The following is a 72,089-nucleotide window of genomic DNA, read 5'->3' as shown; positions in this document are numbered from 1 at the left end:
AACACTCATTGATGAAGCCATTGAAAAAGCCCATGGCAGAGACAGAATGTCACTACTTGATCCTAGACCCAAGCATGGTAACGACAGAATTACATTTGTGACTGAATATTCCACGGCATCAAAACAAGTCAAAAACATTATCAAAAAATATTGGAATATTCTACAATGTGATCCTAGCTTACAACATCTCTCATCATCACCACCAAGGTTCTGCTTTAAAAGAGGCCAGAACATAAGAGACATTGTGGTCAGCTCTACATACATGGAAACCCCGAAAACAACTTGGCTTGATAGAGGACTGAATGGCAATTTCAGATGCGGGAAATGCGCATGTTGCTCTCACACCTTTGACACCAAAGTTTTTAGTCATCACCACTATGGCAATAAATACCACATAAAATAATTTATCAATTGCCAGTCCACACATGTTGTGTACATGTGTCCTTGTGGATTAATGTATGTAGGTCAACGCAAAAACGCAACCTAAAAATGAGAATTGCAGAGCACAAAGGGGCGATAAGAAATGGCTATGAACCATGGATCAGCCTCTACTTTAAGATTCATTGGCCTTGAACGGGTACAACCTAACCCACGAGGGTGCAACCTAATTAAACAGCCTTTACAGAGAGAGGCCTTCTGGATAAATGAACTTAACACTGTGGAACCACATGGCCTGAATGAACTACAAGATTTAAGTGTATTTTTGTGATTCTGTTGACTTTTTAATATAGGCCCCTACTGATCTACAGATGATTATGGATCTTGACTGTTTTGATGATCCTACGCAATGGATTGAGATTGAAGGATACAACATGAGTTGTTAATGTATAGATTTTGGTGTATATATGTATATATTTATTACACACTGCATCTTTGCACACTGGGTTCTGCACTGTGCACTTTTACACAGAGGTTATTGGGAGCAGCATGACCCTAAATGAACAATTTGAAGCCCTTCTGATGAATGTTGTATGTTTCTAAAATGATTTTCTTGCCAGGCTAAATGGGAATTAATGTAACAAATGTATCTTTATAGATAGTGGCTGTAGTGTTATGAAATGTGAATTTCTATTTTTATTGTGATCTGTCACGGTATTCTGGTGAGGTCATGTGACCCGGTAATCACCTATTTCACCTGTGGGAGGTATGCGAATGTCAAAGTGAACCTGACGAAGCGCAATGCGAAACATGTTGTTCACCTAAATAAAAAGCAGCAAAATCAAGTCCACCAGTGTCCAGTGATCCCTCTTTTCTTTTTTTACTGTGGATTACTGATGACTGCACTTCACCAGCACCTGGAACCTGGCTGTGCATAGGAGTTTCAGATCTTTGAAACCTTAGACAGAGTGTTTTACTGTACTTTTTGTGTGCTGCATCGGTCTATCAGTAAAGTTGCTGAAGGATATTTTATTTACTTTTGTCATGTGAAGTCATTACACCCACATCAAGAACCTCCAGCACGACCATATCTTTTTGAAAACCTGATGGAAATGTTTAGAATAACGTTTTGAAACATCTTGTAAGTTCTCCTAGTACAACCCCTTATTCGTCACTATTTTTAACGAAAAATGAGGTTGAGTGCAGATAATCCCATAGAGAAATATGGCAATGTGGATGAGCTGCCTTATTGGTGGGTGTGCTGACAAACAACAGTCCAAGAACCACAATAAATACTTAAAAAAATATATTTTCATACAAAAGGAATCCCTACAAGGCATCTAATAAATGAAAACAAAATGTGATGGTACACAATTGTTTTTAGTGTTTGTTACATCATAATAAAACACTAGTCGTACACGACCGGAGGACTGTGGATGGTAACATAATTTGTGGACAAGATGAGGGATATTGTATACTGTAAATCCTTCAGAGAGTAGAGTAAATTCATAGTGTTGGCACAGTAGACATGGTGTCCAAGGTCTTTTCCCGGGGTAGGAGGGTGGTTTACAGAATTGCTTGGTAATGTTTGCTAACTTTGTTGAAAACAGCTTAAGTGAGTCTGTAGTGTCATTGTAATAGGTCATCCTGGCAGTAGTTACAGGAGTGTTGAAGGAGTTTGCTTGCCAGACGCTAGTGGACCTATTTTTGATTAGATTGCTCCAAGATAAGATACTCAGCCAACGCATTGCACAATCACCACTTCCTCATAGCATTCACAAGATTACAATCTTATGCTGTTTACTATGCCAGACTTCCCATGACATATTCTTCTGCAGAGAAACTGTCATACTTAGCACGCAACATAACCAGAATTGTCTGGTCACCATGCCCATGTGTCATGATAGATAAACCACTCACATTCCCCCTGTGGACAATGGAAATATACCTGTATATGACAGAAATGTTGACATCCCAGTCTCTAAATGTTTTTCTTTCTTTAAGATCAAGCTCTTCTTTGATGGAATCTGGTTAAGTGTAATGTAAGAATATAGACTCATCCACTGTTAGAGTGGTTTGGCACCTTTCAATGGGTGAGAGGATGGGTCTCAAGAGTATACAAAGAGTATAAAAGGAATATCAATGTAACCTAGTACCCATCACAAGCATCTGGGACAGGGGACCTAAAGACTCTGAGCCAAACTAGAAAAGGTTATGGACAAATATTAACAACACCTCCAGAAACTGGAGTCGCTAACTCATCAATCTTAAATAGATCCATAGGTTTTATTTTACTCCTTACAGATAGCACAGAATGAGTTTGCTTTTTATTTATAAGCTTCATTTTGACCATTTTCTTTTTTTAGCTTGAGAAAAATAGAATCAGTTATTATTCTTTCACACTGATGTAGGGACTATTACACCAAAGTTTAATTCATTTCCCTTCATTTTACGAATGGCCACCATTTTGTAAGATGAGGACACCATTTTCTATACTGTACCTGATCAAATTACGTACGCGGCTCAGCCCCGCCCCGTATGTATAAAACCACAGGTCAAGGTATGCAATCGCTATCGCCTCTTCCCCTAGGCCCGACGCCTAGGCCGGACCCCGACTTCCTCCATCGAGATGTGAGAAGTGCCGGGACACGTCTCCTTGGAGAGACGTCTATTTTAGAAATTATTGAAACTGTAAGTTATCTTGGCCAGGTTAACACTACGGTCGATATATTTCTTCCTTCAACCGGTTTTCGTTTGTATTGCATTTGACTTTTGCGGACACTGCTAGGAGAGCAGTGAGTCAGGACCCACGAGGAACTCACGCGCTATAGGATAACTTTTGTACGGACAATTGTTAATCTTTTACTAGTACTGAAATCAAAGGAACCTCCCTGGAGTCGGAAAATATTCGGTTGAGGCTTGATTGTCTGTTCCCCAAGAGAGTGGACAGCCGGTATAGTTATTACGCGTGGAACGGACCTACGTGCACCCGCCCTTCTCACTGGACCTTCGCAGGACGGCACCGCAAAGACAATCGGACTACACAACGAAATACCACTTTCCTTTCCCCGTTCAACGAAGCAAGACTTTTTTTGGACATATCACAGCCTCGCGCCGGAACCGCGTGGTATCGCTCGGACCCCAGACAGTAGCCTACCCGAGCAGCTTGGAGAACAAAGGAAACTCGCGCGCACAGCGACGCGCACACCCACTTCGCCCGAGAGATCAAAGGAATTCTCTCTCTTCCTACCAAGGATAACGCAGTAAGCACGAAATTGGGCAAAGATACGCAGTTAGAACTGTTACATAGCTTTGAGGAGTTGTGTTTAAATATCCACACTTGTAGAGTGTGATATATTTTATTTTGGGTTATTTTGTTCTATCTGTTCTTTCTTTTCTTTCTCTCTTTCTCCCCTCTCATCACCACAGATAGCCACACGCTATTCTTAGTTTACATTAGTTGCAATATTGCCATAGGCCATACTTGCACCCACATGTAAATTACCCACTCACAGAGATACACGTACCAGTGTTTTAAACCATTGAGTTATCGAGTTGAGGACGTAAGCTATTGTCGGAAAAGCGCGCCAAGCGCTCCTTTTCCCCTTCCCCCCACACATACTGTAAAGCCTTTAGACAAAGGACAGTATTCTCTGATTAGCTTGAATTCTATCTTGAAGATAAGTTCCCGCTTCATCAGCCGAAAGCTTAACGCCCCTCCTCGTATCTCATATTTCGGTCCTGCGCGCAGCGCTGCGCAGAATCATTTGAGCCATAGTTCATAGAACATACATCTCTCACTCTCTCTCTCTCCTCCCACCGCTCGGCACACGCGGTAACAGAAGTGCGCGGCGCTCACCGAGCGCGCGCCTCCTCCTTCTCTCTCTCTCTCTCTCTCGCATAGCGTACACACACACACACACACACACACACACACACATAGCGCATCCTCTCATACCCCGTGTATATATTGTATATTTTACCTAAGTTCTTATGCCCTGCAAGTCACATTGGCTGTATCAGTGTTATGACCGGATGATGCTTTTACAATAAATGTACATTGTGGTGAACCGTGTTTGTCTTATTTGAACAATTTCTACGAAGTCAACCAGAAAAGAATTCACACAAAACCTTCAGATTATTTGTCAATAATGGTCATGATTTTATGAGACGGTCATGAACCGTGTTTTATGCAATCATTAATTAGACAATTGACGATTCCATAAGTACACACCTACACATTATTGATACCCAGCGTGAAGAGTTTAACACACTCTTCATGCATCATTTCTTATACTCTTATTCCTCACATATAGTAATAACACATTACATATTTGGAACTGTATAAGAATTGTATACTTATTAATGTAATTATAATTACATTACTGTACTTCCCTTACATACTCCTCCCGTCCAATAAATGTAGTTTACCTACATATTTTGGTGCCCGTGTGTGAGGAAGAATACTCCTCGCGTCCAATAAATGTAGTTTTACCTACATATTTTGATGCCCGTGTGTGAGGAAGAATACTCCTCGCGTCCAATAAATGTAGTTTTACCTACATATTTTGCTGCCCCTGCGTGAGGAAGAATATTCCTCACGTCCAAAGATGTAGTTTTACCATATTTTGGTGCCCCTGCGTGAGGAAGAATACTCCTCATATCCAAATAGCCTAAATGTAGTTTTACCTACATATTTTGGTGCGCCGCCCGAGGACTGGTTTAATGACTTCTAGAACTTGTACAAATACAGATGAAATACTGTTTGCATTAGACAACTGCTAAGATATACATTCAGATGCGTATAGACAGTGTGAGAACATACTAACACCCCAGCAACGGTTAGTTAGTAATCTCTGAATTAATTAATTATTCCTTAATTAACTGTTGAATTATTTTGAATTAATTTAAATTAATTAACAGATTAATTACCAGCATAATTAGTTATTCATTTTGTTGCCAACAAAATGGCACCCTCTAACTGTCTAGAAAGCGGTCAAAACCCGCAGCTTTCTGATCTCATTGCAGACCTTACCCAGGTCTCGTTGCATAACAGACTGAAGGTTCAAAATCTCAGTCAGGAGCAATGCACGCTAGAAATTCAGAAAACGCTATTGCAAATCAATGCCCCAAAATCAACTGCCGATAGCCAAGAAGCAATAGGCATGTTAATTTTGCTCCAATCCCACGAGCTGAGATTGCAAATCAACCAGCTCCGCACTGAAGTGCATGACGTCATAGCTGACCGTGAGAAGGTAGCTAGAGAAGCCAATGAAATTAGAAATGAGCTTAAGCACACGCAAGAAAGCTTTTCTAATCGCATGAACATACTGGAGGCAGCCATAATAGGTAGTAAGAATGTTGTAGAACAGCAGCCCCTCCTCCCGTCTCGTGAGAATCCCGAGACAATACAGGTGACACACTTAGACCATTCCACGCAAGCCAGCGAGAAGGCCACCCAGGAAAAGAGTCCAGTGTATGAGGTAGACAGAAACGAGATTGTCCCCATAGTCACCCCACAGCCAGTCGCAGCCCGGGGAAGACCCCGCACACGCGATTGTCACAGCAGCTCAGAGACAGATTGCTCCGATGGGTCACACACGCCTAACGCAGACAGGACCCGCCTAGCTAGACTCCGTGTTCTTGATATACTGGCACAAGATGTTGAGATGTTTGACCCTTACGGTACAAACAGACACGTGAGTGACTATTTCAGAGAAATAGAACGGTGTTTCCAAGACATACCAGACGCAACGTCATATGAGAAAGTTAAACTAATTTGGAAAACATCCGGCCCCAGAGTGCGCAAGGATTTGGATTCACTTTCCCCAGACATAGCTGATAGCTATCCCAAATTACGCGCATGGATGATAGGAGAGTACGAGCGCCCTCGAGACTACCCGTCTGCGGTGCTCAATGCTTTGAGGGTCAGACATCAGAGGTCTGAACCCCCTCGCGCATATTTCAGTCGGTTACACACAGCCTACTTTGAGGGTAGGGCAACACCAGGCTTAGAAGAAGATGCGCACTTCCAATCACTCTTCTTACACAATCTCCATGGTAGCATTCGTACAGAGGTTAAAGTCGCGTGTAGACGCAAACGTCACACGATGCTTGAAATGCGCCGGCTAGCACGTATGGTTTGGGAAGCGGTTACGCCTGCAGACAGGTCTCAGCCGAGCGCTCTCAACCCATGCCATCAGCCCACGGCACAGCCCCGGCTGACGAGCTTCAAAGCGGCCCGTAAAGGGGGGCCAGACAGAGATGGCCCTAAGCAACACTCGACTAACCCACAGCAAAACGAATGGCACCACCAGCAGAACATTATAGCGAGAGGGGGACAACTCCCTCATCAGCATTACAGCCACATTACGCACAACACACGTAGGCGTAAACGAAACAGAAGGCGCAACCGCCAACCTGTTCATAATCAGGACCAGTGGACTAACCCCGGTTCCCAGGAGTCCGACTCCCGTTCTGCACAGTCATGGCGCGATACGAGTGAGCACGACTCGTCAGATGGATCTGATCAAAGCTCCAGCGAGCTAGATTCACACACTCCGCGTCACCGTCGCCAGCGGCGACAGAGTTGGGTCCAGCACGACTCATCCCTGTCCCATAGCGCGACAGACTAACAGACTAACAGACTAAATTTGCATACTTCGCCAAAGCCATAAATATGCATCATAAGTCTTAGTCACAGTTAACCACCTACTAACCAACACTGTACATCCCATCACACTATGCAGGATTATTATATGCGATCCCATTTTACGCACGCATGCTTTAGACAGTGCATAGGCAAGCATACCCTTCAGGGCCCGAAGGAAAGCGCAGCGCCAACCTGACTAACAGCAGCGTTATGGTAAACCAGCACGAAAGTACCATTAGTAAAATGCATTCACATTAATATATCTAGTTATAGTTTTTGGCAATGTTACATTTGTTTGTTACCCACACACGGTAAGATGGAGCCTCTCCATCTCTCCAACCTCACTCCACAGTGTATCCACATACACGCCTCATGCCACGGCATGCTTCACAACAACAACACAACTGACACTGACCACATGGCTATGTGATTGACAGCTGCAGACGTCAAAAGCTCTGCCATCAGTAGTGTCCACGAAGATTAGGCTAGCTGACACATGGTTCCACCTCTCCCTCACCATGCCTTTTCTTCACTTTCTTCTCTTTCTTCTCTCTTCTCTTTTATTATTTTTCATGATTTTGTTTGTTTGAATTTAGATTCTAGACAGATAAAATCTATTGCCCAAAGTGCTATGCCCATTCTCAGCCCAGAGTGCTACTGCATGGACTATTCATATGCCCATCACATGAACTTTTCCAAAGGACACTCCACAGGAACCGTCCTTGGACCTCACAGCATCATGGACATAGCGCGCTCCAGCGCACAGTGGAATTACCATATGGACAAACATTGGATTACCACTTTTGGACAAATGAACTTAAACAGGAGTAAAGTGCCATGTGCCTATCAAAGAGACACTGCAATCTCCCTTCGATAGCCAAAAGGGGGATATGTAGGGACTATTACACCAAAGTTTAATTCATTTCCCTTCATTTTACGAATGCCTGCCATTTTGTAAAATACAGACACCATTTTCTATACTGTACCTGATCAAATTACATACGGCTCAGCCCCGCCCCGTATGTATAAAACCCCGTACAGGTATGCTATCGCCTCTTCCCCTAGGCCCGACGCCTAGGCCGGACCCCGACTTCCTCCATCGAGATGTGAGAAGTGCCGGGACACGTCTCCTTGGAGAGACGTCTATTTTAGAAATTATTGAAACTGTAAGTTATCTTGGCCAGGTTAACACTACGGTCGATATATTTCTTCCTTCAACCGGTTTTCGTTTGTATTGCATTTGACTTTTGCGGACACTGCTAGGAGAGCAGTGAGTCAGGACCCACGAGGAACTCACGCGCTATAGGATAACTTTTGTACGGACAATTGTTAATCTTTTACTAGTACTGAAATCAAAGGAACCTCCCTGGAGTCGGAAAATATTCGGTTGAGGCTTGATTGTCTGTTCCCCAAGAGAGTGGACAGCCGGTATAGTTATTACGCGTGGAACGGACCTACGTGCACCCGCCCTTCTCACTGGACCTTCGCAGGACGGCACCGCAAAGACAATCGGACTACACAACGAAATACCACTTTCCTTTCCCCGTTCAACGAAGCAAGACTTTTTTTGGACATATCACAGCCTCGCGCCGGAACCGCGTGGTATCGCTCGGACCCCAGACAGTAGCCTACCCGAGCAGCTTGGAGAACAAAGGAAACTCGCGCGCACAGCGACGCGCACACCCACTTCGCCCGAGAGATCAAAGGAATTCTCTCTCTTCCTACCAAGGATAACGCAGTAAGCACGAAATTGGGCAAAGATACGCAGTTAGAACTGTTACATAGCTTTGAGGAGTTGTGTTTAAATATCCACACTTGTAGAGTGTGATATATTTTATTTTGGGTTATTTTGTTCTATCTGTTCTTTCTTTTCTTTCTCTCTTTCTCCCCTCTCATCACCACAGATAGCCACACGCTATTCTTAGTTTACATTAGTTGCAATATTGCCATAGGCCATACTTGCACCCACATGTAAATTACCCACTCACAGAGATACACGTACCAGTGTTTTAAACCATTGAGTCACTGAGTCGAGGACGTAAGCTATTGTCGGAAAAGCGCGCCAAGCGCTCCTTTTCCCCTTCCCCCCACACATACTGTAAAGCCTTTAGACAAAGGACAGTATTCTCTGATTAGCTTGAATTCTATCTTGAAGATAAGTTCCCGCTTCATCAGCCGAAAGCTTAACGCCCCTCCTCATGTCTCATATTTCGGTCCTGCGCGCCGCGCTGCGCAGAATCATTTGAGCCATAGTTCATAGAACATACATCTCTCACTCTCTCTCTCTCCTCCCACCGCTCGGCACACGCGGTAACAGAAGTGCGCGGCGCTCACCGAGCGCGCGCCTCCTCCTTCTCTCTCTCTCTCTCTCTCGCATAGCGTACACACACACACACACACACACACACACACACATAGCGCATCCTCTCATACCCCGTGTATATATTGTATATTTTACCTAAGTTCTTATGCCCTGCAAGTCACATTGGCTGTATCAGTGTTATGACCGGATGATGCTTTTACAATAAATGTACATTGTGGTGAACCGTGTTTGTCTTATTTGAACAATTTCTACGAAGTCAACCAGAAAAGAATTCACACAAAACCTTCAGATTATTTGTCAATAATGGTCATGATTTTATGAGACGGTCATGAACCGTGTTTTATGCAATCATTAATTAGACAATTGACGATTCCATAAGTACACACCTACACATTATTGATACCCAGCGTGAAGAGTTTAACACACTCTTCATGCATCATTTCTTATACTCTTATTCCTCACATATAGTAATAACACATTACATATTTGGAACTGTATAAGAATTGTATACTTATTAATGTAATTATAATTACATTACTGTACTTCCCTTACATAGTCCCCGTACCCATAAATGTAGTAGAACCTACATATTTTGGTACCCTTGCGTGAGGAACAATACTCCTCGCGTCCAATAAATGTAGTTTTACCTACACTGGGATTCATTGGCTTTGGCTCATTTTCAGTGAGGAACATTAATCTGAAAAAAAGTGACCTAGGGTTAATGAAATCAGCCTCCCACACACACACAAACACACCAAATCAACTACCCCCACCCCCTCCCACACACACACACACACTCCTTCAGCTGAGTTTTAAACTGCTCATGATTATGAATAGCCTTGCTATCAAATGGCAAGCTATTCCATTGATTAGTTCCTTTGATCAGGACTGAAGACTGGCCAAAGACTGGCCAAAGTTTTGCGGTATGGTACCCTACAGTTGCTCGCTCATTTTGACCCACTCCTACAAACACACACACACACACCTCCTCCTCGCTCTGCTTCTCCTCCAAAACACACACACGCACATAACGCACCGCTCCTCTACATCCAAACACTGATATCCTTTTTCTTTTCATCTTCATACACGCACACTGATGACTTTGGTTTTAGTTCTGGTATTTCTTTGTTGTGGTTAAAGGCCTATATCTCACTGACGAGTGAGCTGTTGNTATACTGGTTGAAGGCGTGTTGCCTATATTGTTGACTTATTGTTTTTGATAACTGTCTCGGCTAGTTTTCTATTTTGTTATGGGTAATTGTTATTGAATGATGCACGTCTATTTTGTGTTTTGAGTTGATGATAAAGATGTGTAGCTTTGCTTTACTGTCTGTTTATTTTGTTATTATTTTACGTCGCTGACGGAAGCTTGTCGTTTAGTGGCAGGATTCTAGGCCTGCCTGGTGCCTGAACTGGTTGTTTTCAGTGCCTGACTTAGCGCCGTTACACACTTTGGGGAGCTTATACATCAATATTTTCTAAACACTCTGATACAACAGTGATACCATGTTGAGTAGACAAGGCAGAGGGTGAAGTATGTTGAAAAAGGAGTGCAGATATTGTTTGGTCCTTCAGTTGTGCATCAATGTTTCAACCTTGCACAATAAGAGCGCTAGTGCTTCAATCCGAGAGCTTGGATTGAGTTTACTCACTTTCTTCACCATCCCCTTCTCTTTCTCTCTCTGTATCTACCACTCTCAAAAACATAAATAAACATAAATTCACAGGCAGGGTGTGGGGAACATGAGGTTGAATATAAGCTTCCTTTTTTTCATATATTTTTTATATGCCCGGGTCAAATTGGCCCTATCACCTTCTATCTATGTAACCAAAACACGAAGACCTTACAGGGATTAAACTCTGCTGTGGGGAGAGTAATAATAAGACGCTGGATTTAGTCAGCAACACACAAACGCGCACACACTCTCACACACACTCACACACACGCACACGCACACACACACACACACACACACACACACACACACACACACACACACACACACACGCACACGCACACACACACAGAGAGTTTATTACTTTTATTTGGATTGCAGCACATTAAAAGTTACACGGATCCATGTACAGGTCAAAAGAGCATCCTGTTTCTAAAAGTCTTACAGTTTTATTGTCTTCATCAATGAGGGTTGTCAGGGCTGTTTAGGAAATTATTCATAAGCACATTGATATTTTCAGTATTAAATTGGATTTGCACTGCACTGTGTTTATACATGTTTGTTGATTCCCCTAATGTTTCTTTAATACTGTCTGCAATCAAGTCAACCAGTTTGTCATGCCTAGCGGTGTAAAGCCCTTTGCAAAGGTTACAGCCATTCAATACTGTATATGGGCTATTGTTTCATTGTCATGAATCGAGGAGTGGAGAATGCAGTGTAGGTCATGGCTACCAGGTGGCCAAGTGGGAATGATCTGAAGACGTGCTATGATAGCAAAAGTTACTATGGCCTCCCCAATTGCATGGTTGGACAGCACAGAGTGGGAGAGTGCCTCAGCAAAGGGCAGCCCTGACAATTTCCCTTGGAGTTTCAGGCTGGCCCAGGGCTGAGCACACTGTGATCACACCATCTGCAGGAGGAAGGCATGTTTCACAGGCAGCTCTCGCACATTCTCGCCTTGCACTACGTCGCGCATGGGTAGATATGCGGGTCAGTTATGATGTTATCTCCCGATGTTGTGCTTGTGTCATCTGGTTTGGCCCACCGCAGGTGTAGACCTGGACTCCGTTTCTCGATTCTTGTCGTTGCTAACCGTCTTAAGTCGGTCTTGAGTTGGTCGTAAGTTGCTCTTGAGTTGGTCTTAAGTTGGTCTTCAGTTGGTCTTTAGACGCAAGACCAACTTAAGAACAACTTAAGACTAACTCAAGACCTTGGTTACAACGTTGGTCTTAAGAACGAACAAAATGGCTAAAGTCGTTAGCAAAGGCACTGTCGAGAAACGACCCCCTGTACGGTTGCAAAGATCAGTTAGATCGAGCCAGTCCGACCTCACACCAAAACCGGTAGCTCTGATGTCTAGCTTTCTGTGTCTTTTTTCCTCCAAAATCCAAGGTATTGGGTGTTGTCATATGTGTCTGGTGCATGGGAAAATGTGTTAATTTGTCTCTGTATGTAGTTTACTTCAAAAGTTATGACCTATTCTCTATCAGTGTTTCAATCTGCTGGGTACCAGTCAGGGGCAATAAATAGTTAAAAAGAAGGCCATGGGACATTATTTCAGCTTGGTACCTGTCAAATTCTGAAAGTAGACACTTTGAACATACAAAACAAGTCCGACAGGCGTACAAAGATGTGTCCGTCTATGCCCTTGTGGACACAGGAGGGCACAACACTTTAGAGAATGCGTTTCAGATGGACAGACTGACCGACAGACTGACATACTGTCACGGTTTCAGATTGGTGAGCCCAAATGCAGCACAGGAGACAGAGGTTGCATGAGACTATGTTTATTTAAACCAAACAATTCTAACACTAAAACTCAGACAAAAGCAGGCTAACAAACAAAACACCCACGAGGGGGAAAACATAAACTACAAGTAAACACAGAAGACGACAGGAACACTTACGACGAGGTTTCGGGGATACAAGAGACAGCCATTCTGGACAACAGAAGACAAATGACGCAGCACGGGACAACGGGAGCACAGGACTTAAATACACAGGGGCAATCACAGAGCAGGGACACGATAGGTAGAACACAACAGGAATCAGGTGGTTGACGAGACAGAAACGGGGATACAAACGAGGCACAGGCAATCAAGGACAATGATAACAAGAACAGATAATGACACAGGTGGAGACAATGACTAGGGAACAGGAGGCAAGGGACAAGACCAATAGTCAGAACAGAACACAGGTGAAAACAATAAGGAAAACTAAACGGGCCAAATGAGAATCAAAAACTAGACCACAAGGGGCAGGAGACAAACGAGGGGCGTGGCAGGTAAACACAGGAGCACATGAGGAAATCAAAACAAACCAAAAGCACATGACACTAGCGGGGCAGAGATGAGAATAGAGAGAAAGACAGGGAGAGAGAGACAGACAGACAGGCTGACAGAATCAGACAGGCAGGGAGACAGAACCAGACAGAATGAGATTGAGAGAGAGAGAGAGAGAGAGAGAGAGAGAGAGAGAGAGAGAGAGAGAGAGAGAGAGAGAGAGAGAGAGAGAGACAGGAAGGGAGTCAGAACCCTACAGGCAGAGAGAGAGAGAGCACAAGACAGAGAGAGCATGAGACAGAACCAGATAGGGAGAGAGAGAGAGACAGAGAGAGGGAGAGAGAGAGAGAGAGAGAGAGACAGACAGAGAGAGAGAGAGAGCGAGAGAGAGAGAGGAGAGAGAGAACCAGACAGGCAGGGAGAGGGAGAGAGCACAAGACAGAACCAGACAGGCAGAGAGAGAGAGAGAGAGAGAGAGAGAGAGAGAGAGAGAGAGAGAGAGAGAGAGAGAGAGAGAGAGAGAGAGAGAGAGAGAGAGAGAGAGAGGCAGAGAACAAGACAGGCAGAGAGAGACAGAGAGCGAGATAGAGAGTACGAGACAGAACCAGAGTAAAGGCAATGGCAACATTACAATTCTACAATGGCAGGGGAGTGAGATCATGACAGAACCCCCCCCTCAAGGGACGGCTCCAGAAGTCCCCAAAAGGGCACCACCAAACCGGGCGGGCGGAGGGGGGAGCTGGTGGAGGGACAGCGCAAAGCAGAGGCAGAAGGATGGGCAGAAACGAAGGGGCAGGTCGAGACAGAGTCAGAGGAGGAGGAGGAGGACAAGGAGGACGAGACAGAGGCAGAGGAAGAGGTCGAGACAGAGGCAGAGGGAGAGGTCGAGACAGAGGCAGAGGGAGAGGTCGAGACAGAGGCAGAGGGAGAGGTCGAGACAGAGGGACAGGTCGAGACAGAGGCAGAGGCAGTGGCACAGGTCGAGGGATGGGCAGATGCAGAATCAGGCAAAACAAAGGACTGGGGAACATTGACAGGAACATAAACAGGAACTTTCACAGGCACAGTGATGTTGACGGTGACGGGAACAGGGACAGAGATGACGATGGGGACAGGTACAGTCACAGAAATGTTCACAAAAAGTGGTGCAGGGAGATGGGTCGAACGGACATCAACATGGACTGGGACCGGGACAGACACAGGAGTAGGCACCAGGATACGGACCGGGACAGACACAGGGATGGTGATTGGCAAAGTCAGGGGGATCGTGACGGGCACAGGAATAAAGAGGGGCTTATGGCAATGGTGAGTAATGGGAGAAGGCTGGGACACAGGGGGCGGAGCAGGTTGGGACATAGGAGGTAGGATAGACTGGAACAAAGACGAAGACTGGAAGGTGGGAGCAGGATCTGGATCGGGGGCCACGACAACGGGATCAGGGGCGGAGCTAACGGGACATGGGGCGGAGCCATCAGGGCAGGGGGCGGAGCCACCAGGGCAGGGGGTGTGGCCTCTTGGACAGGAGGCGGGGCCAACAGTGACGGGGATGGCACCAACAGGAATGGGGGAGGAGTCAGTGGGATCGGGGGCGGAGCCAGCGGGATCAGGGGCGGAGCCAACGGGACCCAAGTCGGCATCAGTAGGATCAGGGGCGGAGCCACCTGGGCAGGGGGCGGGACCTCCTGGACAGGGGGCGGAGGCAACAGGAATGGGGGCGGCACCAACAGGAACGTGGGCGGCGCCAACTGGATTGGGGGTGGCGCCAACTGGATCGGGGGCGGAGTCATCGGGACCAGGGGCGGAGTCATTGGGAAAGGGAGCGGTGCCAACCGGAACATGGGCGGCACCAACAGGACAGGGGGCGGCGACAACCGGAACGTGGGTGGCGCCAACAGGAACAGGGATGGGTGGACCTTCAGCAGGAGAGCTGGATTCGGGGCAGGTAAACAGGTGTCCGGCAGCAGGGCCGGCAGACAGGTGACCGGCTGGAGGGCCGGCAGACAGGTGACCGGCAGCAGGGCCGGCAGACAGGTGACCGGCTGGAGGGCCGGCAGACAGGTGACCGGCTGGAGGGCCGGCAGACAGGTGACCGGCTGGAGGGCCGGCAGACAGGTGACCGGCTGGAAGGCCGGCAGACAGGTGACCGGCAGCAGGGCCGGCAGACAGGTGTCCGGCTGGAGGGCCGGCAGACAGGTGTCCGGCTGGAGGGCCGGCAGACAGGTGTCCGGCTGGAGGGCCGGCAGACAGGTGTCCGGCTGGAGGGCCGGCAGACAGGTGACCGGCAGCAGGGCCGGCAGACAGGTGTCCGGCTGGAGGGCCGGCAGACAGGTGACCGGCAGCAGGGCCGGCAGACAGGTGTCCGGCTGGAGGGCCGGCAGACAGGTGTCCGGCTGGAGGGCCGGTGTCTGGGCAGGTAGGCGGAGCAACGGTGTCCGTCTTGGGGGTCTCGATCGAATCCACGTTCTCTGTGGTGCTCCCCGGCCCGCCGTTCTCGACTGGAGCGAAGGATCCCAGTGCGTCGGGCTCCGTGTTGGGTGCCGTGTCGGGTGCCACATCAGGCTCCGGGTCAGGCGGCACGGCGGGCTCCAGCTTGGGCTCCAGCTTGGGCTCCAGCTTGGGCTCCGGGTCGGGCGGCACGTCAGGCGGCGCGTCAGGCTCCGGGTCGGGCGGCGCGTCAGGCTCCGGGTCGGGCGGCGCGTCAGGCTCCGGGTCGGGCGGCGCGTCAGGCTCCGGGTCGGGCGGCGCGTCAGGCTCCGGGTCGGGCTCCGGGTCGGGCTCCGGGTCGGGGTCACATAGGCTGGCCAAGCCAGTCTTGCGCTCTACTGCCTGCAGAGCCTGCAGTGACTCCTCCAGATGGTTCATGTTCTGCAGAATACTGTTCAGTCCAAAGTCGAGGAGCCATGGTCTCTGCAGCAGGGTGTCCTTAATGATCCTCACAGCGACCAGCTGCCTCCTCGTGTCTCCCATGCTGTGGATCTCTGGAGACATTCTGTCGTGGAGAAGGTGAAACTCCTCCAAGTGTTGAAGGCGGAGAGATATATGGGGCTGGACGGGCAGACCGGCAGGCTTGGGCTGGACGGGCGGACCGGCAGGCTTGGGCTGGACGGGCGGACGGGCAGGCTTGGGCTGGACGGGCGGACCGGCAGGCTTGGGCTGGACGGGCGGACCGGCAGGCTTGGGCTGGACGGGCGGTCCGGCAGGCTTGGGCTGGACGGGCGGTCCGGCAGGCTTGGGCTGGACGGGCGGTCCGGCAGAGTCAGGGCTTGGACGGCTCTTGCGGCGCCTGTTGCGGCGTTGCCTTCTCTTGGTGGGTTGCCAGTCATCCTCCCAGTAGTAATCATCATCATCAGTGGTTGATAAATTCCACCAGTCAATCTCCGGAGGTGAGGGACATTGAGGAGCTCTGGGGGTCTGCAAGCGACCACCTCTTCTAGGTGAGCCCCGCATAGCAAGCCGAGTCCCTCTAAACAGGTCCGGATTGAAGCTGATCTGGGAGTGAGGCGATGCCATTCCAATGTAGCCAACATGCACAGAGCGTGGCCCTGACTCAACTACCTCTGTCAAGTGTGCTGCTGGGCTCATTTTTGGCTGCGTCATTCTGTCACGGTTTCAGATTGGTGAGCCCAAATGCAGCACAGGAGACAGAGGTTGCATGAGACTATGTTTATTTAAACCAAACAATTCTAACACTAAAACTCAGACAAAAGCAGGCTAACAAACAAAACACCCACGAGGGGGAAAACATAAACTACAAGTAAACACAGAAGACGACAGGAACACTTACGACGAGGTTTCGGGGATACAAGAGACAGCCATTCTGGACAACAGAAGACAAATGACGCAGCACGGGACAACGGGAGCACAGGACTTAAATACACAGGGGCAATCACAGAGCAGGGACACGATAGGTAGAACACAACAGGAATCAGGTGGTTGACGAGACAGAAACGGGGATACAAACGAGGCACAGGCAATCAAGGACAATGATAACAAGAACAGATAATGACACAGGTGGAGACAATGACTAGGGAACAGGAGGCAAGGGACAAGACCAATAGTCAGAACAGAACACAGGTGAAAACAATAAGGAAAACTAAACGGGCCAAATGAGAATCAAAAACTAGACCACAAGGGGCAGGAGACAAACGAGGGGCGTGGCAGGTAAACACAGGAGCACATGAGGAAATCAAAACAAACCAAAAGCACATGACACTAGCGGGGCAGAGATGAGAATAGAGAGAAAGACAGGGAGAGAGAGACAGACAGACAGGCTGACAGAATCAGACAGGCAGGGAGACAGAACCAGACAGAATGAGATTGAGAGAGAGAGAGAGAGAGAGAGAGAGAGAGAGAGAGAGAGAGAGAGAGAGAGAGAGAGAGACAGGAAGGGAGTCAGAACCCTACAGGCAGAGAGAGAGAGAGCACAAGACAGAGAGAGCATGAGACAGAACCAGATAGGAAGAGAGAGAGAGACAGAGAGAGAGAGAGAGAGAGAGAGAGAGAGAGAGAGAGAGAGAGAGAGAGAGAGAGAGAGAGAGAGAGAGAGAACCAGACAGGCAGGGAGAGGGAGAGAGCACAAGACAGAGAGCACGAGACAGAACCAGACAGGCAGAGAGAGAGAGAGAGAGAGAGAGAGAGAGAGAGAGAGAGAGAGAGAGAGAGAGAGAGAGAGAGAGAGAGGCAGAGAACAAGACAGGCAGAGAGAGACAGAGAGCAAGACAGGCAGAGAGAGACAGAGAGCGAGATAGAGGGTACGAGACAGAACCAGAGTAAAGGCAATGGCAACATTACAATTCTACAATGGCAGGGGAGTGAGATCATGACACATACCCTCTCATAGAAATGTTAGGACGCATCTAAAAATCTGGTGGCATAAAAAATTCGGGGGGTGCGCGTGGACCCCGCTTTCCAACCCCACTATAGACCTTTAAGAACGTGGGATGTTGTAAATCAATGATAATGGTCGTGTTTGTGATGGCACATGCAGCTGCAGTCTGTCCATTGTGAATGCACATTTAGGCATTACAATGTATTCTGGTTAGAATTAAACAGAAAGCATTGTAATTTCTCAGTGCACATGTGCACTGGGCAGACTGCGTTCTCCATCATCACAAACAAGCCCAATGTGTCCATCTGTACCCAGGATGCAATTGTAATTTCAAATGAGCCCAATGTGTGCGGCTGTACCTACCTTGACCAGGAGAGGGCGTGTGACTATGTCTATGCGTCCCCTCTCTGGCACGTCCACCAGCTCGTTACCACACGGGGTCTGGGAGGAGGTAGCCTCCGCACTCACAGTAATATTCATCAGACGTACATTATGCACTATTGTATACATACAGAGACCAACCACTGGCTCCTGCACCTACTGGGAAGTCATGGGTAAGTGGTTAGGGCAGTGGTTCTCAATCTTTTTTGAAGAAACGCTCCCTTGGCTTCATCACAAGCCTCCCAATGCCCCCTTGACAGCTTCATAAGACTGACAACGCCCCCCTTAGTATTAAAAAATGAAAGGACTAATGCCTAAAAGAGTGGTGTTACAAAGCAAATCCAAACCTTTAAAATTCACTGCCATCATATGTGAAATCCGAAGCACATGCCAAATTGAATGAGAATTTAGCCTGACTCTCATTCAAAACTTTGAGAACAACAGCCCCATGAATTCGGAAGTAGAAGGGCGTGAATTAGGTGACCCATGGCAACTACGCACCGCCCCCTCTCAGCTGTATCTTTCTCAATGCCCCCCTAGAGCTCTCCAACGCTGTACCGCCACCGTTGAGAAAGACTAGGTTAGGGGGTCAGACTTGTAGCCCGAAGGTTTCCGGTTTGACTCTCAACTCACTTGGTTGGTGGGAGGAGTAATTAACCAGTGCTCAGACTGAGGTACCCTGAACATGGCACCATCCGCCACATTGCTTACTTTTGGGCGCTTTTGGGGGCTGCCCCCTTGCACAGGTGATAAATAGACAAAGAACTTCACTAATAATAATAATAATATTAATAATAATAATAGTAATAATAATAATAATAATAATAATAATAATAATAATAATAACAATAATAATAATAATAATAATAATAATAATAATAGTAATAATAATAGTAATAGGCCTTGGCTAGAACGGTTAAGACATAAGTTAGGGACCAGGGTTACTCATCACTCAACACAGAAAAAATTAAATCCAATAGTCATACTAATTAGACCTAGAAACACAGACATCCACAGTGAAATTATGATTGGTGGTCTACACGAACAGACTGTAGGCCTAGTATTTCAATCAATGACGTTGTATTATTGTAGTGACCTGGTGATATGTGTAGGCCTACTTTAGGCTTAATGTCTTTATGTTCCTGAGTTGGCCATTTTGCTTGTGACACGACAGCGGTAATGCTAGGTAAACGTGGGACATTTGGACAGGTCTTGCACAGGCCTATACAGCATTTTTAGGAGTTCAAAACGTAGCAAACACAAACGTGGAGATCTTGAAAACTTTCCAACGCAGATGTGTGGTTTTTTTGCACATGCCCTTAGAGGTTTACTGATGTTTACTGATGTTATACCCCCAAATCTGACAGCCTGCTTTCAGGCAACATCATGGATGAGCATAGTTAGCAATGGTAAACGCCTGCAGGCATAGTTCTGGAGACTGGATATTCATATGATGTGGGATTTGATGTGGGAGTCATGTAAACAAATTGCGAGACTCGTGACCGTTCTTTTATAGATGTCTTGTCAATTTATTTTACATAATTGGCAAAAATACATCTTGCCGACATTGGCAAAACACAAGTGTGCTGTCTGGGTAGTCATTTAGAGCACAGGAGGAGATGTCTGTACTGTATATTTCGGACATTGATCAAAGTTATTGGAGGAAGTACTGTCACCCACGCCACACCCGCGGTGTGCATCTACATAAGCAAACTGCGAGTTTAATACATTTTCTCTGTTTCCACAGGCAAGCAGATGTCCATCCCCAAATGCTTTTGAGCACGCAGATAAATTGTGGAGAAAAAACCCCCAGACATCTGTGTTCAGTAGACTGCTGTTGTGGGCACGTAGCCTACTTCCTCCCCCTATTCAGTATGTATGGGAGTGCTAACTTCTACTGTGAGAGGGGGGGAGGGGGTACTGTTACTAAAGGGAGTGAGTTACAGTTGCTATGTCATGGGATTCTAACTTGTATGTTCCATTGTGCAAGAGTGCTTATTAAATGGCTGCCTTGTTCTCGGCCCCTGTCTGGTAGGCCAACTTAGTAAACATATCTGAGTCAAGCATTTCGCTCGTGCTGTAATATCTTTGGTATCTTACAACAATCAGCAAAAAGACGACATTTTGTTCATTATTTAATTGTGCTTGCAAAAGCTATAGACGATCGACAAAAATAAGGTATAACAAGCCAAGTCAACAGTAAACAGTCAGGGCGCTGAGCCTGTGCGATATTTCGAGCCAGCCGAACAGAGGATCCCACGGGACTCACTAGTTTGACGCCGTGTCGGCCGGGAGGGCTGTACTTGCGCCTTACGTCATTCAGAGTGACAGCTGCCCCACGGTGCAGAACATAGCTGGTAGGCTACGTGTTTTCAGTTGAAGTAGTAGACCTACACATCAAATGAACTAGTGGACCTATTAGTTATTTTAACAACACATTCAAGTAATTTTGCAAATTACACCCTGATGCAACCGCATTTATCTTAGCAACTAATTATCTGTTAAACTAATTAAGCTCTAGTGTTAACTCTAGACCTGTTATTGTTAATTGAACGCTTTTTTCTACATAGATCAAAATAATGCATGTCAAAATAATGTCAACCACTGCAGAATTACATTAGTCTAGTCCAAATGTATCGCACAATAGCCAATGGCGATGCAACTTTATCTTGATTAGGCTACTCATTATTATAACGCATGGTTGCATGGCTCGCATGGTCACTGCTGGAAGCCGAGTTGGTCCGTTATAATAAAAGAAGAAGCGTTTATCGAGGCCTACATTTGGTCAAATGCAATGTAGGCTATCAGCATATTGCATATAGCCTACCCTACACCGATGCAACTTTATCTTGACAACATTACAAGAAGCTCGCAGTTGCTTTGAGTCCAGAAGGTCCGTTATTGCAAACCAGTCATATTAGATCGCATTAGAGCTCTAATGGAATTAGCTCGCAGTTGCTTTGAGTTGTGGAGGAAATCTGGTATATAGAGTGACAGATTAGTTAGTGCTTGCACCTAGAGGATAATAAAAACGAACCGTATATTACAGTGCCCTCCATAATTATTGGCACCCCTGGTTGAGATGTGTTAAAAGCCTTAAAATAAATTCAGTGTTTATTGCAGAAGAATACTGTCACACTGAAAATTGTAGGAAAATGTAGCCTTCAACTCAAATGAATTGTAAGAGAATAAAAAAATCCCTGACTAAAAAATAATTATTTTTCATTAAATCACCTGTTCCACAATTATTGGCACCCTTAACAATTCCCAGGAAATAAATATAATTGAAGCATTTCTGTCATTTCTACAGTAGTTTACAAAGTTTACCAGAGTATGTAGGAACATTTAATTAGTAATTCATCACTTCCTGTTTCCCTGGGGTATAAATATGACGTGACACCGAGGCCATTTCTCTTATCCACTCTTAAACATGGGAAAGACAAAGGAACACAGCATACAAGTGAGGCAGATGTGCGTCGACCTTCACAGGTCAGGCAGAGGCTACAAGAAGATTGCCACTCAACTGCAGCTGCCCATATCCACTGTGAGAGGAATAATTAAGAAGTTCAAAACAACTGGAACAGTGGTAAACAAGCCTGGACGAGGACCCAAGTTTATTTTGCCACCACGCACAGTGAGGAGGATGGTAAGAGAAATCAAAAGATCTCCAAAGCTCACTGTTACAGAATTACACCAAATGGTAGCATCCTGGGGTCACAAAGTCTCCAAATCAACCATCAGGCGCTGTCTACACGCCAACAAGCTGTTTGGGAGGCATGCACGGAGAAAACCTTTCCTCACTCACAATCATAAACGCAAGCGTCTGGAGTTCGCCAAGCGGTATTGGGGCTTCAACTGGGACCGTGTGCTTTGGTCAGATGAGACCAAGATTGAGCTTTTTGGCAACAAACACTCTAAGTGGGTCTGGCGTACCACGAAAGATGCGCATGCTGAAAAGCACCTCATACCCACTGTGAAGTATGGGGGTGGGTCAGTGATGCTGTGGGGCTGTTTCGCTTCCAAAGGCCCTGGGAACCTTGTTAGGGTGCATGGCATCATGAATGCTTTGAAATACCAGGACATTTTAAATCAAAATCTGTTGCCCTCTGCCCGAAAGCTGAAGCTGGGTCGTCACTGGGTCTTTCAGCAAGACAATGACCCTAAACATATGGCCAAATCTACACAGAAATGGTTCACCAGACACAAAATCAAGCTCCTCCCATGGGCATCTCAGTCCCCTGACCTCAACCCCATTGAGAACCTGTGGGGTGAGCTGAAGAGGAGAGTACAGAGGAGAGGACCCAGGTCTCTGGATGATTTAGAGAGATTCTGCAAAGAGGAATGGCTGAAGATCCCTCTTTCTGTCTTTTCCCATCTTGTGAAACATTATAGGAGAAGATTAGGTGCTGTTTTGTTGGCAAAAGGGGGTTGTACAAAATATTAACACCAGGGGTGCTAATAATTGTGACACACATTATTTGATGTCAAATAATTATTTCTTTATGTGGGATTTTTTCCCCACTGAATAAATGCACTTGTATTGAAGGTTGGATTTTTCTCTTTTTTTCCATTAAGGTCCCATATTATTTAGAAAAAAAAAATAATAATTGGAAGCTAAAAAACACATCTCAACCAGGGGTGCCAATAATTATGGAGGGCACTGTATACTACTTGCATATATTCATATTACTATTATTACTTTTATATACTTTTATTTCTATTATATTTACATGTTTCAGTTCTTACTTTTAAATATCTTAACTCTCTTATGTTGAACAGAGACACAGAACCCAACGTGTGTGTGTCTGTTAATGAGGGCTGCTGCGCCTGACAGAGGCCAATTCTGGGCGTTTTGCCAAATGCAGGTATACATCACTGCTTTGACGGGGAGGCTTGTATGTGGGCAAGTGTGTGTGTGTGTGTGTGTGCGCAGTAGTAGCTAGGACCTGATAAGAAGTCTGGGAAGACTGCCAAGTGCAGGTGGCGCACATCACTGTCTTAACAGGGATGCATGTCTGTGTGTGTGTGTGAGTGTGCCTTAACTGCATAGTAATGGTGGGGTGGCGTCCGCGCCAATGTCTTATCCTGTGCGTATCGCTCGGTGCGTAATTCCAAGAGCAGTATGATAAAGGGAAGAAAGGAGTCGCACACTGGAGCTGGATGCAAAATCAAAAATTGTATTAAACAAAGCCGAAAAAATGTAAATAAAACCGACAGACAGGGGACAAACGTTTCGGGTCTAGCCCTTCATCAGTGTTCCCAGTTTGAAATACGTCATCAGTTCCACTGAGCTCTTAAAGGCTCCATTGAAAGTTTTTCACCCACCAACACCTAGTGAAAAGACAAGTGCATAGTCATGGAGATGCTAGGGTGCATTGCAAGCGTGCATTAGTGCCTCAACTTACATGCCTATAACTTACAATGAAGAGAAGGAAAAAGCATATTAAGTATTACATTAGGTTGACGTTAAATTGTTTTTTATTAAAGCTCTATTTATATAAAAAGATAAAGGTGGTTGTTCCTAGATGTGACCATATACTAATAGAGTCCCTCTCCACATGCAATGTGACTGCCTGAAAAAGTCCAAGCTAGGCCAGACCATCGTTGGGAAGTTTCCACTGTAAGAGACCAGGTGCGCGACCTTGAAGATTAGGGAGTGAAGATGCCTGGGTGTCCAGGACCCCCTAGACGTCCATGAGGGTGACAGCTATAAAATATGACTTCAGCGGTTAGACTGCTTTTGATAGTGGCCTATGGACCTACAGTAACATAAAGTATCTTTGTGGCAGCTAGCAACAGGTGTTGTTTAACCGAAAACTGTCTTAATTGGGAGCATTAGGTGCATCCTCGTGCCCGCGTCAGGAGAAGGGGCTACGGTGGCTCCAAAAGAACAAAACGGGAGTTTCTTGTCCATATAGGCAGGAACACCGACAGAGGAGGCCCATGATTGGGTCCTCGTTACATAGTATTCATTGGATCAGAGGCCCTTTCAAATTACTTTGTCTCAGGCCCAGTAGCGGCCCTGCATGTAGGATCAAACATAAGGTACATATTGCAACTTCGTTAGGTCTGGACATAAGTTATAGATAACGAAGTCTAGGTGACAGGGCTGATCCCATCTCCCAGTGTTAATGAGGAATATGATTTAAGCACCTATCAAAACTTCCCGTAAAGAGAACACCAGAGGCGTATCTAGCCACCAAGCAAGACCAGCAGCTGCTTGGGACCCCATACTGTACTACAGTAGTGGTGAGTTTGGGGCAAATGTTCATTCTTTTGCATTTTCGATTGGCGCCCCATCTGAACCTAGAAACGCCTCTGGAGAGCACAGGATGTCACTGTTCAAAACCAATTAAAAACCCAAAATAGCCCTTAAAATATATTCTTATATATTCTTACTCCCGTCGATAAATCCACGATTGTAAATTCCCCCGACATCTCATAACGTCATTTGAAATTTGATTGGCCGAGAGATGATCAGCCCAGGTGGACAAAGGACAGGGATTGGTCAGGTGCACAAGATGCCCCAGGCTTGGGAGCATAAAAGATGGCCAGTCCAGAGCTCGAGAGCACAATACCAACGGAATCCCAAGAGACAACCTGACGCATCTCCTCAGTTGATCAACTTTGCTGTCTGGCTTTGCAGTAAGTAATTCTCGACTTTGGTTTGTGGGACTTAGTTTATTGAAAAAACTTAGTCTCTCAGAAAAACTTAGTCTCTGGAAAAAAACTTAGTCTCTGAGAAAAAAACTTAGTCTCTGGAAAAAACTTTGGTTTTGCAAAAACTTGTTGTCTTGCTGAAATGTTTCAAGTCTAAGATGTATTGCATTGGAAACTTGTACTTTCAACTTGCTTCTACAAAGTCCCTAACCTGAGTCGAGTTAAAGGAATAGGTCGGTATTTTGCATTTGGGACCTTAATTATGGTGTATCATACACTGAGCTACCCACCTGTGTCACTTTTGTTTGATTTGAAGCCTTCCGTGAGATTTTGGATTTGGCCGATATCCACAAACCACCATACAACGGGAGTCAGCGGGGCACAGACTTTAAATCCGTCGTACACGCATAAACAGTATTTTCTTATTTTGTTTAGGGTCATTGGGATGATACAATTACGTTTCCGCCTCATTTCAATATTTAAATCTCCCGGGTTCAGTGAACGAATTAAAAATCTGTATTGACTGAGGTGTGCCACGTCATCTTTCTGCGACGCTCATTCTGACAGCCAGCCAGCTCTGCTACGGCAGTCGGGCCGGTAACATCAGATACTGTAACAAGAAGCAAACGCTGAAGCTCTCGGTTTTTAACAGTTCTTCGGCTAGAACTTTGCTATGGGTTGAATGTGCGCATATACTGGATGCTGAAACTAAACGACAAGCTTTATGAAACCGTGGCATTTTGCGTTGAGATGGAAAAGGAAGGCGCCACACTCTCCTGGATACGAGGCTACGTGTGTGCGTTTTTTTGCGCCAAAGGTCTTTCTACCAGCAAAACAAAATAGCAGGACAGAAGTGACAGCGTCAGAAAGAAAACAATGCTGTTCCGATTGCTGATGGAGACAACAGAGGTAAGGACATATTATGTATCTAGAGTTTTTGAATGGCTAATCTTGGTGTCGCCTCAAACTAGCTCTCTTCTCGGTGCCTTCATATGGCTGTTCATGCTACCAGCTACAGATAGTCAAATGAATCAAAGCTACGTTTGGTCTCAAACAAAATTGTACACGGAAAATAGTAGTCCTTCAGTAGGCAAGACAATCACAATCATATGATAAGCCTGTCAAAGCCCTGCACCAAATCATGGAGTAGGTCGACTGTGGTTTTCACTTTTACTGCTAGTTAAACTGACGGCACGTAATTTGACTGTCCAGCTAGCCAATAACTGGTAGGCCTACATTGCTTGAAAATGAGTGATTTTTGGATTTCTTGTGCATAAGTGGAGGTCCACGGTTTTGATTGGGGTCAAAAAACACTCATTTTCAAGCCCAGTAATTATTTTTTGACTGCCTCTGCCCCATGAACCAGGAAGTAGAGGGCGTGACTTAGGTGCCCCATAAGTAACGGGCGGATCGCAAGTCAGTCAGAGGGCGTGGAACAATATGCTAGAGAATGGCTGTAGTAGTCAACTAAAGAGGGATACATATTCCGGTTTCAACATTCCTCTCACGACTGAGGTGCAAGAGCGCTGTAACTCCCCTTTGTTGACATTTTAACCCTCAGGGCGCCATAGGTTTTCCTCTGATATGTTCCGATTTGACATTTTAATTTCAAAAGGCCATAACTTAAAAATGATAATAGAGACTTTCCGTAAATTAGAGAAATGTTTGGTATGATCTCAAGTGTATGCGGAGATAAGATGTACCCATCTAATTTGCATATTATGACGTCATAGGGTGGCGGACATCGTGGATTATAGCATTTTCACAAAATTACACATATTTGAATGGTAAAATGTATTAGTTTCCACTTCCAAAATGGCCCTCACCTTGTGCATGTTATAAAGCACAATACTGAATAGTCAGGTAAATAGTAAAAAGCAAACATATTGTGTAAATTTATCTAAATTATAATCATTATTTCATAATTATTAGCAATAAATGGCAGAAACAAACCGAATGTATTTATGCTATGTGCATGAATGTATGTAGGTAGCTTTGGCTGTTCTTTTGCTAAAGAGATTTTCAATTTATTATGTAGGCACACAGATTCCTCGTGGAGCAAATATAGCCCTATATTACTTGTATGACACACAAACAAAAATAACCTGTTTAGTTTGAAAGCTCACTCGCCACGACAAGGCACGGATCATGAGTGAGGTGACGAGACAAGACGACAGACAAAGTTAATATTTTTTCTAAGGTTTTTTGTTTTTGTTTTTTCTGTTTTGTTTTGTAGTATTTTCACTGACAAAGACATTAAAATCACAACACAAACACATAAGAAGGATATAGCCTATTGTACAGTAAGAAAAATGCCCAGGGGAAATGGCAAAACAACAAGTAATTACTTATGAGTGACTGGGAACAACAAGTCATGTAGGCCTATTTGTAATGACTTCCTACTCATAGAGATTTCACTTTTTATAAGCCTTGATGGTGTGGTACCTTTCAAAGCAAGGCACTACACAAAGACCCACTTCACACTGCCTACACCTGAAATGTGTCTGACGGCGGCCTTTAGGACGGGTCCGATCAGAACACACAACACAGTCAGGTTTATCATCTGCCCTGTGGATGAAGTGGCGCTCTGTGAGTCTGCCTGGCAAGTCTCCCAGTGAGGATGACTTTCGACCTTTGTTGGTCTCTTTCTTGCTGTAGCCATCCATTAGGCCAGTGATGGCATCCTGAATGAACACTTTCAGGGGCTTGTGGGGAGCAGCAGTAGTGCGGGTGTAAACAATGTGCACATTTACCATGGAGATACTGAGGAGGGTTAGGGTTATGTACCACTTTGTTGACCTATATGGAAAGAGATACGTTTTCATCCTTTGGTCTGCGGTGTCGACACCCCCCATTTAAGAGTTGTACTCATCGACACACACAGGCCAAAAGATGTCCCTAAACCCAGTGGCACTGTGCTTGGTCCTTATACACTTCCTAATGCCGTCAACGCTGTGCTGCTTGATGTCATGCCAAGCACAGGCCAAAAGTTTCCTCTTCCGCATGAAGACAGGCTCATCTCCCTTCTTCAAGGGTAAATGCTCCTTCGTAAGGCCCTTGGGCATGCCCTTTCTTTTGCTGCTGACAGTGCCGCAGACTCCGATGTTCTTGCTTGCCAGCTCCTCAGCTATAGCTGGCGACGTATAGTAGCTGTCCATGTAAACCTCATGCCCTGACAATTAGGCGAGTGGCACCATGTACACTTTCATCAGGCCTGCTTTGTCCAGTGTACATGGACCACTCAAGGACGTAACCAGACTTGGCCTTGCTGACAACAAAGACCTTTATAGCCGTATTTGTCAGGCTTGTTCGGATTGTACATTTTTAGAATGGATCTGTCCTTGAATGCGATGGTCATTTCGTCAAGGGACAGATGTTTCGATGGACCATAAACTTTTGAATACTGGGGGACAATCAAATTTATCACTGGCCGAATTTTGAATAATCTGTCATGCCCTGGCTGACCCCTGCCAATGTAGTGGTCATTGTTCACAAAGTGGAGGAAGGACATAATTCTCTCATATGTTTCGAGACATAACCTTGCCAAAACCTGGTGTTGCAGTTGGCCAAAATTCTGCTCTATAGTCCTCCACTTCAGACTTTTCCACTAAACCCATACTCAAGTGCAGGGAAATGAACGCCTTCATTTCACTGACGGTGACGTCACTCCATTTGTGGAATCGGGAGTGAGGCTTGAGTTGGTGGGAGGCGAGAAACTGCTTGGCATACCTGTTTGTAGATTCCAAAACTCATCATTGAGAAATAGAGAAAGAAAATCTAGGGCCGAATCTGAATTCGTAAGGTCTTTATCTCCTGTATAGCCAATTTGCTGCTCGAATGGGGAGATCCAATTTTGATATGCATCATTATTATTCGTCACGTACGCAAAGCCAGCATTCATGTCTTGTGCAGGTACTGGCAGCGCATTACGCCATTACGCGCAGCTCCTCTCCCCCGTGACACACGGCTCCTGCTGCGGGCAGCACCGCGCCCACCTCTGCCTCCAGCACGCCGGGTTGACTACCTATTTGAAAAAAAACACCGTTTTATCCAGTGCGGCATCTTGTCGACGAAAGTCGCCTGTGGCGCCCAGACGGTTAATAAAATGCTGTCTAAAGCTGGGCTTACACTGTGCGACTTTTGCCCCGATTTTGCCCCGATTTGGCACTCGCACGACTTCTTGCTCAATCGCAGGTCAATCGTGAGTCTCGCATCATGCAGTGTACATGGGGTAATGACAAGCGATTTCGCCTCACGATCGTGCAATCGTAGGGCCGCAAGAAAATCAAAACGGTTTGAAATTCTGGTCGTGGCTCGTGCGTAAATCGCACAGATAGCCCCTTAATGCAAGCCGTATCTCCTGTGGCACGCTGTAATAGACATTGAAGGTTAACTACCATAGTACTACACTACTATGACATAACACAGGGCCTTTAGTAATGCACTACAACTTGGTCATTGCCATTCTGGTAACAGCAAATTTATAACGCCGTGTCTTAACGGGTTAAAGCAGTGCTACGATTTGACACTTCACATGCACAAATTAATAGGGCCGTGTGATTCGCTGTTGAGCGCGACCTCATCTCCACCTCAGGTGCGCATGTTCCCTCCTCTGCAGACCGGGGAAACATGCCTGACGCGTCGTACGGTGGAAGCATTTCGCTCGCATCCGACTGTCGGCTCGTGTAGTGTGAGGACGTGAGTCGTGAGCTGTGAACTTTTAAACAGTGAAATTCCATCGTGCAGTGTGAGCACAAGCTTAAGACCCACGAGTGAAAATATCGCACAGTGTATGCCCGGCTTAACTCGACTTGGGCAAACGTTTTATTTTCTGATGACGGATGAGAGGCTAATAGGCGAGTACATTTAGGGTTTAACCCCAAAAAAATTGATACAAAAGGTTTTATCATGGATTCTATTACTATTGGACCTGCTAAATGACATACTAACAATCTAGTTAAATCTGAGTTTGGGAAATTAGTTTTTTTTCAACATAGCTGCCATAGGTTTATTGTAAGGGCAGAGAGACACTCCAGGTGAATAGGCCAAACATTTTAGCTTGCCGATATCACCATGAAACTTAACCCGGTGATTACTCACATATTTGTTAAAAATAATTAAATTAATGTTAAAAATTCAAAATCTGAAAAAGCCAGGCTCAAAATTACTCTTTTATTTTGTTTCTAGTAAGCCAAAAGATATCTTCAGAAGAGATTATGGATATCTCTTTTTGTTTTGTAGTAAATGTAAAGATCTTTGTGCAGGCACGCCAGCTAGCATTTTTTTTTTCAAAACATGATTATTTAACACCTCTCTTAGATTTAAATAATTGAGTTTTATGTTTCTCATGTTCTTCCAGACAATTTATGAGTCTGGTAATATCATTCTTAGCATGTATCATGGCAAGGTCAGCTGTCCTCAACTCATAGCCTCTCCACAGGGGTGTCCTAAGGGCTGGTGCTGGGGCTCCTATTTGCCATGTATACCACGTCACTGGGTCATGTCATCTGTTCTCACAGCTTCTCATACTACTGTTACACTGATGAAGCAGTCATATATGTAATTTGTGCCAGATGACTCAACGGTCTACGCACACCTTACCGCTTGCCTCTCTGAACTATCCACAAGTATGAAGGAATGCCACCTGAAGTTGAGCCTCGCTAAAAGAGCACTGCTGGTGATCCCCGGCAAATAATCAGGCTGCTATGATATAAAACTCAATATGGACTCTGCTGTTGCCCCAAATAAGGCCACAAGAAACATAGGTGTGATTATTGATGACCATCTATCATCCTCTGACAGCCTCAGTTTCCCAGTCATGTCGCTTCTCAGTAACTTCAATATACATACAATCAGACTGTGCCTGACCTAAATGACTCAACTTCTGGTAGGCCTACTGTCCATCTGACCTCAACTACTGCAACTCCCTCCAGAATGGTCTTCCAGCTTGTGCAATAATACCTTTGCAAATGCCACTGCATGTCACTCCTCTTTTTCATGCCAAATTGAATACAAGGCCCTGACCCTTGCCTACAAAGCTACAACAGGCCCTTCTCTGGCGTATCTAAAAGCTATACTAAAGCCCCATGTTCCTTCCAGGACATTTGGCTCGTTCAAANAATCGAGAATCCCCAGAAAGCCGACCTAAAACCTCGGGAAAGTGGGAGTGAACATTTGGTGACGCAATGTCAGATCGATAATTATCGAGGTTGATCTCTGGCGGAAGTATAGAAGAACGAGTTCCCGAGCTTGACGCGTGTGTCGTCACACAAAACACATCAACATGGCGCCCATGCATGCAACTGACATGTAAACAGTATCATAAATGCTAAAATATCATCTTGTAATCACTATCAACAACACCAGTCAATGTCATTCAATTGCAGATGCACATATGTCAGTAATGCTGGTCTCTGGCTGTTTAATTTAGCTTACTTCAGCTAAAATTATATGTCGTGGGTGTGGAGGCTCAAGGTGAGGTGAAAAAAAGAAAAGAGAACCAAAACAAAACACGCATGAATCCCGATTGTTCCGGGATCAGTGGCGTTCATGCGCCAAACTCCAGAACTCGATTGTCATGTGAGCAGTGTCGTCAGCTGTCTCGAGAGGTCCCGAGCTGGTGAAGGCAACAATTGTCTTCCTCTACCAACCAATTCACCTTGCCCTCTACTTACACAAGTAGTGGCTCCTGTCTGTTCAGTTCAGCTGCTGAAAGACCCAAAACACCCAGTGACACCATGATTCATCACTGATGATGTGCCCTGACAAACAGCATATGGATCTTACCAAAGCAGTATTGTCTTTATCCACCCTTACAGCACTCTAACCAAACAGATCCTGAAAACATTTTGACAAATATATATTGCTTACAAAAACATATTAACATACGCAGCATTTCTGGGTTTCCAATATAAAATAAATAGGTCTTTTGAAGTTAGCTAATAATGAAATTATAATGTAATAACCTTTATTTAAAAACAACTTTGATCTTGAAAATGACACCTTTCCTGAAGTTAGATTTTCCTAGATTTGTAGTACAGTGAGTCCAATATGTATTTGATCCCTTGCTGATTTCGCCGGTTTGCCCACTAATAAAGACATGATCAGTCTATAAATTTATGATAATATGTATTCAAACATGGAGAGACAGAATATCAAAAAGAAATTCCAGAAAATAACTTAAAATAATATATTTTAATTTATTTGTATTTAATGTAGGCAAATAAGTATTTGACCCCTCTAGCTAAAGAAGATAAAGTGCTTTGTGACAAAGCCCTAGTTGTCTAGCACTGAGGTCAGATGCTTCTTTTAGTTGATGACAATGTTTGTGCATATAGTAGAACCTTTTTCCCCCATTTTTCTTTGCAGATTATCTCTAAAACATTAATAGTTTGTGGCTGTAGCTTGGCAAATGGGAGGTTCAGTTCTCTCCATAGAATTACTATAGGGTTAATATTTGGAGACTGTCTAGGCCACTTCACAACTTTAATATGCTTCTTATTGAGCCACTCCTTCGTTGCTTTGACTGTATGTTGTGTATTATTGTCATGTTGGGAGATCCAAAAATGGCCCACCCTTCAGTGTAGTGGTGGAGGGAAGGACGTTTGCACTCAGGATTGCACATTACATGTCTCCCTCCATCCATTTGTTGACGATGTGAAGTTGTCCTGTGCCTTGGTCAGACAAACACCCTCAAACCATAATGATACCACTTTCATGCATGATGGTGAGGAGGGTGTTCTTGGGATCATAGACAGCAGTACTCTTTCTCAAAACACATTGAATTGTGTTAATGCCAAACAGCTTGATTTTGGTTGCATCTGACTACAGCACCTCCTTATCATATCCTAAACCAGTCTGATGTCCGTTGGCAAACCTCAGGTGGGACTGCACAGGTTCCTTCTGAAGTAGAGGTACCATGTGTGCACTACAGGATTTTAAACCTCTTTGGCGTTAAGTGCTACCAGTAGTTTTCTCAGTGATTTTGTTCCCAGTAGCTTTGATATCATTGCCTAGTTCATCCCGTACAGGTCTAGGGTGCTTTCTTTCTGTTCTCATGATTATCAAATCCCTACAAAAGGTCAAATTTTGTATAGAACCCCAGACAGCCTGATGGATAGTCATTTTGTATTGATCACATTTTGGAAGAAATGCATCAACAGCTGGGTCATTAATACCCAGTCTCTTTCTTGTGGCTTTGCAGCCCATTTAATCTTGTTCAGGTCTAAAATCTTGTCCCTGATATCATTTAACCGCTCTTTGGTCTTTCCCATGCTGGTGAGGTTGGAGTGTGACTGATTCACTCATACTATGGACTGATTCTGCTGATTCAATGTGTCTTTTATGCATGTTAGTATGTACAGGTGTCTTTAATTCAGATGACAAGTTGATCGGAAGTGCCCATCTGGTCTGTGGGCCCGGAACTGTAATCAGTTGGCAGGGGATCAAATACTTATTTTGCTCGATGAAATGGAAATAAATTAATATATATTATTTTAAGTTAATTTCTGGATTTTCTTTTTGATATTCTGTCTCTCCGTATTAGAATACATATTATCATAACATTTATTGACTGATCATGTCTTTGTTAGTAGGCAAACCAACAAAATCAGCAAGGGATCAAATACTTATTGGACTCACTGTATGTTAGTAAGGACACCTGGATGTATTGAAATCAGTTGAAAAGCCTTTTGTATCAATTTTTTGGGGGTTTGGTGTATTAAGGCCATAGATGTACTCAACTATAAGCTGTGTTTTGGTAGGTATGGTGTTGACAGACATAGATCTCAGTTTTCTGTGAGCCTTGTAAACACTCAAAATGCTGAAAAAGCTTTGGTAATCTGGGATACTCTGTTATGAAAATGACTGGCAGCCAATGAATTAACGGAAAAAAGCTATCGGAACATAAATCACCTCATGTGAAAAAGTTATTGCCCTGTCAACCTTATACCACCCCCAGCAGCTACAATTTTAGTCAGGTACTGGCAAACAGTCTTTCACATCGCTGTGGAGGATTTTTTGCAAAGTTTTCTTTGCATAATTGTTTTAAAATCAGCAACATTGGAGGGTGTCCATAGCCTGGTTTTCGCCGACAGTGTGTGTGTGTGTAGCTCCGAAGTCCCCTGGTGGAGCAGAGCTACACACACTACCGTCTGGTAGCGCTGCCATTAATATGCTCTTCTCGAGTAGAAAATAAACAGAGCATTTATTGCTTAAATATCAATGGCAGTTTTCATTGATGAGTCACAGGACAGATTATAGACTATATTGACCGTTTAAAGATGAACAGAAAAGGTTTTTGGAGGAAGTTGCTGGTGGTGAGTTACAATAAATGCACCATGTATTTTCTGACTCGAGAAGAGTATGTTAACATGGCAAGTCATGGTTAAGCGGTTAGGGCGTCAGACTTGTAGCCCAAAAGGTTGCCGATTTGACTCCCGACCCGCCAGGTTGGTGGGGGGTGGGGGGGGGGAGTAATCAACCACACCTACACCCCTAACAAATGCACTACTCTGTTCTTTTGTGCTACTGCCCTGAAGAAGGCACTCATGCCGCTACGCATGGGCTTTGTTTTTAATATGTCCACTTGTCAGATTAATGAAGACATTTTAATTTGGAGTGCCTTAGTCAGATAATTCATTCTCATTTTTTGATCGTGGAAGTACATACCTTGGACTAAAGAGCACCCAAACCCAAGAAGCCAACAAATCAATCTAGATAAGAGCACGCAATACTCTACAAACTGAAAGCATCAACTATACAACATCAGAGTTGGTGAGGGCAATTTTAATTCTGTATACGCCCAGCAAGGACCAAGGGCAGGGACGGGGACGGCCGGTAGCGATAGCGGTAGCCCCAGGGCCGCAGGTGGTAGGTGAAGTACTCCAGAGTGTGCATGAGGACACTGTCCACGTAGTGGAAGGATACGGCCAAGTCAGAGCAGCACTGGGGACCCTGCAGGGACCAGAAGATACACACACACACACACACACACACACACACACACACACACACACACACACACACACACACACACACACACACACACACACACACACACACACACACACACACACACACACACACAAACAAAAGAGGATCACAGGAGTGTCACTTGGTGGAGAACGAAACTTGATTACAACTCCAATTCTTGAAAGTTTGGCAAAAGCATGTCCCATTTATAAAAATGCTAATTTCGTTCAAATCAGTTACATACGAACTCCAGCTGATAATCAAGGGGTCTGTTACACAACCCACCACCCATAAAACTTGCTGAGAGTATGAAGACGGAATTATAGTTGCTCTGAGTATTAACCCCCCCCCCCCCTCATAACTCATAAACAGAATGCGGTATGACCACCAACCTTTGGGGAGATTATCTACATATGGACATCTATGAATGACATAATTTTTGTGTCATTATCTGGTATTATGACGTCATTATGACATCATCTGATTATAATGCCCAAAATCTCGCCATAATGTGTTTTCCATCAAATTTAGGAAATGCACTTAAGTTTTAATTATTATATGCTTCAGACCACTTTAATGCTCACAAAGCTGTCTGATGCTAATAGAAATAACAAAAAAAATGTGAAAAAGGAACAATAATGAGATTAGATCAGTGATTTCTGGTCAGACATACCTGTCAGAAATCCGTTGCCATGGCAACGGCATAAATGATAAACATAATCTTTTGGTATCAAATTGTAGCCAACTACATTTTAGGAAAAGTTACCAAGTTTCGTAGTCATAGAATAAGTCGTTAGGGAATTATACAACATCAAAGTTGGTGCGGGCACTTTTAGCCAAACCCCACCCCCCCCCCCCCCCCCCCCGTCTGGATAGGGTTAAAGTCAACTTAAAGGGTTAAACAACTTTTGGCTCTCAAACCATTAATGACATGAATCGAAAGCACCCTTCATAGATGTTTTTGTCCATCAAATCACATGCAAGATTTTTTTGATAAGGAGCCTTATTCAAAAATGTGTCAGTTATGATGGTAGATGATATTGTGAAGACAAAGGAGCAACATACCAGCTGGCGAGAATCATATTAGGTCTACTTGGCTTGAGTAGGCTTACTCATTATCATCAGCTCATTCAGAGCTGTTTGTATCAAATTTGTTTTTATTATCTGACCTTAACATTCAGGGATTGACACTTCTACAGCATAGCATATCATCAGCATATCAGATTCTCTTCAATAGCAAAAACTGTATAGTGTAATGTAATTGTATAGAAAATAGAAATGGAACTTAGTAGCTACTTGCCTCCGCAGGACGGTAGAAATTTTCCATCCAGTACCAGTGAGTCTTGTCGAATTTTCTCGTCAGATGAAACTCAGGGGCGAGGGGGTGAAACGTGTCTCGGTGCAGTGTGTCCCTGGAATCCCCTGGCCGAACCCCGATCTTCTCCATACACCGGGCCAAAGCCACGTCCTCCTCGGGCGAGGTGTGGGTGCACACTTTGGTGCGGAAGGCCTTCACATAGCGCTGTAATGCTTCCTTGCTTAGGACATAGCCCGCGCCGCCACTCAGGAAGCCTTGCTTGACGTGGAGCTTGAAGTGTTTGCCGAAGTATACGGGCTGTGCTGGCGTGTGATTGGAGAGGATCCAGCGCAGGTTGTCCACCGCCACAAAGGTGTCGTCGTCAGCCTTGAGGAACCAGTCGGCCTCATCACCGTGCTTCTCCAGGACATAGCGGAAGGCGCGGATGGTCTTCCAGTAGAGCTTGTGTCGTCCTTCCCCAGTGCCCAGGCCTACAGCCGGCAGAATTGGGTCATTTACGGAGCTCATGAAGACCACCCGGTTGCAGCGGCGGCTCCACGTGGCCTTCACATGGCGAGCTTTGGTCTGATGGTTCTTGGGTGCCGTCATCACCCAGCAGAGAATACGCACTTTCTTGTACAGCTCGTCCGCTACATGGCTGTCTTCTCCTGAGCCAAAGGATAGGGGACATAAGAACAAAATATTGCACAATCGCTGGCCTTAACCACATTCTTCATCATCTAGTGGCATTAACTTGGTCATAATTTGCTAACATCCTCAGAGATGTGCGTTACACGGTTTCAAGTCAACTTGGCAGAGTACAAACTATTTATCACTGATTCTTGAAAGTTTGTCAAAAACACTCAGAAATAAAATTCTGCAATTCTGTTGCATTTTCATGAACAAAATAAATTCAGGTATTGACCAAGGAGTTTGTTACACAAATGTACAGTTGTTTGAAATATTTGAGTGTATTTTGTTTTACTTTTCATGTAAAGTTTGCGCACACCCTGCAACAACTGCTGTCCCAAAGACAGACATCATTTCAATCATGAAAAATAAAAGAAATCAGTGATGGAATTGAATAAGATCACCATGACCTGGAAGTGGTTCTACAGAACGGCACATAGTGAGTTTAAAACAATATTAACTATCATTTTCTGATTGCTCAAAATGTATCCCATGTATTCGTCATCACTGTCAGATTAATTCAGGTATGTACAAGGTTATTTTCATTACTGATTACCCATTTTCAAACCCTCAACTTCACTGCATACTTCACCATCAATGAAACTCCTGTTAATGTGGTATTTTCTCTTCAATTTGCAATTTGTTTGGACACTGGTACTGTATAGCATTGAATAATAGCATTGAATTAGATTGATGTTAATTAATATATATACTTTTTGAGAAGAGGTATGAAACAGTGAAAAATGAAATGGCTAATGTGAACAAATGCATATTATGTATAATAATAGTTTTTTGTCACCACTGTCAGATCTTATTCCATATTTTACTGAATTGTGCTGGTTAGTGAAACATTACCAGACATATTATGAATCATTGTGATCCAAAATTAATATCTAGCCTCCACTGAGGGGCATTTGCACTTTTTCTGTGTTTTGTTGTGACATCCATGAGATGGCATCACCGTCAGGGTTTTACGTTCACCGTCAGGTGGTAACATCTGATTCTTTTAACATGTTTTAAGAATAGGCTTACAATATTTATGTTCAATTATGTTGAATTAATAAAGTAATTCTTCACTCTAATGCAGTTAAGATATATATCCCTTGTAAGGTGTTTGTGTTTTGGTTACATAGAAGGTTTTCAGGTCAATTTGACCCGGGCATGTAGAGAAATAAGGAAAAATGAAAAAAATCATAGTTCATATTCACCCTCATGTTCCCCTCACTCTGCATGTGAATTTCTGTTTATTTATATTTTTGAGAGTGGGAGATACATAGAGAAAAAGATAAGGATACAGTGAAGAAAGAGAGAATAAACTCAATACAAGCTCTCGGATTGAGCCACCAGTGCTCTTAACACGCAAGGTTGAAACAGTAAGCGCATACGACTTTGTTGCGAGCGTCGACGTTGCGCAAGGAACGTCAGCGAGAACTTGTTGTCACGATGTGGGTGTCATTAAATACAGCGCATTTGCAGTCGGCCACAAATATGAACGAGACGATGAGCTCGCACCGGTTTGCTCTACTAACACACCACGTGTGAGGAGTGGGGGACAGGCAGTGAGGAGGAGCTGAATTGGGGACCTGCGCAAACTTGTGTAGAGGTGTGAGACAAGACCCATATACACACGTGAGTGAGTTGTTGACCAACCAGTTCATGGGCGCGTGACCTCGGAGGCAGTCCGCCGACGAGCGTTGAAGGGGATAAGCAACTGCAGAGGTTGCAAGATCTGACTGCAGCCGTATTCATCCCGCGATAGTTTTACACCATGTGACATGTCACCTCGTCAACGCAACGTCAACGAAATTTCGAAGTTTGACAGGAAATCTAACCGTCATGCAGCATTTTCCATCCAGTGTGCATTCCATCCAGTGCGCATGAATGCGTTGACACATCTCGAATGCACCTATTGATGCACAACTGAGGGACTGAACAATATCTGCACTTCTTTTTTCCACATACTTCACCCTCTGCCTTTTCTACACAACATGTGATCACTGTAGTAGACAGTTTAGAAAATATTGATGTTTAAGCAGTGGCGACTCCTATTGGACGCTGGGGGAAGCACAGCTTACTTGAACTCAGCTCAAACGAACCATATGCATTGATCAATATTGCAGCTTAACATTCAAGATTCTATATACTGTATTTTCATGAATGTTGCATTTAATTTCAAACGGGGGCTGGTTAAAATTACACTTATTTTAACATGTAGGCTATGATTCCAACACACTCCCCCAAGAGTGCACAATTGTTTGAGGAGTAACCATGGCGATGAACACTCTTAGTTCGGCTACTGACGTGTATGGGGGGAAGCTTGCATTCAGCAACGTCCATGTTGCTTCACCAGAGCTCTTGCCACCGATTGATAAAACATTGAGGAGCATTGGCCAATCAGAGTGCGGCTGTAATGCTGTGCATTGTATGGAAAAAAAAAACTTCCTGGGTAAATTTTAGACAGTCTGCTTACTTCAGGCAGGCTCACACATAGTGAGGGTGGGCATAATAAACCTGCCCTAAAGCTTTCAATCAATATCAAATATGTATTTTGTACTTTACCCGTGTTTCCTCTTCAGTCTCATTCACGGACGGAGAGCAGAAGAGAACAATTGTTTTGAGATCTGTTTTGGGATTCCTGCAGGGATAGTTGTGACGGACGTGTACGTTGATGGCTAGTCGCCCCCTCACTGACTATGTGCTCCGGTAAGAGAACCGCTGCGACTTTAGGTGATATTGAGAGATTTATTGATTCCAGACATCAAAAGTGTTCTTCATTGAACTGTTGCATACATTTCCATTGTATGATTGCAAGTAGAGTAATTACAAAGATTTGTGTGCATTACAAAGTGTGTAATGAGTGTGTGGTTTCTGCAAGATAAACATATACAGAAAAGAGTAATTAGAAACTATACAGATAGATTCTACACAATATCAAAAATACACCAATGCATGTTTCAGACCACTTTTTCCTCCATTTCACCACCTCCCTACCCGACCCTACACCCACCCCCCCTCCCTTGGTCACATATAGGCGGAATCTACGCAACCTGTCACGCACTAGCTTTGCATCAGTGGTGGCAGATGCCTTGCCCTCAGCAAGCGTGCTCTCCTCACTCGATGTTGACACTGCTACAGATTCGCTCAGCTCCACACTGACCTCCTGCCTCGACAACCTCTGCCCACTAGTCACAAAACCTGTAAGACCTTCACAACCGCGACCATGGCTGACAGAGACCATCCGAGCTCTACGTACCACCCTCAGAGCGGCAGAAAGGAAATGGCGCAAAACCCGCAACCCATCTGACCTCGAAAAACTTAGATCTCTACTAGCCTCCTTCTCCGCCTCTGTAACAGCTGCCAAGACCCACGTAAGCTGTTTTCTACATTCAAGTCACTGATCAACCCTCCCCCCCTCCTGCACCCACAGACCTTAACCCGGACAACTTTGCCACCTTCTTCACGGAAAAGAGGGCAAATTTTAACAATCAATTCTGTGAACCGTCCTCCTCCCCAGAAGACACTCCCCTGGCAACCACACTGACTGCTGCAACACTCCACAAATTTACTCTACTCTCTGAAGAAGACGTTTCCAGACTCATCACAAGAAGCCGTCCCACTACCTGCCTACTAGACCCAGTGCCCACGAACCTTCTTCAAGACATTGCCCAAACAGTGGTCCCAGCAATCACATCCATCATGAACTCCTCACTCTCCTCCGGCACTGTCCCCTCCGCCTTCAAACAAGCAAGGGTGACACCACTACTGAAGAAGACTACAGACCTGTCTCACTGCTTCCCTTCCTATCCAAGACGCTAGAAAGGGCAGTTGCAAAGCAAGTCACCAACTTCCTAAACCAGAACGGATTACTTGACCCAAAACAATCTGGTTTCAGAAGTGGACATTCAACTGAAACTGCGTTACTCTCAGTGACTGAAGCTCTAAGGACTGCAAGAACGGAAGGACTATCCTCGGTCCTCATACTACTAGACCTGTCTGCAGCCTTTGACACAGTCAACCACAAGATCCTCCTGAGGATACTCACAGCCATGGGAATCACAGGCGTTGTCCACTCAATGTTCAACTCCTACCTCTCTGGACGCACCTTCAGTGTGTCTAGGCAAGGGAAGCCGTCTACGACTCACACCCTCTCCACAGGCGTACCCCAAGGATCAGTGCTGGGACCCCTTCTGTTTGCAATATACACCTCCTCCCTGGGACGTGTCATTCAAACACATGGGTTCTCCTACCACTGCTATGCTGATGACACCCAGATGTACCTGTCGTTCCGTCCAGAGGACACCACGGTTTTGGAACGCATCTCTGCCTGCCTCACCGATTTGTCAACATGGATGAAGGACCACCACCTACAGCTGAACCTGGCCAAGACAGAGCTCCTGGTGATCCCAGCTAAAGAGTCGCTCAGTCACAACATCAACCTCAAGATAGGCTCCACCATCGTGACCCCAAACAAAGTCGCCAAAAACCTTGGCGTCATGATTGATGATGAGCTGTCATGCTCCAACTACATCAACTCGGTCACCCGGACCTGTCGATTCCAGATGTCCAACGTACGGAATATCAGACCTGTGCTGACACAATATTCTACACAACGACTGGTGCAGGTCACGGTCCTGTCCCGCGTTAACTACTGCAACTCACGCATGACAGGTCTACCTGCTTGTTCGTTAAAACCTCTGCAGATAACCCAGAATGCGGCGGCACGGTTGATATTCAATCAACCCAAAAGGACCCATGTTACTCCTCTATTTATTGAGTTGCACTGGTTACCGATCGCCGCCCGGATCAAGCACAAGGCATTGACCCTTTCCTACAAAACCATCACAGGAACGGCCCCAGCTTATCTGAAAGACCTACTAACTAACGCCTTATGTTACTGGAAGAGAACTGCGCTCATCCAGCACAAGCCGTCTGGCTCTGCCATCCAGTCGCTCTAGGTACTCCCAGTCAAGATTGTTCTCCGTTGTGGTACCCAAGTGGTGGAACAGTCTCCCAGAGGCAGCAAGACTAAGCACCTCTCTTGCAGCCTTCAAGAAACAACTAAAGACATTCCTCTTTTGAGAGAATCTACTAGACTAATGATTGAACTGGCCTTGCCCCAGGGCAGAATCCTGACATGATGTTTAGTTTAGTTTAGTTTGTGAGTGTGTGTTTGTGTGTGTGTGTTCTCGTTATTTCCTCTTTATTAAAAAAATAAATTTAAAAAAAACCTAACTAACCCCCTCTTTGTAATTGCACTTGTTGTTCTGTATATCTCCTGTGCACTTTGTATTTGCTTGTGATGTTGGCTTGATTATGTCCTCTTCTGAAAGTCGCTTTGGTTATAAAGCGTCTGCCAAATGCAATGTAATGTAATATGCAAAACATACAGTTTCATAATAATTAAGTAGTCAAATATACATATCAAGTTACATTAACAATATACATAATAATGTAATTGCACCTAAGTAACATTAATGTGGCAAGGAAACGAATTACTGCAAGTGAAAAGTAATAGGATAATAATACAAGTGAGAACTAGGCACTTAAGGGGTTAATACAGAGAAAATCAAGTGCAGTACACTTAGTGTCCACAGGGTGGCGCTTTAAGACCACAAATGGAAGAAGCGTTTTTTGCCGCCATAAAGTCTAGCAAGACGAGTGTTTACGTGAACAGCGCATGTCTCCATAGCACGACAATGCAATATTTGGAAGCTAAATTACTGCTTCAAACAGTCCCAAAACGGTGGAAATAACACCACAGGTAGAAACTACTATCGAAGCACTTCCAAACCGGACTACTCATGTAACTTTAAACCAAGAATGAGCATTTAGCAAGGCATTTAAGAATTAGACATTTCCTCATTGAAATGAACGGGAGCTTGCGGTAAACCCAAAGCTACGCGGTTACCGGACTAAACAGCATGTAACAAACACAACCGGATGAAATACAACATGAATACAGACAGAAATGAAGTACTTACATTGTCATCAACGCACACGTACACACAAAATATTTAACATTTCAGCAATATGCTGGAGCAAACGGCAAGTGTCTGCCAGCGATGCACACTGAAAGTCAAGTCATGAATGCAAGCAAGTGTGTGGTACGTCACCAATGACGTCTCTGGCGTCACGACACTGGCTCCTGCACGGAGTTTTCCCACAATAGTATTTGGGCAACGAATTGGATAGGCGTTTTGATGAACACAATTTCGGAGTGCTATCGAGAGGCAACTGGTGGGTAAGTCATGTTTAGGTTAAGCTTAGAGCTCTACTGTAGTAGCACCGCCGAGTGCCTATGATGTTCAATGAGATTCTATACTGCAGTGGTACTGATGACAATGAAGTCGTTAAGTAAAGTTGCTGAGGTGCTTTTGTTGTGCACAGCTTTCGGTTGTTTTAATGCCTTAAATAATGTTGTTGTGGTCAATGCGGGATAAAGTCATGAGTCGTGACTTGTGACAGGTGGACTGACGCTAGCTAGCAGCCGAGGCCCACCTGTTACCCCTGTCAGTTGATTGCGCAACCTTTCCTCGCTGTCATCGCGAAAAACAGTAGATGGGGCACGCGTGACAAGCAGGGCAGAGAAAGAGACAGCGCATATGTTGTTTTAAGTTATTTTTCTCTTCTTTCGTGCAGAGGGCTGATGGGGATCTGGATGAATTTGCATTTTGTGAAAGCTCTGACTATTAGTAGGGGCTGTAAGCCGAGAAATCGTTACGCGCTGGATAGAAGCATATAATTCGGTACACATGTTCCTTGAGTGATTTGAAGACATCCTAGAAGGGGTGCCCCTGGAAAAAAAAATGTCTACCATGTCATATACAATATGTCATGTTGGTAATGCATTACATTGTTATTACATGGCATTATACTTAGCTGACAATGTTAATATAGTCCTCAGCAGAGATGAAGCAAGGGTAGTCTGCTTGACCAGATTGATAAAACTACAAAATGTACATAGTGTGAAAGTATGGGTGAGTCTGTGCTTACGTGCTTGACAGCATGTAACATTGTGAACGATTTGAGAAGATTCTTGGTCTGAATTAAAATGAGCATTGCCCACACTAAAACTATGGTGAGAATAGACTGCTCCTAATGCTCGATCTGAATGGGATAGTGTCAGTGCAAGATGCCCTAGGTAGCAGGTTCTCCATCCTCTAATTTCCATAACAGATAAACGTATTTTATTTGTATGAGAGAGGGTAAAAGACAGGACCTTTCCATATGTATGAAGAACCCCATAAGATCACCTAATTCTCTATTTTTACAAGGCATTGTGCATATTATGAGAGCATTTCAGTCATCTTTAGAATGGCATTACAGATTACTCAATATAGGCCTACATGTAGGCCACAGTATGGCTTCAGTTTAAATTAAATGGAAATGATTTCTTAGTATATGTTGAGTAAGAAGACAGAGGTAAATTGTTTTTTTTATTTGCAGACATAGTTAGCTCAGTAATCATTGAGTGCTTAAGTTGCTATCAAAACTGACAGCTGATGGACAACATGTACCGTAGGTCTTGTGCCACCCTTACCCATAGAAAAAGAGAGAATAGAGAGAAATATCTATATAGAAAAACAATTATCATATGAAAATAAATAATTACCTGTACTCATTTTCTTGATATGCAAGGCACACAAATAGCCTGGGAGGAAGGATAGTCTATCATACCCCCCCCCCCCCAAACAAAATGCCACAAGACTTTTTAACCTTCAAGATTTTGAGTGGTAACAGTAACATAACTCATTCCCACTACACCCTTTTGCATAATATTGTACATGTCCTCAGAATGCTCTACATGTTTCAGTTCTATGTAGTTGTACTGTACAGGACAGTACAGTGCAGTGCAGTACAGTACAGTAGCATACAGAACGGTGCAGTATAATAAAGTACAGTAGAGTATAGTACAGTACAGTACAGTAGCATACAGTACGGTGCAGTCTAGTACAGTACAGTACAGTACAGTATAATACAGTAGCATACTGCACGGTGCAGTAGAGTACAGTACGGTATATCACATTACAGTACAGTACAATACAGTAGAGTACAGTACGGTGCAGTCTAGTTAAGTACAGTACAGTACAGTAGCATACAGTACGGTGCAGTCTAGTACAGTACAGTACAGTATAATACAGTAGCATACTGCACGGTGCAGTAGAGTACAGTACGGTATATCACATTACAGTACAGTACAGTACAGTACAGTACAGTGCAATACAGTAGAGTACAGTATAGTCTTGATGACTTTTAGGCTACTTTGACTTTAGCCCTCCAAAGCCAATAGGATTTCCACATGCTGTTGTTTTAAGTTTTTGAAAGACTATTTTAGTAGCCTATGTGAGAGAGGGAAGGCAGGCAGACATGTTTTAAATAAAGGACCACACCCACAAATAAAAAATAACCAGCAAACAATAAATTAAGTGGTTAGGTAGCCAACATGTCATCTAGATTAAAGCCAAAAGTAGATGAAAAACAGACATGTTACCATTTTGCTCTTTTAAAATATAAAGTATCTGTCAATATACTGTATATATGATATATTCATAAATGCCCTTATCACTCCATTGTACACTTAGGACTGAGATATACATATCTGAACATCAGCATACATTTTATTTTGTAATGGCCTATAGTAAATCATCCAAGCTGTCACTGACACTTGATATGTACATGTATTATTGACTTGATTGATATGAATATTTCAGTTGGACTCCTAGGCTTAAATCATTGAGGGGGTCCTAAGGAAGTAGTAGTAGTTTGTGTGTGTGTGTGCGCATGTGTAAGTGGGATTAAAATTATTGTTTGCCATCTATCTTTGTCTGAAGAGCAGACTGAGTGTCTGAACCTGCTAATGCTAGCATGCTAACATTGGGAGAGTTATGTGTGGCCCAGTTCAAGGGTTTATCTCTTCTCCCAAAAAATTTCTAACCACAATTTTCTTGGATTTTATAGATATGACCCACTGCAAGTTTTTAAAATCCTTAATGAATGTTGGTTCAATAGCTAACTGCCCAGAAATTAGCTCTCAATTGTAGAGTGATCTCATTCTGACCATGGTTTTTATGATTTTCCTCTTTTTGAATCTAAATAAGACATATATAACATTGTTTTCATGGTAAGTTTTGCACATATTTTCAAAGTTCAGTTTGTATACATCACACACAAATGGGTGGATTGGCCCATAACACCATTATGTCCCGGCAGTACAGCATTTTACTACTATTGGCTCGTTTTGGGCAGCCATCTTGGGTTTACCCCATAAAAATGACCTTAATGACATTGAAATTTGGGGCACCCCTTCTGAAATGATGGAGAACACCCTAAGGAAGGTCTACACCGATTTTGGTGCTTCTATCCAGCGCGTAACGATTAGGCCCTTTTTGGACGGTAAGAGACCCAGCTATATGGTTTGTGATGTCTGTTAGGCTACAAAAGGTTTTGTGGTGATGGACTTGCACTGGAATGTTTAGACTACTTGTAGCTGATATCTGAAAGCATATCCAAGGTTTTAGACTAAGCAAGGTTTTGATTTCAGCAGCGCATTCAACACCATCCAACCATCCAACCCCACCTACTGGTGGACAAACTGGTCAGGTTCGGTGTTAACCCAAGTCTTATTACTTGGATTAGCAATTTTCTGTCAAATCGTACTCAGCAGGTTAGATTTAATCAGGCCATCTCATCCTCCAAGGTCATTAACACGGGGGCTCCCCAAGGATGTGTGTTGTCCCCCATACTCTACACACTCTATACCAACGAGTGTCGCGCTCTTGCGACTACACACTCCTATTTTAAGTATGCAGACGACACCGCCCTGGTGGGGTTCTTGAAAGCAGGGGAGCTGTCAATGACCAGCTTTGAAGAGGAGGTGGAGAGTTTCATTAAATGGTGCAGTGACAACTTTCTTAATGTTAACGCAAGCAAAACAAAAGAAATGGTGATTGATTTTAGACGTAGGGCACAAGCAGTACCACGCACTGTTGTCGATAACACATCGATTGAGAGAGTAAACACCTACAAGTATTTAGGGGTTGAAATTGATGACCAGTTTAAATTTGATAAATGTGCTGCTTCTAAGGTGAAGAAACTTCAACAAAGAATGTTTTTCTTAAGGAAATTGCGCAGTTTTAATGTTGATTCTCACATTTTAGAGTTATTTTATAAGTCTGTACTTCAGAGTGTCTTGTCCTTTGGTCTGGTCTGTGTCTATGGTAGTATGCGTAAACAAGATCAGGATAAACTGCAACGCATTGTTAAAACAGCCAGTAGAATAATTGGATGCCATCAAACATCAGCTGCTCAGCTTTTTCAAGACATCATACTACACAAGGCTGAAAGTATCCTGGGAGACACTACCCACCCTTTACATAGCAAATTTCAGTTTAGCCAACGCAGTAATGGGAGACTGCTGCAGAGGAAAATAAGAACAGCCAGGTTCAGCAAGTCATTTGTTCCCTCTGCAATCAGAAGTTTTAATGAAAGACACAGTTCCCAGCAAGGGACTTGACACTGTGTGTGTGTGTGTGTGTGTGTGTGTGTGTGTGTGTGTGTGTGTGTGTGTGTGTGTGTGTGTGTGTGTGTGTGTGTGTGTGTGTGTGTGTGTGTGTGTGTGTGTGTGTGTGTGTGTGTGTGTGTGTGTGTGTGTGTGAGAGAGAGGGAGAGATGTATGTATTGTAGCAATCAGCTGTTTTGGAGGAGTCAGAGAGGCATGGGGGAGGGGGTTGTATTTATTTATCTGTCATTTTATGTTATGTTATGTTTTTATTCTGTTCTTAAGTCCTATAGCACCCTGACCACTTGAATTTCCCTTTTGGGACATTAAAGTTTACTTTTGACTTTGACTTTTGACTTTTGACCTGTCCCTTAGTGACCCCTTCCATTGTGCATATATCTAGTTTGGGTAACTTTTTGTAGTGCAAACATGACTTGTGTCCCTTTTACTTACACTTTTCACTTGCTGCAAACCTCATGGCCTATTAAATAGAGCTACCGCAAGAACTGAAATTCATGCGTATTGACACCTCTTATGATGACGTCACCTGCGCTATTTTGTAATTTGTGCTTACCCACTCAAATTTTCCACGCACAGCCACTGTGTATAAGCCCCCCAAAGTGATACGAGTCAAAATGAAGCGGGAACACCTCCTGTGTAAAATAAATGTGCAGTGGGGGTTAGCAGGGAGGCGGTCACAATTTTTTTGTTCAGATTAATTTTCCTCACTGAAAATGAGCCAAAGACAGTGAATGTCAGTGCGAAAGAATAATAACTGATACTATTTTGCCCAAGCCAAAAACTGGAAACTGACAAAATGACCCAAACACCTTACAAGTGTTAAATTCATTAGATTCCCAAACAGTGAGCGAACCAATCTTGGAGGGTTTCGCCAGACTATGTGCGGAGCCAAAATCTGAGCAAAACTCATACCTAACGAAAGCTTGACTGCAATTTCCAAGTTCCCAACCATCCTTACCTGCGAAAACACTGTAAGTGCCTCAAAGAAAGAAAGGTTCATGGGTTTGGAAATGTTTGTCTGAAAGAGCGACACGCTCTCTCTGTTCATTGATCTGGAACTCAGCCGCTTCTTCCATTGACTTGCGAGACGATTCTAATCTTCTCTGCTCATTGGCGCCTCGCCTCTCGTGCAGTACGCTGGTCATACTCAGCAAAGCAAGTGAGATGCGGTGTCAGAGATTATAGACAGGTCATCAGCTGGGAAAATTAGGCCTTTCGTCCTACCGCACTTCTCTCTGTGGATTACTGACCAGAAGCCCTATTGGAATAAATTAAAACATGGGGCCACGCCAATTTTTGCTCAGAATTCAATATGGCCGCCATTTTCCAAAATGACTTGTTTTCATGCATTATTACATTGTACTATAAGGTGATATTCATGAACGATGAACTACTTTCAGCACTATTCAGCCTAGTTCCTTACATACATGTTTACAAAGGTTGACTAAACTAAAATAAATGAAAATAAAGTTGGCCACCTTGCAATATCCAAAGGGAAGTGCTGAAAATAATGATTGAAATGCACATACAGAATCTATGGCTGCGAAAATTAGGCCTATTGTCCTGTCAGGGTTTTCACAGTGGATTACAGACCAGAAGGCCTATTGAAAGAGATTCACCAGCTGGTTGCCATCTCAAATGTGCTCCAAAATTCGCGCGCGCGCGCGTATCCTAGGGTGACCAGATTTTTGTAGTCTGAAATCGGGACACTTCGTGCGTGACTGAAGGACAATATTTAGCGGGCGGGTCTGGGGGTCCTCCTCCCCCAGGAAAATTTGTACTTTTTAGATGCCATTTCCTGCATTCTAATCAATTTTAGAGGGAGGAATGACAAATCGCCGCTGACTCCTTCAGACTTTCTATACAAGTGCTGGCTGCCATTAATTGTGGCAGGTAAACATGTAATATTTTCTATATATTTACCTCGATAGACATGGCGCAATGTAGTGGGTGGCCAAAACCGGGACATATTTGTGTCCCGAGAGGGTTTGCTCGGGACCTGGGACACACAACTCCAAACCGGGACTGTCCCGGTCAAACCGGGACGTCTGGTCACCCTAGCGTATCCCCCGCTCATCTTTCCCCTGCTCTACAGTGTCTTTCCCCCACACACTATTCTGCCTCCTCCACCCCCTCACTCATCCCCCCCACACACTATTCTGCCCCCCAACCCCCTCACTCATCACTCATCCTTCCCATGCTACTCTGCCCCTCCACCCCTCACTCACCCCCCACTATTCTGCCCCCCACGCTCAACCCCCCTGACTCATTCTCCCCCCACCCCCCCACAAAATACTCGCCCACCCCCCCACCCAATGTGAAAAGTTTGGCAGGTCAACACCCCCCCCCCCCCGACTCAACTTACCCCCCCCACACACACGCACATTAATCTGCCCCCGAACCCCCCACACACTATTCTGCCCCCCCACCTCCTAATTCAACATCGACTCATTCCCTCCCAACCCCACTCTGCCCCCCTACCCCCACTCACCCCCTCATTCATCCCCCCGGCTCCTCCACATCGTTCGGTCCCCCCTAACCCCCCACCTTACAACCCCCCAACACACACACACCCGGTCTACTGTGTCTACGTCAGTGTATGTAATGAAGCAACCTGGCCACACACACTTGAGAAAAGCGCACTCAGGCACACGTGCACACACATACAAACGCACGCACACACACACACACACACACACACACACACACACACACACACACACACACACAAGCACACACACACACACACACACACACACACACACACACACACACACACACACACACACACACACACACACACACACACACACACACACACACACACACACACACACACACACACACACACACACACACACAGTTTGGCAGGGCAATATGCCTTTTTTCAGCAGTCCACTGTGTTTGTGAAATTCAATCATTTCACAACATTCCTTTGGATATTTCAAAGTGGCAAGATACAGGGGGTGGACAAAATAACTGAGACACCTATCATTTTAGTGTTGGAAGTTTAATGGCTCAAGTGGACCAGCCTGTTGGCCAATCTTCATTAATGGCACATTGCATCAGTAAAGTGAAGTGTGAAGGTTCAATTAGCAGGGTAAGAGCACAGTTTTGCTCAAAATTTTGCAATGCACACAACAGTATGGGTGACATGTCAGAGTTCAAAAAGGAGAAATTCTGTGTAACTGTTGCATCTTAGACCGAGACAGCAAGTCTTTGTGATGTATCAAGAGCCACAGTATCCAAGGTAATGTCTGCATACCACCAAGAAAGATGAACGACATCCAACAGGATTAACTGTGGATGCAAGAGGAACTAAATGATACTAAAATGACAGGTGTCTCAGTTATTTTGTCCACCCCCTGTATATATATTCATGCCTTTTTCTAGACAACCTTTATACTCACGTCTGTAAGGAGATAGGACAATTTAACTGAAAAATAGGTAATCATTATTGGTAATTATGGCCTTACAGTATTGAGAAAAATGTGTGAAAGTCTGCCATTCTGAAAAACGGAGAACATTTTGAATTTTGGAGCACATAGATGGCCCCAAGTTTTAATCTTTTTCAATAGGCCTTCTGGTCTGTAATCCACTGTGAAAACCCTAACAGGACAATAGGCCTAATTTTCGCACCCATAGACTCTGTATGTGCATTGCAATCATTATTTTCAGCACTTTCCTTTGGATATTGCAAGGTGGCCAACTTTATTTTCATTTATTTTAGTTTAGTTAACCTTTGTAAGCATGTATGTAAGGAAATAGGACAGAATAGTGCTGAAAGTAGTTCATCGTTCATGAATATCACCTTATAGTACAATGTAATAATGCATGAAAACAAGTCATTTTGGAAAATGGCGGCCATATTGAATTCTGAGCAAAAATTGGCGTGGCCCCATGTTTTAATTTATTCCAATAGGGCTTCTGGTCAGTAATCCACAGAGAAAAGTGCGGTAGGACGAAAGGCCTAATTTTCCCAGCTGATGACCTGTCTATTGCTTTAACATTTGATTGGCTCAAATGACTGAAGTTTGTCACGGTAACAGCACGCACTCTCAATAGGCATGGCTGTCCGTCAGAATAGAAGCCTCAGAAATAACACAACAGTCTATGCTCTTGTGACATTATTGGATTGGTCTTGGGTCCGCACAGAATCGTCTCTGGGTCCAGATCCGGATCGGAGTCAACTGTTGCGTGACCCCTGATATACACATTAAAAAGAAATGGAGATAAAATTCCACCCTGTCGAGCACCATTGGTGACAAGGAAGGGCGCATAGTTGACATTCCCCCATTTCACCTTCATTGTCTGATGTGACTACCAATAGACCAGTAGTCTCATTAAAAAGCCAGGGACCCCACTGTTACACAGTTTTAAAAAGAATTTCTTATGATTGACGCTGTCAAACGCCTGAGAAGCATCAATGAAGCACATGAAGATTTTAGTATTTTGTCCGTAATATCTATGTAAAATTTATTTTAAAGCATATACACAGGTCTGTAACAAGTGTCTTATAAAATGTTTCAAAAATGTTCAATGTTAACACATTCACTACCAAGTCACGTAAAAATACCATTACGTTTTTACGTTTTTTTATTGGATTCTGAATCTACACATTCCAATGCACATTCTGTGTGATTTTCGTAATAATGTGATGAACAGAACTGACATAGATCATGAAAACACCTACAAAGTCAGGATCTGGATATTTCATCATCTGTGCATTTTATTACACACAGTATTTGAGTTTTATTATAGCGAATCAAACCACTTCCTGATCACGTCACGTCACGTCTCCATTTACTTCCTAGAGCATCAAAACATGTCCTGTCAGTGCCTTGCTAGCTAGCCTATTCCTAAACATATGATGGAAGGATAAGGAGTTTTGCTGTCATCAAGATAGGTGTAAAATGGAAGGTTGTAATGAAAAACAGCATGCAACACAGCAGGAAGTAACCAGTCAAGTGACATTAGCTAGCTAGCATTTCAGATAATAATTTGTAATAATATTTGTATTTGTATAGCACTGTGTCATACAAGGCATGTAACTCAAAGTGCTTAACAAATGGAAAAAAAAAACATTGTAAGAGATAGATTTAAAAGGAGAGGTATAGAGGAGAGGCAGAAAAAGCAGGAAGGCAGAGGAAGAAGAGATAGACAGAGAATGTAGAGTCATAAGGTCAACGTAGGATAGGACCAGGATTCTTAGATGTGTAAGGTCCATAGTGGCTGGGCCTATCATAAGTCATATGCTGTGTTCCATTATTCACCCTCTGTACTGTGTACCTTGTTTGAGTGCAGTGAAGTACCCTTTCCACCCTCCGCAATTCACGAGGCGAGTACATTCCGATTCCCGTTCTGTCTGATACACTTAACGGAAATGACGGTTGGTCGCGTGACATCCGAGTTTACCAACTGCCAATATGCAATTCAACACGGAAGGCACTGTTCCTTATGCTAACACTTTTTAAAGTTACCCCTGCCTCTAATACACATGGCGATTGTCTTTGGAATCAAAACTATGCTGTTATCACAGAGATTCAACCGTTTGACAGATCTGACACTCAACTACGTCACAAACATGGCGGCCGTTGAGTGCGAAAAGTGTACAGTAACACCACACTTCGAAAAATGGCCGTTTTGGGGGCGTTATCCGGGTAATTTACAGTACACTTTACCCTCGCGATTAGAAATGGAACGCCCTGCGTACCCAAACACAGTGCGGAAAGGGCGTTAAGTTACGTTATAGCGTCGCAAAAGCATACAAATAACAAAACGAAAGTGTGAAAATAGTTACCTAGACCAATCAGTAATGGAGCTCGTGTGTGAGTTCTGTGACAATTCAATCAGAGCACTAATGCGGGAGACAAAAGATCAGGCTGAATGAGTGGTGTTTATTTTTTCACTTCACAGGTCTTCAAAACAGTAACTCAGGTAAGTGTTAAGGATAACATAAAATCTTTTCCAAAGGTCTTCAGTCAACAAAGGTAGGTATTCAAACATAAATCTTCTTCCACATGGATAATGAACAAAGGTAAGAATTCTCTTTCTTCAGGATTCTCAACATAAAGTCTTTTCAGCATTCAAACAGAACAAAGGAAGTTTCTTACGACCATGGAGAGCAATGGCAAAGTTCACAACAGAGAGTTCCTTCTTGGAGCAAGCACAGCAAAGTAGGTTCAGAGCATAGAGTTCAGTGTTGGCAGGGGCAGGGAATCCTCATGACCGAGCAAGGTCACAATGAATGTCAAAGGCTTAAGTAAAGCATGTGCCGTGAGTTGAAGAATGGGCTGCAGGTGATTCCACTGATCACCTGCCACGGGGTCTCCCAGGCTGCTTGGCAGGGTCAGGGCCCGGCCTAGGTGTCTGGGGTCTCCCAGGCCGATTGCCAGGGGTTGAGGCAGACTGGCGGCATCTGCTGGCAGGTTGGGGCATGGCAGGTCGGGGCATGACAAGTTCTACGTCACCACTCTGAACTGTTTGCTGATTGGCGAAACACTGAGAGAACCGAGCTCAAGGCTTTTGCCAGACAATGTGCGGAGCCAAAATCTTTGCGTGGAATACAGGTCCTTCTCAAATAATTAGCATATTGTGTTAAAGTTCATTTTTTCCCCATAATGTAATGATACAAAAATAAACTTTCATATGTTTTACATTCATTGCACACCAACTGAAATATTTCAGGTCTTGTTTTGTTTTAATATTGATGATTTTGGCATACAGCTCATGAAAACCCAAAATTTCCATCTAAAAAAATTAGCATATCATGAAAAGGTTGTCTAAACAAGCTATTAACCTAATCATCTGAATTAACCAATTAACTCTAAACACTGGTAAAAGCTTCCTGAGGCTTTAAAAAGTCTCAGCCTTGTTCATTACTCAAAGCCACAGTCATGGGTTAGACTGCTGACCTGACTGTGTAACATTGAAGTCAATCGCAGTGGCATTGCTTGAGGGTTGTGAAAGCCCAGATATCATTGATGAGCTGTCAGCTATTTTTTGTTCTTTGATCTGGTGACCCACACTTCCCTCTTCATTATATTCCATAAATTTCCATACCAAGTTTTTGTATTTTTAAGAAAAATCAATTCTAATTTGCCAGACATGAAACCCCATTCAAAGTCAATGGAAAGTTCTGTCTGGCAATTAGAATGGAATTTCTTAAAAATCCTGCCTGTGCTCTGCTCTGCTCTCCTGACCTGGAAACCTGCCTTTTGTCCCCGACTCCGACTACTCTTCTGCCCTGAACCTCGATTCTTCCATCCGGAGTCTTCAGCCATCATCTCCATAGGAGTCGCTTCTGCCGACGGGGGGGCACACACACAGGAACCTCTGGAACCTCTGCCATCCCGGTAAACTACAAACCCTGGAAACCTCCTCCCAATCCCCTTTCCCCTGAACTTTAATAAAACACCAAAAACGTGACGCATTTGTGGTCCGCGTCTGTCTGTACCGTGACAGAATTATACGACATCAAAGTTGGTGCGGGCACTTTTTTTTTGATTATTTTATTGATGGAATTATGGAAATAAATCAACTTTTTCATGGTATTCTAATAAAAAGGCCTGGAGCTGTACATGCCTTCATTTTTAGTAAGCTTGACTACTGCAACAGTCTTTTTACAGGCCTCCCCAGAAAGACCATCAAACAGCTTCAATTAATCCAGAATGCATTAGCAAGGGTACTTACTAAAACAAGGAAGTTTGACCACATTAGTCCAATCTTGAGATCACTGCTCCCAGTAAGCTACATAATTGATTTTAAGGCACTGCTTCTTGTTTTTAAATCATTAAATGGAATGGGACCCTGTGAGGATGTGAGCATTCACCCCCATGTGGGTGGTAAGGCAACCATGGAGATTGGAGGAAAAACGGAAACAAGGAGGTCAGAAATCCAAAAAATAGATGGAATTTTATTTTTAAGAGTGCAGTTTTCAATGTCCAAGTGCAAAAATATTCACGGTCCAAAAATCCAACAAAAAAGGCAAAAAGAATATTCAGTTCCAAAAGTGCAAAATGTCCATTCAAAAATAGCGCTAAGAAATGCTAACAAAAATGCTAGAGGCTTTTAGCTCCGGTACAGCAAACACAGCCCAGCAAAACATGTAGCATGGAAATCAGAGTAATACACTTACATCATCAGGCAGAGTCACAGAAAGTCTCCTTGCCCCTCTCTCCCCAAACAGAGAATGAGGGCCTCTTAAATAGGAAACCCCCTTAGCACTAAATCACACCAATCAGAGTCCCCTGGAACCCCATTGGTTCTACTCCCTAAACCACCAATGACATTTCCCCACATAATATTTACAAAATTAAAATTGGCCAAAACAACATCAACATACAAATAGATTAAACCCCCACCAATGACATGTCATAACATAATAACCAAAATTACAAATAAGCAACTAAATGTCGAAAATAACGAACAAAATGGATCACGGACAATATGACTGATTTGATTGACAGTTAGACAGAGAGAAAAGGTGCGCTCTCCCAGCGGAAGCGCTTTCGCTGAGGAAGGATGGAGGCGGAGCTGGTGTGTGCAGTGGACTGGTGAGTGGAGGGATGGATGGTGAATGTTTGCGCTGAGTGAATGAGTGGACTGGCAGGGAAACTGTGGTGCGTTGGGTAGTGGAACATGCTAGCAGGCGCCTCGCTAGATGCTGTGGATGTTATGGAGGGACTGTTTTAACGGCAAAGTGTGTAATATGAAATGCGATGAATGAGAACCTCGTGGTTAATGGCGTCGCCCGCGACGACCAAACCGGTCCAAACTTTTCCCCCCAAAGTCACAACATTCACCCCAACAAAACCTGAAACAACAATGTCCATCTTCATGTTGCCAAAGTTCGTAAATCAGTCTTGTACGTGTATGCGGGTGTATGCAAGTGTGTGCGAGTGTTGCAATTGCGAGGCTGAGTGGGGGAGCGAGAGAGAGAGTCATTTTACGCGCTTGCTGTTGCAAACCCTATCTCTGCGCGTTTGCAACCGGAGAAGTGAGGAGGGGAAGAATTCACATCCTCACACTTCCCTCCCCTTCAGGAGTCTCGAAACCAGGGTGGAGAGACGAGCCAACCCCCACCCCTCCTGGTCTCAGGATGGGCCCGAATGCTGGCCCCAGTACTGGCCATCTGTGGCCTAGTCACACCCGGGCCTACAGTGAGGCCAAGGCAACACACCTCTGGGGTGTCTTCCGTAGCTGTCCCCTTAGCCAGGGACCTGGTAGCAGTTGCATTCTTGAACGGTGTCGACTGCACCAACTCTTGCAAAACAGGTACGTCTTGGCCCAACACCACATCCTGACCAAGACCGTCCACTATGCCTGCTTTCAACTCATACGTCCGACCTTTTACCTGAAGGCGGACCTTTCCAATGGGGTAATTATGCATATCCCCATTAATGCAGCGGACCCGGATACTTCCCCCAATGTGGCTCTCCACCAGGAGAGGATGCACCAGGGTCCGGGTGCTGCCGGTGTCCAACAAGGCCCTTGCTGGCCTGCCGTTCACAGTTACCTCAGTCATCGGTCCTCCGTCGGTGTACGCCGATGAACTGGCTGATAACTCACACCGGCCACTAGCTTTAGCCCGCTTGATTGGGCACACTCTGATGAAGTGGCCGGCTCTTCCACAAAAGTGACACACCCTCCTCTGGGTGTCGACTGTGGGTCGCGTGTTTGGGGTGCCCCTCTGAGGTAGGGACCACCTTCTTCGCCGACCCCTCTGCTGCTCCTTCTGTCCAGGTGCAGCATCACCGCCATTTCTCTGCTTCTCCATTGGAACCTGTGCTGTCTGCTTCTTGCCTAGGGCACACACCGCCTCCTCCTCTGGTTGTAGAAGGCAGCTGTCGTCGGCCCCCTCTGGCTTGCAAACAGGAACATGATGTTTTCTTTGGCGCTTTCTCCCCGGACCTCCGGGCCTAACTTTGTTTGCTGGCCTGTTCTCATGGTCCATTTGGAAAGTCTTGGGACTCCGCTGTGGGTTGCAATCTCCCACCACATCTGTGATACTGGCGACCAAGGTACGCAGAAACTGCTCCAGCTTCAGCACCTCAGTGACGTCTTCGGCAGTCTTCTTCGACGGGCCACTCCACTTCATGAAGAGCTTGTGGAGGTGGGTGCATTCGGCAGGGAGCACAGATGCAGAACTCACCGGTAACCTTGACGCCCCTGGAGCCCGAGCTGCTGGCACCGTCGTTGAAGCTGAGGCTGGAGCCGATGCCGGCGTTGAGACCGAGACCTCCGCTGCTGCTGCGACTGGAACCGCTGCTGCTGCTGCTGCTGCTGCTGCTGCTGCTGTGACTGCCGCTGCTGGCGCTGGGACTGGGACTGGGACCGCCACTGGAGCCGGGACTGGAACTGGAACCGCTGCTGGAGCCGGGACTGGAACTGGAACCGCCGCTGGAGCCGGGACTGGAACTGGAACCGCTGCTGGAGCCGGGACTGGAACTGGAACCGCCGCTGGAGCCGGGACTGGAACTGCCATTGCTGCCTCCACTTCCTGCCGTAGCTGGTGCATTTGCTGCTGCATACTTCTCCAGCGCTGCTCCTGCATCTGCGCTTGCTTCTCCAGGAGCTCGCGTAAGGCAGCAAACTCCGACGACTCCAGCCTGCCCCCTCCGGCCTGCATCTGGACCGCGGGCACGTCAGTCTCCTCCTGGTCAGACCGCTCTCCTCCGATGTCAGGCCGCAGCTCCTCGGGCTCGTCTGGGTCCTCCCGCAACAGCCTCTGGTTGTCCATCCTCCACCAACGTCTTTTAAAACAACCGCGTTGGCGTGCACCTCGTTTCCCACCTCTTCTCTCCAGGTTTCAGAGACGTAACATCCAACAACTTCTGACACCACTTGTGAGGATGTGAGCAGTCACCCCCATGTGGGGGGTAAGGCAACCATGGAGATTGGAGGAAAAACGGAAACAAGGAGGTCAGAAATCCAAAAAATAGATGGAATTTTATTTTTAAGAGTGCAGTTTTCAATGTCCAAGTGCAAAAATATTCACGGTCCAAAAATCCAACAAAAAAGGCAAAAAGAATATTCAGTTCCAAAAGTGCAAAATGTCCATTCAAAAATAGCGCTAAGAAATGCTAACAAAAATGCTAGAGGCTTTTAGCTCCGGTACAGCAAACACAGCCCAGCAAAACATGTAGCATGGAAATCAGAGTAATGCACTTACATCGTCAGGCAGCGTCACAGAAAGCCTCCTTGCCCCTCTCTAACCCAAACAGAGAATGAGGGCCTCTTAAATAGGAAAACCCCTTTGCAGTATATTACACCCAATCAGAGTCCCCTGAAACCCCATTGGTTCTACTCCCTAAACCACCAATCACATTTCCCCACATAATATTTACAATATTAAAATTGGCCAAAACAACATCAAAATACAAATAGATTAAACCCCCACCAATGACATGTCATAACATAATAACCAAAATTACAAATAAGCAACTAACTGTCGAAAATAACAAACAAAATGGATCGCGGACAATATGACTGATTTGATTGACAGTTAGACAGAGAGAAAAGGTGCGCTCTCCCAGCGGAAGCGCTTTCGCTGAGGAAGGATGGAGGCGGAGCTGGTGTGTGCAGTGGACTGGTGAGTGGAGGGATGGATGGTGAATGTTTGCGCTGAGTGAATGAGTGGACTGGCAGGGAAACTGTGGTGCGTTGGGTAGTGGAACATGCTAGCAGGCGCCTTGCTAGATGTTGTGGATGTTATGGAGAGACTGTTTTAACGGCAAAGTGTGTAATATGAAATGCGCTGTATGAAATAACCACATGGTTAATGGCGTCGCCCGCGACGACCAAACCGGTCCAAACTTTTCCCCCCAAAGTCACAACATTCACCCCAACAAAACCTGAAACAACAATGTCCATCTTCATGTTGCCAAAGTTCGTAAATCAGTCTTGTACGTGTATGCGGGTGTATGCAAGTGTGTGCGAGTGTTGCAATTGCGAGGCTGAGTGGGGGAGCGAGAGAGAGAGTCATTTTACGCGCTTGCTGTTGCAAACCCTATCTCTGCGCGTTTGCAACCGGAGAAGTGAGGAGGGGAAGAATTCACATCCTCACAGACCCACCTATCTACTAGATATGTTTCAGCTGTATGCGCTAAACAGGTCACTAAGGTCCAAAGAGAAAAATTTGCTGGTGATCCCAAGAGTAAAAACAAAGTGTGGAGAGGCAGCCTTTAGCTTCTATGCTGCAAAGCTTTGGAACCAGCTTCCAGATGATGTAAAAAAAACGCACCCACGGTTAATAGCTTCAAATCTAGAATTAAGACAAAGCTGTTTTCAGATGCTTTTAACTAGCTTGCATTTTATATCATTTTTATTTATATGTTTATTTCTTACCATATGTTTTTATCTTAATGGTTTAAACATTTGTTCTTTTTATGTTTTTCTTTTTTACCATATGTTTTAATCGTTTAAATGTCTTCTTTTCTCTGCTTCTTTTCTTTCCTTTTTCATTTTTTTTGTTTAGCACATTGAGTTGCACCTGTGTATGAAATGCGCTATAAAAATAAATTTGACTTGACTTGACTTGACTTGGCTAGATATATTTATTGTGTGTTTTCTTGCACTTTCTGAAGACCTCTGAAACCTGTTTTTTTGTACAGTTGTGTTTATACTCGATTTAAATAAAACATGTTTGTATGACATCTAATTTTCTTTCAGATTATTTCTTGTCAGGCTTTTCAGAATACAACCATATATTCCACTTTTGCATAGATGCTTACAGTTAGTTGAAAATACTTGAAAATGTCAGGGTGGTGCAAGCAGCCTAAAAGCCTCTGAAAGGCCTTAGACCTCAGAGGATTAAAAAGGGTCTAAGCTCCCCTGCTAATAGTCATGAAGAAACCTCAGGCAGAGACCAGCGACCACCTAGGGGAGCTCCCTGCAGGGCTAGTTATGAACAGATTAAGGACGCTGTGACGTCTGGAACACTGTGATGCCTGGGCAGCTAAAAGAAGGCAAGGGTGAAGAAATGTTGCTTAAATGGGTACAGTAAACTATTGCTCTAGAAAGTAAGTGAAATTAATAATGAGTGTACCTACTTTTCCTACCGGAACCCAATTGCAACAAAGACTTAACATGATTAAAGCATGCACAACCTGACATAAGCCTTGAGATGTACTTAAAGTTTATGTAGTAGAGTTATATGGAAAATGTTCATGTAATCTAAATTTCATCAAGTCCATATTTTTGGGTCAGTATTTTTATTCGACAGTTCAAATGCACCTTATACAGTACTGTATGTATTTTTGACCTCAACTATATTTAGTACTAGCAAGAATAGTCTAAATAAAATTCCACCTTAACATTTAGTTTTTTTTGCTCTTTTAGGTTGATTTGAAGACTTCCCATGAACATTATGTAATTAACTTACATTCACTTAACATGCATAATCAGAGATGTATAAAGTACTGGAGAAAAGTAGTGGAGTAGAAGTACCAGTATCATCTTGTCAAATGACTTGAGTAAAAGTCAAAAGTAACCTTTCCTTACCTTACTCAAGTAGAAGGACAAAAGTATTCAAAATGTGTTGTACTTAAGTAAAGCAAGTAGAAGTATTGCAAGTTTTGTTACTTGAGTAAAAAGTAGAAGTAGAAGTAAAAGTACTGCATTAAAAAAATGGGGGGGGGGGAAGTCAGTCAAAAGTTTGAATACCATTTGGTTTATTAGAGCTCTGTACAATAAGTCTCTTATGAAGTGCAAATACCATTATGGTTTGTTATTAAAACAGCTTTGTAACACAAGTTACAAGGGCAGGCAGAGCAGACACTTCATACGAAATTAATTCTCTTTTTGTCCCTCAAAGGAGAACATTGAATCTAAATAGGGCCAGGGATGGCAGCCGTCATCCTCCTCGCCGCAATGTGAGGTGGTTGGTGTCGTTGATGTTGATGGCGATACCTCGTCTACCTCATCCATCTTGCCAACATGCCAGTGTCAATGCCAACTGAGCGTCACTGACCGCGCCAAAAGACATGCGCGAGAATGCGATCTGGTTTTATTTCCCTACCATTGCATCGCCCACTGACCGTGAACACGTTCCATCATATCTGGTGATGACAGAGCCATCTAGCGCTCGGGCATAGAAACGAGTAACGAGTAACGAAAGCAGCACATGAAAAATATATCGGAGTAAAAGTATTAATTTCATCAGAAAAATGTAGTGCAGTAAAAGTACAAGTATGAGGAAAAAAATATTACTCAAAAAAGTACAGATACTGCAGTTTAGTACTTAAGTACAGTACTTCTTTACTTTTACTTCGTTACCATACATCTCTGTGTATAATAAAGCAGAACATTAACTTAAAGATTATGAGGAGGAATTACATGGAAAAGTGTCATGTGACTATATTACGTAAACTATGTGTACTGTACCTTGTTTGTGTGGGTGTCTGTGGTTGACCGGTGCTGTTTCCTCCAGTCTACAGTCTTTGCTGTGCTCTGTAATTCCTGCACCCTTAGGCTGGGTGAGGCCTTGTGCAAACCACACCTGCTGCAGGAGGTAGAGGGTGCAGAATCCCACGATGAAGCCCAGGAAGAAAAGACATCGCGAGCCATGGCTCTTCATGACCTCCATCTCACCATCTGTCTTTTCTTTCTGCCCAGGACTCATGGTGTGAAGTTGGGGACAGCAGCAATATGACTTCAGGGAAGAAGCACACAAAAATACAGTGAGGTACAAAATGACGTGCCATTGTTGTAAGTCAGGTATGTGGGAGCATTATCTTGGTGGAATGCTAACAGGTGATTTACACTAACATGATGATGACCCCAGATACCTGCTTCTGAACAAGTTGCACGGGAACTCTCCCTTTGTTTTGTACATATAGGCAGGGCTGGTCTTCAGCTTAGACAGATATTTGCTAAGGGTGCAAATGACCACTAGAAGGCGCCGCAGTGCCAGAAAATGGGGAGGAAAAAAATGCACCATTCTCAAGTCAAGTCAAGTCAGCTTTTATTGTCATTTTCTTCATATGCAAGTCATATAAGGGAAATGGAACTGTGTTTTCTCTCTATACCATGCCAGGACAAGTCATATACAAAACTGATCATTTTCAGACTGACATAAAGTGCAAGACAGCCGGATAGGTAACAGTGATGGACTGGTAACAATGGACAATAAAAAATACAGTACAAATGAACATTAATATATTTTTCATTTCATTTCATTTATTTAAACTCGAAGAATCATTGAGGGCCCAGCCCTCATTTACAATGATGTCGAGTAAAACAAACAATTACACATATAAAATCATATATAAACAACATACACAATACACCATAAATCATATAAGAGGTAAGAATTAAGACAAACTATGAATTAAAACTTATGAGTTAAAACAAGTGCAAGTATGTGATAAAAAACTTCCCAGTGTAACTTTAAAATGTTCTAATGGCACAAAGGCTTGAAGACCCATCCTTTGTTGTAAGTTATTCCAAACTGAAGGTCCACAGACACTAAAAGCTGTTTTACCCAGTTCAGTGCGGGCATAAGGGACCTCCAGTAAAAAATTGCTGCTGCGGGTTTGGTATGGGTTGGAGTGCCAAACTAAAAGAGATGAAATATAAAATGGGAGTTTGCCAGTGAGGGCCTTATAAATAAAAATAAAATAATGCATGTCCCTTCTGTGAGAAAGTGGAGCCCACCCAACTTTATCATATAACAGGCAATGATGTGTACTATATGGATCCCCAGTAATAAAAACATCCAACATTTAACATTGAACATGTAAACAGAAGATAAGATAAATAAAGAATGTAGACATTACAATACTAGGAATAATAACAGTGACAGTAGCAATATTACAGTATAATAACAATAGTTATATTAAATAGTAGATGGGGCAGCATTGTAAGCAGCATTTTGTATTGTTCTTATGTTCCAGGACTGAGGTAGTGCAGTTAAGATGCAGTCCCATGGTAGTGTGTGTGTGTGTGTGTGTGTGTGTGTGTGTGTGTGTGTGTGTGTGTGTGTGTGTGTGTGTGTGTGTGTGTGTGTGTGTGTGTGTGTGTGTGTGTGTGTGTGTGTGTGTGTGTGTGTGTGTGTGTGTGTTATTGTGGGGTAGTGTAGGTCCAGTCCAATAGTGGAATACAAAAAAGTCAGGGCTGTGCTGTACTACACACTTGTAGTCCATTGTAATCCAGTGGTCAAGTAGCTGCATTTAGCAGCATAGTTGGAGGTGCATTCTGAAAGGTGGAATGTTTTATTTAGTATTGTATTAATTGAACTGCTTTGAAATAAGAGAATTAACAATACACTCACCGGCCACTCAATTAGAAACACCTCTAGTGCTGGGTTGGACCCCCTTTTGCCTTCAGAACTGCCTGAACTGCCTGCAACAATGCTTGGGTAGGCTGTGGCATTCAACAAAGATAAATTGGTACTAATTGGCCAAATTGTGCTAATAAAATATCATCATGCCATTACATCCCCAGCCTGAAACGTTGATGTAATGCAGGGTTGACCCATGTTTTCATGTTGTTGACGCCAAAGTCATTCCACCTGTGTTGCAGTTGATATCTGAGCCTGTCCAAATTGTTTTCTCATTTTCCTGTTCTTAGCTGACAGGACTGGCACCAAATGTGGTTTGCTGCTGCCATAGCCCATTTGCCTCAAGATTTGATGTCCTGTGTAATCAGGGATTCTCGTATGCATACCTCGGTTGTAATGAGTGGCTATTGGACTTAATGTTGCCTTTGTATCAGCTCAAATCAGTTGGGTCATTTTCCTCTGACCTCTACCATCAACAAGGCATTTTTGTCCATAGAATCGCAGCATTTTATTTCTTTTTCGTACTATTCTTTGTAAACCCTAGAGATGGTTGTGTGTGAATATCTCAGTAGATCAGTATTGTCTGCAATACTCAAGTTAAGCCATTTCAGCTTGACAGCCATGCCATGTTCAAAGTCATTTAAATAACCTTTCTTCCCCATTATGACGCTCGGTTTGAACTGCATCAGATCATCTCAACCATGTCTACATGAAAAAATGCATTGAGTTGCCACCATGTGATTGGCAGAAATTTGCTTCAATGAGCAGTTGTAACAGGCGTTCCTAATTTAGAGGCCGGTGAGTGTATATTACCTAAGAGTCTCACTGCCCCTCCACAACCTCCCTCTGACTAATCAGACTTTACCTGCAGCTTGGGGAATTGGTCGTTTTTTGTTGCTGTTGTAAATGCATCATATCAACCAGCCAAGCAGATACAACAGATGATATTGCACAATGTCCAAATGTCCCAAACTGTCTAGTCCTCATCGGAGGAAAAAAAGAGAATTACATCAAGGACCAAGGTATTGATAAAATCAAGATGATGCGCAAGGATTGCGCAAGGAATGTTAATTTAGGGGGAAATCAATAAAGGGGAAATCCGGTGTAAAATGGCTTAAATTTAACATGGTGCTGAGGGCGAAATGGGGCCACATACCTCAACTCCATACATGCGCTGCATTGCGAATCCCAAGCACTAGTCGGAATCCCAAGAGCTAGTGTCACGAGCGGCCCGGGGATTGAACCCGGGTCTCTAAGCGTAGCAGGCAGACATTAAACCACCAGACCAAAGAGTTGACTCAAGTGCAGAGATAGAGGCAGACAACAAGTTTTACTGGGACAAAAAAAGATTCAGTTCAGATCACAATCAGTGGGTCATAGTAAATGTTCCAGAACAAAAAAGGAGTCCAACGCACAGAAGATCCCGTAATGTCAACAAACTCAAAAATCCAAAAATTTCTTCAACAAAAAAAAGGCAAGCCAAAGTCCAAGCCGGGCATCAAAAATTCAAAGTTCAAAAAGTCAAAAATTACATCCAGTGAAACAAGGATTCAGGAAAGCAACGGAAACTTACACGCAGTGTGATCTTCGGAAGACAAAATCAAGACAGAGCACCGGGTAACAAACAGAGGAGTCTTAAAAAGGCAAACAAATGAGATGCAGGTGACCTGCAATTAACTTTAACGAGGTCAACTCAAACACAAGACATGAAAGCACAAACAGGGGCACGATGAGGCCATCTAGTGGCGAAAGTTCAGAGATGCCTCAAAACCTCACAGGACCCCCCCCACTAGGAACGTCTCCTGACGTTCACATTCGGGCGATCAGGGTGAGCCCGATGGAAGTCGGCAATGAGACCAGCATCGAGAATGTCCCGGGCGGGCCGCCAGGATCGCTCCTCTGGACCGTAGCCTTCCCAGTCAACCAGATACTGCATGCCCCTTCCGACACGACGCGAATCCAGAAGGCGACGGACCGTGTAGACCGGCCCACCATCGACCAGCCGTGGGGGCGGAGGTGGTTTCACAGGGGGAGCCAGCGGGCTGGTGACAACCGGGCGCAGGCGGGACACATGGAAGGTGGGATTTATCCGCATGGTCCGGGGAAGCTGGAGGCGATAGGCCACTGGGTTGACCTTTCGGAGCACCTTGAAAGGACCCACAAACCGTGGAGCCAGCTTGCGGGACTCGACCCGCAGGGGAAGGTCCCGTGTGGAAAGCCAGACTCGTTGCCCCGGGCGTAGAGAGGGTGCAGGGCGGCGCCGGCGGTTGGCCTGGAGGCGGTATCGGCGAGCAGCCTTCTGGAGGGCCGACCGGACCTTTCGCCAAACCCGTCTGCACCTCCTGACGAACCTCTGGGCGGATGGGACGGCAACCTCTGGCTCCTGGCTCGGGAAGAGTGGGGGCTGGAACCCAAGCTGGCATTCAAACGGGCTTAGACCTGTAGCAGAAGAGTAGAGAGTATTGTGAGCGTATTCAGCCCAGATGACATACCTGCTCCAGGTAGAGGGATTGTTGGAAGCCAGGCAGCGAAGAGTGGTCTCAAGGTCCTGGTTAACCCTCTCCGTCTGTCCATTAGACTCAGGGTGGAAACCAGAGGAAAGACTGACTTTTGCCCCCACTAACTTGCAGAAGGCCCTCCAGAACTGAGACGTGAATTGAGGACCCCGATCCGAGACCACGTCCAAGGGCAGGCCAAAGGTCCTGAAAACATACTGGCAGACAATTTCAGCAGTCTCAGGGGCAGAGGGGAGCTTGGGCAGGGGGATAAAACGACAAGCCTTTGAAAATCTGTCAACAATAACTAGGATGACCGTGTTACCGTCTGACGGTGGAAGACCCGAGATGAAGTCCATGGAGATGTGCGACCACGGACGGCCGGGGATTGGCAAGGGGTGGAGAAGGCCATGGGGAGCAGTGTGCACACTCTTATTCTGTGAACAGATAATGCAAGCAGCAACAAAAGACTTAACATCAGCATTAATTTCGGGCCACCAAAACCGCCTACTGAGGAATTCCAGAGTCCTGAGGGTGCCAGGGTGACTGGTTAGTCGAGAGGAGTGTGCCCACTGAAGGACCTGGCTTCGCACAGCAGATGGCACATAGAGACAGTTGGGGGGTCCTCCTCCGGGATCAGGCTCCCTCTGCTGGGCTTCTTGGACCACCGTCTCAATTCCCCATCGCACCGGAGCAACGATTTTAGCAGGCGGGAGGATGGTGACTGGAGTCGGATCGCCAGACGTCTTTTGATGGAGCCTGGACAGAGCATCTGGTTTTTGGTTTTTAGAGCCAGGTCGATAGGACAGGATAAAATCAAAACGGGTAAAGAAAAGGGCCCACCTTGCTTGCCTGGGATTGAGGCGCTTTGCTCCTTGTATGTACTGGAGGTTTTTGTGATCCGTCCATACCACAAATGGATTCTGGGCCCCCTCAAGCCAATGGCGCCACTCCTCCAGTGCCTTCTTGATGGCCAGAAGTTCCCGATCCCCCACATCATAGTTCTTCTCGGCTTCAGTGAGTCGTGAGGAGAAGAAGGCGCATGGGTGGAGTTTGCCATCATCACGTCGTTGGGACAAGATTGCACCCACTGCCACATCTGAGGCGTCTACTTCCACAACGAAAGGGAGAGAAGGGTCAGGTAAGGTAAGTATAGGAGCAGATGTGAATCTCACCTTCAGGTCCTTGAAGGCCTTCTCAGCTTCAGCCGTCCAGGTAAAAGCCCCAGAGGTCTTCTTGGTCAGGTTGGTCAGTGGGGCGGCTACGGTACTAAAGTTCCTGATGAATTTACGGTAGAAGTTGGAGAATCCGATGAAGCGTTGTACCTCCTTGACCGAAGTGGGTTGGGGCCACTCACGGACTGCGTCTGACTTCTTGGGGTCCATTTGGAGGCTCCCACCCTCCAGGATGAAGCCCAGGAAGGAGACCTTGGAGACATGGAACTCACACTTCTCTGGCTTGACAAAAAGGTTGTTGTTAAGGAGGCACTGGAGAACAGATCTAACGTGATGTACATGTTCATGGAGGGATTTTGAAAATATTAAAATATCATCGAGGTACACAAACACATAATGATTAAGCATGTTCCTAAGGACATCGTTGATCAGTCCCTGGAAGACTGCTGGGGCATTAGTTAAACCAAAAGGCATAACAAGGTATTCATAATGCCCCGTAGGAGTGTTGAAGGCAGTCTTCCATTCATCTCCTTGTTGAATACGAACCAGATGATAGGCATTACGGAGATCCAGTTTTGTGTAGATTGTCGCCCCCTGAAGCAACTCAAATGCAGTGGACATTAAGGGCAATGGATAGCGATTCCGAATGGTTACCTTGTTCAGACCCCGATAGTCGATGCACGGTCTGAGCCCACCATCTTTTTTCCCAACAAAAAAGAAGCCAGCACCGGCAGGCGAGGTTGAGGGTCTGATGAGTCCAGCTTCCAGGGACTCCTTAATGTAGGCCTCCATGGCCTGCGTCTCGGCTGGTGACAAGGAGAAGATGCGTCCTCGTGGAGGGGAAGTTCCTGGCAAGAGATCAATGGAACAATCATAAGGTCTGTGGGGAGGCAGTGAAGTGGCCCTGGCCTTGTTAAATACCTCACTCAGATCGTGGTACTCTGACGGGACTTGGGACAGCTCAAGAGAACTAGGTGGCTTGGAAGCAGATGACTTGGATCTTGTGAGGAGGCATGAGGATGCACAGCCAGGACCCCATTCAACAATCTTGCCCGTTGACCAGTTGATATGGGGGCTGTGGTGAGTTAGCCATGGGAAGCCTAGAACAACAGTGAACTCGGGAGAGGAGACTAAGTTAAACTGAATGTTTTCATCGTGACTGTCATTAATGGACATGTGAATAGGAGAGGTTAAATGAGTCACGGTACCTTTTCCGAGGGGTCTTCCATCGAGGGCTGTGACAGAGAGTGGAGACTTGAGATTGACTAGAGGGAGGCGAAGTCTGCTGGCTAGGGAGGCATCCATGAAATTTCCTGCGGCACCAGAGTCCACCAGCGCCAGCAGATTGTGATGGTCTTGACCCAAGGTGATGGTAATGGGAAGTTGCATGCAGGTAGATGACATGCGAGGAGTGATCGCTGCCCCAGTCACAGTGCTCCTCTTCCTGGACGGGGCTTGGCTTTTCCCGCCAGCTCAGGGCATGTGGATCGGAAGTGGTCCTTTGCCCCACAGTAGAGGCAACATCGCTCCCTCATCCGGCGATCTCTCTCGGCTTGAGAGAGACGAGATCCTCCTAGCTGCATGGGTTCCTCAGGGGCGAGAGGTGGCTGCAAGATACCTTGGATTGGTGCATCGAGGGGTGTCGTTGAATCTCTGGAAGGTTGTCTCTCACGACGTCTCTCTCGCAAGCGGTTGTCCAGTCGGATGGTCTGGTCGATCAGGGTCTCCAGATCCTCTGCTGGGTCTTTTGCTGCCAACTCATCCTTGATGCTGCCAGAGAGGCCATGACGGAATGCTGCAATCAGAGCCTCCATGTTCCATCCGCTCTCAGCCGCCAGGGTACGGAAGAGGACAGCATACTCAGCGACACTGGAGTTGCCTTGACGTGGCTGGAACAGTCGATTGGCGGCATCTCTGCCACCTACTGGGTGGTCGAACACTCTGCGCATCTCCTCTGTGAATCTTGCATAGCTGGAGCAGGCTCTACCCTGCTGTTCCCAGATGGATGTGGCCCAGGCACGGGCCTTGCCGGTCAGCAGGGTAATTATGTAGGCGATGCGAGAGCGATCAGATGGGAAGGAGGTGGGTTGAAGCTCGAAGGTCAGGGAGCACTGGTTAATGAACCCTCTGCAGTCTCTTTGATTCCCATCATATCTTTCAGGAGCAGGGAGTCTGGGCTCGGTCGGGTTGGCCCTGGCCAAGGTAGGGCTTGTTGAAGGCGGAGAACGGGCCAGAAGAGCAGAGACGTTCTGTTGCAGTTCTTGTAGGATCTGCTCATGTCGGCTGTAGGCTGCCTCTTGCCCGCGTAGACGGTTCTCATGGCGAGAGACTGTTGCATCATGGCTGACCAGAGCAGCATACATTTGTTCAATACTGGTCGGTAACTGAGCAGGAGCATCGCTCTCAGTTTGTCTAGCACTCATCTCTGCTGAGTCGTCTTGCATGGCTCTGTCTTGCTGTCACGAGCGGCCCGGGGATTGAACCCGGGTCTCTAAGCGTAGCAGGCAGACACTTAACCACCAGACCAAAGAGTTGACTCAAGTGCAGAGATAGAGGCAGACAACAAAAGTGAAGTTTCAGAAGTTTTACTGGGACAAAAAAAAGATTCAGTTCAGATCACAATCAGTGGGTCATAGTAAATGTTCCAGAACAAAAAAGGAGTCCAACGCACAGAAGATCCCGTAATGTCAACAAAGTCAAAAATCCAAAAATTTCTTCAACAAAAAAAAGGCAAGCCAAAGTCCAAGCCGGGCATCAAAAATTCAAAGTTCAAAAAGTCAAAAATTACATCCAGTGAAACAAGGATTCAGGAAAGCAACGGAAACTTACACGCAGTGTGATCTTCGGAAGACAAAATCAAGACAGAGCACCGGGTAACAAACAGAGGAGTCTTAAAAAGGCAAACAAATGAGATGCAGGTGACCTGCAATTAACTTTAACGAGGTCAACTCAAACACAAGACATGAAAGCACAAACAGGGGCACGATGAGGCCATCTAGTGGCGAAAGTTCAGAGATGCCTCAAAACCTCACAGCTAGTTGAAATTTGGCTTCTGCTATGATAGACTGGTACCTATTAGCCATCGTTATAAATCTCTACTTTCTACCAATTTACGAGGCTCAAAGCCAGTCTACAGCCTGCACCAGAGAAGGGCCAAGGCCCCCCTTACATAGGTCGAACCACACTATGTCTTCTGCGCACCCCCTTCACAACCCCTCCACTAGTCTAGGTTTGTGAGTCTGTTTCCCATTGGAATATATAAAATAACGATAATGGTACTAATGTTCTGAGATGCCGTAGATTATGATAATGCAGTTCTTAAATAAAGCTATTTTTGTTTGATTCATTTTTTGTTTATTTTAGTTGCTCAATTTATCTAATTATTTATTTTGATTTTCCTGCCAATCTGTCGCGGCCCCCAAGAACCCCTTCATGCCCCCCCAGGGGTCGCCGGCCCCCATTTTGAAAACCACTGCCCTATCTTGCCTATACTTTATCTGTGACTGTGGGTGTGGGTTACTGTGGAGTCAGGCTCCATGTTCTGTCAGACTGATGCTCCACATGCATGGTACTAATGTGCAAAAGTCCTGTGGTGTTAGGCCCACATGTAGGATATGTCTTGATCTTACTTAAACCAGTCTTGTTCAGGGATGTAAAATTAATTTCAGTTAGCAATTGATAGCCCAATCCTTGTTTTTTTGTCATTATTAAATTGTATTTCTTTTAAAATACTTCTACAGTAACATCAAGAACAGAAGACCTATCCAAACCATTGCTTCGTTGCCAAGAACAGTTGACAAATACTGGTTGAAAACAATGATGACACGCCTTTGATGCACAAAGCTGTTCGATGCCGGGTTGTAGCCTTCAGAAGAGAAGTGATAGCCTAAAGTCACCCTGCACTTTTAGCCTTGCTTGAGCGAATTCTTGGACGCACACAGAGCCGTGAAATTTGGAGTAACGCCTGAGATGTTTCAATTTATTCCCCCTCTCACATTCTTGCAACTGTCACGTCACCAAACGTTTTTATTCACGTTTTATTTCATTTGCAAACATGCATGTGAAAGTGGTCGTTGATCCTCGTCCTGTTACTTGTGTTACTGGACTTCTTTTTGAACTTATTCACCGCTGCTGTCCTGCTACTAAAATTATTTGGATAATATTGTTTCAAAACTTAACTTCGCTTTGCCGACATGTCATGCCTCCGAGGCATACGTTCATTGGTTTTTGACTGTTAGAAAGCGTGAACCTCTTTCTCTGTGACCCAGCATTTCCCTCCGTTTTTTCTCAAGTTGATGATTGCTTTATGCCTCGAGCTGATTGTGAGTTGCTTGAGGTCACAGAATTCCCTCCGACGTTGGCAAACAAACTGAAGCTTTCAAAAGATTCATTACAAATCCTTCAGATTGTTTATACTGAGGCATTTCATGCAGGTGCGAAAACTAGGTGTCATTCTTGACGCTACTCTCTCATTCCAGT

General features: G+C 44.8%; 1 protein-coding gene across 1 annotated transcript; it reads right to left on the bottom strand.

Annotated features, from left to right (window-relative positions):
- Positions 1-29,106: 29,106 nt before the first annotated feature.
- Positions 29,107-62,245, bottom strand: LOC134456064 (glycoprotein-N-acetylgalactosamine 3-beta-galactosyltransferase 1-A-like). Its single transcript, XM_063207498.1, has 9 exons — positions 62,143-62,245; positions 59,937-59,940; positions 58,220-58,234; positions 57,950-57,999; positions 46,513-46,563; positions 41,680-41,685; positions 36,453-37,117; positions 34,981-35,134; positions 29,107-29,204 (listed from the first exon to the last, which is right to left on the bottom strand). The coding sequence occupies exons 1-9, from the start codon at positions 62,243-62,245 to the stop codon at positions 29,107-29,109; spliced, it is 1,146 nt and encodes a 381-aa protein (XP_063063568.1).
- Positions 62,246-72,089: the final 9,844 nt, after the last annotated feature.

Source organism: Engraulis encrasicolus, chromosome 9 (assembly GCF_034702125.1).
Source record: "Engraulis encrasicolus isolate BLACKSEA-1 chromosome 9, IST_EnEncr_1.0, whole genome shotgun sequence".
In the NCBI taxonomy this organism is placed as follows: Eukaryota; Metazoa; Chordata; class Actinopteri; order Clupeiformes; family Engraulidae; genus Engraulis; species Engraulis encrasicolus.
Note: the sequence above shows the minus strand (reverse complement) of the source record. Positions and strands in the feature narration are given on the sequence as shown.

Coding starts and splice junctions, on each gene's coding strand:
- LOC134456064 (XM_063207498.1), bottom strand. CDS start 62,245: ATGGAGGTCATGAAGAGCCATGGCTCGCGATGTCTTTTCTTCCTGGGC. Junction 46,564..57,949: donor CAGCGGCAGTCACAGCAGCA/GCAGCAGCAGCA, acceptor GTAGCCTAACAG/ACATCACAAACCATATAGCT. Junction 35,135..36,452: donor ATTTCTACCGTCCTGCGGAG/GCAAGTAGCTAC, acceptor TGGTCCCTGCAG/GGTCCCCAGTGCTGCTCTGA.